Source organism: Coenobita brevimanus, chromosome 89 (genome assembly GCF_032717465.1).
Source record: "Coenobita brevimanus isolate Jiangsu-jjx chromosome 89, ASM3271746v2, whole genome shotgun sequence".
In the NCBI taxonomy this organism is placed as follows: Eukaryota; Metazoa; Arthropoda; class Malacostraca; order Decapoda; family Coenobitidae; genus Coenobita; species Coenobita brevimanus.
Genome location: NC_137042.1, coordinates 11,588,710 through 11,649,657, shown reverse-complemented (window position 1 = coordinate 11,649,657; position 60,948 = coordinate 11,588,710). Strand labels below are relative to the sequence as shown.

The following is a 60,948-nucleotide window of genomic DNA, read 5'->3' as shown; positions in this document are numbered from 1 at the left end:
TCGCTTCTAAGATCGGATACAACAGAGGATTGTCGTCAGTTTTTCTAAAATTGGCTTTCATTGATAGCACTGAAGCCACCTTATGTTTAAATATATATACAAGAAGAAAATCTGACGTGTAAGTTCCATTACAGACGCAGAAACAAATATTTTAATTTACAATGAGAATTTAGTGGATGTGAAAGAAGCATCTGATTCACTGGTTGTCAACACCCAGCGGCCAGCAGTTCTACCTCTTATCACGCTGAAAATGGACAGTAAAGGCAGAAAAATAGTGGTGTGCGACAACGGTACTGGGGTAAGTACTACATCATGGTAATGTTATGTGTTGTTCGTATTATTCTGGTGAATAAATACGAAAATACTTCAAGTGACAGGAACCGGATGGGGCGGGTGGAGTTATCAGTGTCATTCCAGCTTATAGGTATTTCATTGTCTCACAGGCACTCAGCATTATGTTGTATAAATATATTGCTTATGACCGTAACTGCTGCAGTGTTAGTAGGAGTATCTGTTGGCTAAAGTGAGCCATAGATATAATTTGGTAGGGTCGAATTACCAGAGCTGGGCACCACAATAAAATTCAACAACGCAGTCACAATACCGCAACCTCTTACCCTTACCTTCTGCAATCGCAATTCTGCTATAAACTTGGAATGTGCAGCTCCGCTACCTCAGTACTGCAACTGCAATCCAGTTTCATAGTTTTTAATACAAGGTGCACAAACTGGGGGTAAGGGTAATGTAGTGAATTATTGTATTTATAATCTATTTATGACATTAATTTCCCGCAGTGACACTCAGTTGCTGTGACCCTCACTACTCACGAATGACTTCATTCATAACTTCACTTGGACCACTTCTTAGAGTCCTCACTGACTCAGAAGTTCACACTCGTGACACTTGACACTTCTTCACACCCACACGTCACAACTGCGTGATTAGCTATGCATGCCACAAAATTTGTTGCCACGCTGGCTTATAATATGTCTTATTGTATCGTATCAAATCATTTCTCCTGGTATCACCCATCCCTACTGCTAACTGATGCAGCGACGCCTCGCCTGCTGCCACTGCTGGCTGGGAATCCTGTTCAAACTTGATATTCATGAGTCATGCTGCAGCCTGTACTAACCGACACCAACTGCCAGATGGGAGATTGCTGACAGGATTGCGATTGCCAAAGTACTTCTGCATTGCAATACAGCAAGTTTCGGACAAGTTTGCCGCTATCGCAATGCTGCAACTGAATCATGCGGTCCGCAATTGCGGAAATTGCGGTTTGCTGAAGTGATTGCGGAGGTGCTCAACTCTGCCAATTACAGATCACAAGGATACCGTAGTCTATACTGTGCTTTTGTATTCTATCCGTAGGCCTATTACAGTATTCTGTCAATGGTGGAATCACTGGTTTTCACAGTACAGTACAGTATTTGTTGAAAGTCCATAAAAGTTTGACAAGTGTAGATTTTAGTGAATTTCATTAATTTTTATTAGTCTCCTTGGGGTTGGTTAAAAGAATAGTCCTCATACCCATATTCAGTTATTATTACAGCTTCAGTTCTTGTTGGGTCTCATAAAATTTGGTGTGTATTATTGCATTCTCATATCAGTAGGACAGAATGCTATATTGCTCCTGTCGTTGCAAATGGACAGGAATGAAAATCTTAAAATTTGTGCCATGCTTGGGTTTTGAGCCCCAGACTCGATGTGCACTTAGATCACGAGAAAACATGTGGCCCTTGAGCCACCATTGCTTCAGGATTATATTTGGTACCAGTATGTATATTTTAACATTCTTGAACAGTTTTTGTTTATGACATGATCTGCAAGGTTTTGAGCTGATACATGTGTAGGGCATTTCATTATTATTATTTTATTTTATTTTTATTTTTTTGTAGTTCACACATTTCCACCCATCTAACAGTACTTTTGTTCAGAATTTGAATACAGTACTGACTGTGTGTATTATTTACAATTTGAGTTAAATTTTACCTGATATTTACCTATCTGTCTATCTATCTATTGCCAGATGCCCCAATCCCATACAGGGTGGCCACAAACAAATCACCTCCATGTCACCCTGTCCCCCGCCATTTCACTGCCCTGCTTCCAACTCACACCCCCCTCTCTCATATACCTCTCCACTCCATCCCCCCCATCTCATCCTTGGCCTTCCCCTCCCTCTCTCCCCCTCCACCTCACTCACATACACTCTCCTTGTCAATCTCTCTCTCTCCATCCTCTCCACATGGCCAAACCACCTCAGTGTGTATCTCCTAACTCTTCCTGTCACATCCACATCCACACCACAATGCTCCTTCACATCCTCATTTGTCAGTCTGTCTCCGTATGACTCCACAGGCTCCTCTCAAATAACTCATTTCAACTGCTCTCACTCTTAACTTGTGTCCCTCCAACAAGGTCCAAGCTTCACTTCCATATGTTAGAGTTGGTATCACAATACTGTCATGTAATAACTTTTTCACTTCCATGCTCACTTCCCTGTTTCTCATCACTGCTTTCAAAGAACCAGCAACCTTTCTTCCTTGTTGTACCCTTTCAAGCACTTGACCCTCCAAACTTCCATCCTTACTCATCACACTACCCAAGTACTTTCACTTCCCTGTTTCTCATCACTGCTTTCAAAGAACCAGCAACCTTTCTTCCTTGTTGTACCCTTTCAAACACTTCACCCTCCAAACTTCCATCCTTACTCATCACACTACCATAGTACTTTCACTTCCCTGTTTCTCATCACTGCTTTCAAAGAACCAGCAACCTTTCTTCCTTGTTGTACCCTTTCAAGCACTTCACCCTCCAAACTTCCATCCTTACTCATCACACTACCCAAGTACTTAAACGTACTCACATTTTCCATTTCCTCCTCATCCATCCTCATTGTACATTCACTGACTTCACTTCTCTCGAAGACCGTAACTTTGCTCTTCCCTACATTCACCTTTAGTTCTGTTTCTTACACACACTCCCAGACTCATCCACCAAGCCTTGCAGTTCCCATTTGTCTTCACGTAACAACACAGTATCATCTGCAAACAACAGTACAGGGAGTTTCCAAACACTGCCCTCTCTCATTAGGGCCACTCCAACATCCACTGCCCTACCTTGTATCTCTTTTATAACCTCATCCATGAACTGATTGAACAACCATGGAGACATGACACATCCCTGTTTCAACCTAGCCTTCAAATAGAAAAATTTACTCAGTTCATTATCCACACGCACTGCAGCCTTAGCACCATCATACGTACTCTTCACAGCATTCAGCAACTTCTCATCTACTCCTTTTATTCTTAATACTTTCCACAATCCTTGTTTATCCACCCTGTAATATGCTTTCTCCAAATCCATGAAGGCTGCATACAAATTTTTTCCCTTCTCTAGAGACTTTTTAACTAAAGATCTAAGAATGAATATCTGATCTACACAACCTCTTCCCTTCCTAAAACCTCCCTGTTCTTCTCCACCTAATTCCTCTGTTATTTCCCTGACTCTGTCAATAGGTATCCCACCATACACTTATCCTGTTACACTAAGAAGACAAATGCCCCTATGATTACCACACACTTCTTTTTCCCCTTTCCCTTTGTACAAGGGAATAATTATACCTGACTTCTAATTCTCTGGGACTCTACCTTCCTCCCAGGCCAATCTGCACATCTTCCACATCCATTCTACTACTATCTCTCCCCCATGCTTCAGCATTTCACCACACACTCCTTCAGTTCCTGGGGCTTTCCTCATTTTTACTTTCTTAGTTACTTCCAGAACTTCCATCCTACTGATTTCTTCCTGTCTTCTCACCTCCCTCCTTCTCCCAGCCATTCCCAAGCCACTTATACTCGCATTACTTTCATTCTCTGTGTTCATTATAAAAAATGTAGAATTAAAGCTTCACTACTGTACTAAGAAAATTTGTTTAGTTTAATATTCTGCAGGATGTAATTTTTTTTTTTTTTTTTTTCCAAATAATATTCAGTCACCATGGCTTGTGGTATACTTTTACCTCTAACTTAGCCTAAAATTTTTATCTCCAGCTTGAATGCTGAGTTTTAGCATTAGATTATTAACACTAGAATATGATGCTAACTATGAAGAAGTGCTGTGGAAAGAATGAAGGGCCAGATTGTTTTTGCTGCCACTAATCTACGTGAAATAAGCTGTAAAAAAGATGAGACTAGACCAAGTTAGAGTAAAAATAGTATATATATATATATATATATATATATATATATATATATATATATATATACCGGTATATATATATATATATATATATATATATATACAGTAGTCATTTGTGCATATTCTTTTGCCACCTAGCAAAGTTGATGTTACACAGATTCTTTCAGGTTAATGTGTCATGAAATATTTTGTATATTCAGGCAGCTTCAGTGGTGCTTGGTTCTTGACTTAACTTTATTTTTCCTATTTCTCAGTTTGTAAAAGTTGGATATGCTGGCTGCAATTTCCCCGCCCACATTTTCCCCTCCATGGTGGGGCGACCAATCATCAGAGCAACAAACAAGATTGGTGATATTGAGGTCAAGGTAGGGAGCCAGTGTTAGTTTTCAATTATGGCATTAGCTTTGATACATACTGAATATGTAATTTCAGTACAAATGAATAAAAAGGGGAAAAAAATGTGACATCAGACGTAGCCATGTTCATTAACTGCTACCTTAGTTAATAATACATGTTTGAAATATTTCTTCTTTGTAATTGTGTGATGTCTCTTTTGTATATGAAAATAGGAATGGTACTGATTTTTTTTTTTTTTTTTTTTTTCTTTAAGAATAACCTGATCAGACTTCAAGTATTGGCCTTTATTTTCTGTTTTGTCATAGCACTTTGATTTGCATTTTCACTTTATTTGAATGGCAAGAGTTACTGTGATTACAGTATTTTCCTACATGCTTTGTATGAAGTAGACCTAGCCATAATTATGCCAAGTCTTTTGCAGTATCAAAATTTTCACAAATTGTAAATTTTGGGTTATATAGTCATATCAGTTCTCTTTATCTTGTAGATTTTTTTTTTTTTTTCCCAACAATCTCATTGCATTGTTAATTGTGGTTAGAGGAATGGAAATTCAGTTGTATAAATAATATAGGAGTCTTTAAAACGTCATCAGCTGTTTTGTTTGTACTTTGAGACACACTGTATATGTGATGTACGGTAGCTGGTATTTTTACCATAAACTTGTTCTGGATAAGTGTAAGATTTTGTCAGATACAAAGCAAGTTGGATAAGAAGCACATTTTTCTTGCATAATTCTTTAGGTTGACCACTTACAACTAAAATATTTGTTTGTTTGTTTGCAGGAATTTATAGGTGTAAGCACATATGAGACCAATAGCTCAGGTTGTATAAAACAGTCGGTAGTGAACTTTTGATTATGTTTGCTCTAAAGTACCTCATAGCATCTCTGAATGGAACTGTGTGATAGAGGCCAGTAACCATCTTCCCATAGTTAATTCACCCTCACCTCCATAACTGTGCAGGGATTATTATTGACTCTTGGAACTCCCTGGAGGTAAAGGAGACCACCCTTCTTGTTCATTTGTTCAGTTCTGGATAAATGGTTGTCAGATTAATGGTCACCACAGCAGTCCTCACCAGTCCCGTCAACACTGTCAGATTATTAGTCACCATAAGCTATCGTGACTAATAAGATAAACTTCAGTGCCATTTGTCACACTTCTACTTACTAAACTTGACTTATAATAATATAATAACATACCAAATAGCATTCTTTTTTTAGAAGGAAGAGGACAACGAACGTAAGCATGAACAGCATCTTTATTACAAACGTTTTGACATTTAAATTGTCATCATCAGTGATCTAAAAGGAGAAATAAATTCAGGTCAAAACCCTAAAGATCAGTCACAATATTGTTTAAGGGAAAAACACACACACAGATGCATGGTCTATATAAGAAAAAAGGAGGGGGAAGGGGATGGAAAATGGTACTAAAACAGAGTTTCATAACATAAATAGGTACTGCAGACAGTATTATTTAGAGATGGGTTATAGAGCTTAACCCTATCAGGTTTCTGGGCAGGTCAGATTATGTCTGTGCCAGAGTCAGCCACTCACACTGACCCACATCTTCGCAGCCCGATATTTTACTTTGATCGCTCTGTGTAAATAGACTATTCATGATAGAATGTTGGGTTTGGTGTCATTTTAAAGCTGAATAGTTTTACTTTATCGTAGTATGTTCAAAAAAGGAGAAAAAGTAAAATAAAATGTCAAAATGACGAGTTGAAGTTAGGTGAAAAACAAAAATTTTATACCTTGCTGTAGAAAAATATTCAGCAAAAAATAATGAGTAAAGATATGTAAATTTAGCTTAAACCATGCAAAAATACAATAAATTACCTTTACAATGATGTCTATCTATCTATCTATTGCCAGACGCCTCAATCTCGTTTGGGGTGGCCACAAACAAATCGCCTCCAAGTCGCCCTGTCCCCCGCCATTTCACTCCCCTGCTCCCAGCTCATACACCCCCCTCTCTCATATACCTCTCCACCCCATCCCTCCATCTCATCCTCGGCCTCCCCCTCCCTCTTTCCCCCTCCACCTCACTCACATACACTCTCTTCGTCAGTCTTTCACCCTCCATCCTCTCCACATGGCCAAACCACCTCAGTGTGTTCCTCATAACGCTTCCTATCACATCCACATCAACACCACAACGCTCCTTTATATCCTCATTCGTCAGCCAGTCTCTCCATGTGACTCCACAGGCTCCTCTTAAATAACTCATTTCCACTGCTCTCACTCTTGGCTTGTGTCCTTCCAACAACGTCCAAGCTTCACTTCCGTACGTTAGAGTTGGTATCACAATACTGTCATGTAGTAACTTTTTCACTTCCATGCTCACTTCCCTGTTTCTTATCACTGCTTTCAAGGAACCAGCAACCTTTCTTCCCTGCTGTACCCTTTCAAGCACTTCACCCTCCAAACCTCCATCCTTACTCATCACACTACCCAAATACTTAAACGTACTCACATTTTCCAATTCCTCACCATCCAACCTCGCTGTACATTCACTGACTTCACCTCTCTCAAAGACGTACTCACATTACTCTTCCCTACATTCACCTTTAGATTCGGTTTCTTACACACTCTCCCAAACTCATCCACCAAGCCTTGCAGCTCTCCTTCGTCTTCACTTAACAACACAGTATCATCTGCAAACAACAGTACAGGGAGTTTCCAAACATTATCCTCTCTCACCATGGCCACTCCAACATCCACTACCCTACCTTGTACCTCTTTTATTACCCCATCCATGTACAGATTGAACAACCATGGAGACATGACACATCCCTGTTTCAACCCAACCTTCAAAGAGAAATATTCACTTAGTTCACCATCCACACGCACTGCAGCCTTCGCACCATTGTACATACTCTTCACAGCATTCAACAAATTTCCATCTACTCCATATATTCTTAACACTTTCCACAATACTTGTCTATCCACCCTGTCATATGCTTTCTCCAAATCCATGAATGCCGCATACAACTTCTTTCCCTTCTCTAGAAACTTTTCCACTAAAGATCTGAGAATGAATATCTGATCTACACAACCTCTTCCCTTCCTAAAGCCTCCCTGTTCTTCTCCAACTAATTTCTCTGTTCTTTCTCGAACTCTGTCAATAAGTATCCTACCATACACTTTTCCTATTATACTAAGAAGACAAATGCCCCTATGGTTACCACACATTTCTTTTTCCCCTTTTCCTTTGTACAAGGGAATAATTATACCTGACTTCCAATCCTCCGGGACTCTACCTTCCTCCCAGGCCAATCTGCACATCTTCCACATCCATTCTACTACTATCTCTCCCCCATGCTTCAGCATTTCACCACACACTCCATCAATTCCTGGGGCTTTCCCCGATTTAACTTTCTTCATTGCTTCCACAACTTCTATCCTACTGATTTCTTCCTGTCTTCTCACCTCCCTCCTTCTCCCAGCCATTCCCCAGCCACTTATACTCGCATTACTTCCATCCTCTACGTTCAACAATTCCTTAAAGTGTTCTCTCCATCTGCTCACTTTTTCTCCCTTCTCCACTAGTAATCTACCATTTTTATCTTTCACTCCCCTGCTAACTTCACTTCTACCCTGTCTTACTCTTTTCACCTCTCTCCAGAACATTTTCTTACAGTCCCTCCACTTTACACTCAAATTTCTTCCAAATTCCTCATCCACTCTCTTCTTACTCTCTCTTACTAATCTTTTCACCTTTCTCTTCCTTTCTACATATAACTCTCTCTTCCGCCTCTCAACCTCTTCCACGCCCCTATTTCTCATCCATTCATTGTATGCTTTCTTCTTTTGTGCCACAGCCTGTTTCACCTCTTCAGTCCACCACGCTGTTCCTTGCACCCCCCTCCGTCTTCTCTTCCTTCCACACATCACATCACATGCTGCACATATTTCTTCTGTAAATATTCTACACACACCTTCCACATCTCCCATCTGCTCCAATTCATATTTGCCCAATCGTTCCTCTACTTCTCTCTTATACTCTGCCTTTTTCTCATCCTTCTGTAACCTTTCCACTCTCCTTGCAACTACTCCTTCCTCTCGTCTTTCCCTTCTTCTATTCCTCCAACTTTCTTGTACTTTAATTCTGGCCATCACCAAGTAGTGGTCAGAAAGTCCACTCCCCCAACCTCTATACACTCTTGCATCCATTACACATCTTCGCATCCTTTCATCCACACACACATAATCAATCATTGCCTTCCTTTCATTCAGTTCACCACCCACCCTTCTCATCACTCGCCATGTATACCTGTGAATCATTTTATGCCTGAAGAGGGTATTGGCTATCACCAACCCCCTCCCAGCACAAATGTCCACTAACGCACTCCCATTCTCATCTATCTCAGCAGGCACACCCCACTCACCAACTATTCCATCCACCTTCACATTCCCAACTTTACCATTCATATCACCAATCAAAAACACTCTCTCATTCCTTCCAAACTTTTCCATGCACACTTCTACATTTGTCCAGAACTCTTCTCTCACTCTTCTAGCACGATCTTGCGTTGGCGCATACACACACACAATCGCCCACATTTGTATTCCAACTTTCAACTTTACCCACACAATCCTTGACCCAACTGATCCATACTGTCTTATGCTCCTCTTCCATCTTTTACTCACAACTATACATACTCCTTCCTTTGCCCTCTCATTCTCACCTACTCCTGCACATATACCCCATCCATACTCCCATTCTCTCACACTTTCTTCTCTCCATTTTGTTTCAGTTATTCCTCATACATCCACTTTCGCATCCTCAAGCACCTGGACAATCTCTCTCTCTTTCACCTCATCATTCGCTCCCCTTACATTCCAGGTTCCAATTACAATGTCCTTTGTCCGGTCCTTGGTCGTCATCGTTTGGTCAGTCCTTGTCCGAGGCTTATTGTTTGTTTTTTTAGTTAGTTGTTAGCCCTCCGCCAACCCTTTTAGTCGCCTTTTACGACAAGCAGGGATACTGGGGGAGTATTCTTGAAAACCCCCCCTACCCCCAAGGGGGGTAGATTAAATACAATAAATTACCTTTATAGATTAAATACAATAAATTACCTTTACATTGATATATAGCTTATGGTAATACTTGCATTTCATTGGACAGTAAAGCGAAAGGAAAGAGATGCACAATTTTATTCTAGTCTTGGCCGCATATTCGCTTTGCGATGTTTTTCTTTGATCGGTCAGTGTAAATACACTTTTTATGATAGGATGTTGGTTGTGGTGTTATTTTGAAGTTGAATAGTTGTACTTTATTGTAGTATGTTCATAAAAGGAAAACAAGGAAAATAAAAAGTCAGTGACGAGTTGAAGTTAGGCAAAAACTAAAAATTTTATAGCTTGCTGTAGAAAAATATTCACCGAGAATAAAGTTATAAAGAAACAAAACCATGAGTCAGACCAGCTGTGCAGTACCGCCACGCATAGAGCAACCATTCCGTGACATCATGCTCAAGCCCCTTTGTTATGATAAGTAAACACGATTTATGGTGAATACTGTATTTTACAAAAGTTTCGTAAAATGACGATGAAAAGAGTCATTGGAATCTCTGAGGTTGGATTTGAAATGACGATCGAAATAGTCATAAGAATCTCAAAGGGTTAATATACAGTAAAATATCAAATTTCAATGGACATATGTACCAAAAAAACACATCTAAATTCAAAACATCGAAATTTAAACTGAACTTCTTATGGGAAAAATCAGTTTGGGTCCAGGGCCTCCCAACTTCACTACGTAAAATCATGATTTTTTGCCCACACTTCCTTTAAACTTTATGAACTATAAATGTGGTTAAGTAACTGTAGTTCTGCACTGTAGTGCTATACTGTACTGTAGTGTAGAATACAGCAAAATTTGTTACAGTTTGTCAGTATCCTGTCACAGTTTTTATTACTGTAGTTACAGCACACTGTACAGTACAGTACTAACCTTAGGTTATGGAATATTATCACTTGGCTGGCTGGCATTGGTGGTGTGTGCCAGGGGTGGGCCACTTAGTTGAAGTAGCCTCCTCTGTGGAGGTATCCAACCCAAATTTCTCAAAATGAAAATCATCCTTGAGTATCTGGACATCTGCAAGGTCAACATCTTCCTCCTCACCCTCTTGGATGGTTATATCTTGCAACACCCTAGTAATTGGCCTAAAAAAGGTGATGATCTTTGACTGTTTCTGCTTATGAAGCCCGTGACAGCATCGAAATTTGCGATTTTGCATCGAAAAGTGAGGTAGGCAGACCACTCCAAAATGCATCTAAATTCGAATCATCGAACCCTAAACTGTCGAAATTTGAGATTTTACTGTATATTGATTCTAGCAATCGTAAGTTGATGTTTGATGAAGAAGCTAATATTTTAAAATTCTCATTTTTGAGTGTAATATCACAAGATTCACAATGGGCTCTTACTGCTGAGTGAGGAGGGAACCTGAGTCTTTGGCCTGTCCTGCTCGACTGACCCATATGTTCGTCTGTCCTAATCTTGAAAGTACAGATTGTGCTATGGGCAAGTGAAAAAATATACAACAGACGAACATAGATCGGTTGGAACAGGGTCTTTAATGTGAAAAAATGAGCCAGTTTTGAATGCATTACTTAGTCCACTCACTTGATGTAGCGCTGCCTACTTCTTCCTTAGTCTTTATCATTCTTTTTCTGTGCCTGCCCTTCTCTCTTCCTATTACTCCCATCTTTCCTGTCGCTTCTTGTTGGTTTTCTTTCCTTTACAGGTGGCTTTACATTGAGTGACAAGCCAGATGGTTTCCTGTAAGCCAAGAAACCATTTGCAATGCTGGGTGGTAACCATATAACCAAACCATATGTGCACCCTACATGTCAACAAGTGGGTTGGTGGAGGGTTAGTGCCCTTCCCTGTAAAACAAATAACTCAAAGTCAAATGGCCTCCCCTTACGGGATTATTGCGTCTGGCAATAAATATAAACTTAGTATAATCTTAAAGTCAATTAAGCAACGTTGGGTCTGGTTAGTACTTGGATGGGTGACCGCCTGGGAACACCAGATGCTGTTGGCATCCCTACGTTTCAAGTGGGGTTGGTGGAGGATTAGTGCCCCTCCCCATAAAACAATTAACTCTAAGCCCTTGGCCACCTCGTCTGGGATACATGGCGTCTGGCAATGAATGAATGAATGAATGAAAAATTTAAGGATAAAATTTAACAAGGCTGTGGATTAAACGGATTTTTCATTTGAACTGAAATATCGCCCGAGTACTGTAAACTAAAATTAAATGCCTCTCTACTAGCAGTAGAGATTGGTTGTTTAGGCATGTAATGGTTGTTAATATAATTCCTTACAAGACGATAGAACGAGTTATCACTATAGTCATTATTTACAAAATATTTTCCTAGGAAGCAAATCTCATCATGGAATAGAGAATATGCAGCTGAGAGAAAAAGTGCCCCATGTAACATTTTACAACAATAACTGAAAAAACTGCTACCCAAACCTGAGAAAGTAAGCTTATGGAACACAAAAAATAGTAATTTACCATTCTCTCTCCTAACCATGATATAAAAAAATAACACCGTGTCGGCAGTACCTCTTTATGTTATGTAACTCTCTTTTAGTACCCCTTCCCATCCTCCCCCTTTTTTGAAAATTAAGACTGTGTGTCTGTGTGTTTTTTTTACTTACACGATATTCTGATTGATTTTTAGTGTTTTGACTTGACCCCCCCCCCCCCCCCCCGCCTTTTCAATCGCTAATGATATTTTAAATGTTGAAATGTTTGTAATAAAGATGCTGTTCACATCTACGCTCGTTGTCCTTCTCCTTCTGAAGTTGAGGTTCGTTATGAACACCACACTTTCTTTTTTCATTTAGGGTTTGGTTACTAATGACAACCCTAAACACTGCTGCAGTATTGTTGTAATTGCTATTATTGCTCCATTACTGCAGCAACCTACAACTGTATTATTTACTGTACAGTAGTAATACTACCTGTACTAATCCAAATGTTGCTTATGCTATTTTACCCTGTTGTGATTACTTTAACCTAGAATAATCCCCCCATTTTTCCAAGGCTTTTAAACTCATATCTTAACAGTTTTTATAACTTAGAAGTAGGTTTATGGTAAATCCATCATATTTTATGGAGTTACTGTAGATGCTATTGTAGTTTTACTTAACAGTAATAGATTACATTAGTTGTAAGTGTATAGTCAAAAATATCATCTGAAATGTTTCTGTATTCTTCACTGTATATTGGTACCATACTTGTATTTTATTGTACAATGTTCTTTATTCAATACTTTTTAAAATATTTTATAACTTCCAGTTATCATGTTTATTCTCTGTGTTGTTTTCATTTTGGTTATGCTGAGACAAGTTCCTCTGTTTGTCCCTTGCTTGTGTTTCTGTCCAATAATATGCTGTTCTGTACACTGCTGCTTGCATTGGAAGGAGTGGGCTCACTTTCCTGTAAGTAGTTCTGAGTGGCCACTTATCACATTGAGTCACCTGTGTGTTTTAGTTACATGTGCATGGTCACTATATGTGTGTGATTGTGTTTACATGTGCTCATCTTAGGCATTACTGATTATACCTGTGATCATATTTAAGCATTACCAAATGTGGAGGGATTATCAAGAAACAGTGTTTTCAACAGTGCCACACTTCAGACTTACTTGTATAGGGTTGTGGATTACCGGTACCTGAACAGTATTTTTTTTTTTTCTTCTACAGTTGTAGCTTCTACGTTTTATATTCACTTTGTTCGTACCTTTTAACGTGATGAATTGTTGATAGACGTTGGCGCAGGATACAGAAGCATTAGTTAATTTTTTAGTTGAACAAATCAGTAGATTGACATAAACAATTAACTCTAAGCCCTTGTCCACCCCGTTTGGGATACATGGCGTCTGGCAATGAATGAATGAATGAATATTTCATCATCATCATCCGGACCTCCTTTCCCACCCTAGGGCAGGATGAGTATTAGCAATGTCCAGACTGCCCAGATTTGCTCAATCCAATGGGCTGTCCTTCATTCACTCATCATTCAAACCCTCGGAATCCTGGCTCTATCGGATATGCTAAAAACATTCACCATGTTTTGTAGCTTTACGTAAACGTATCCGATAGAGTCAATCCAAACGCTGCCACGTTAAAAGGGGTCCCAAATCCCTGATCATGCACTTCTCCTCACAACATTTATCCAGGCAGCTCAATCTCTTGTCAGTTCCCTAGCCTCACCAACTTCCAAACCTCTCTTCCTCACACACTCATCCACCATATCTTCTCCTTCTCCTTGGCCTACCTCGCCTCCTCCCTTCTCCCTCCTCCAGATTCACTCAGATACACCTTTTTCATCACTCAGTTGGTATCCATTCTCTCCACATGACCATACCATCTCAGTACACTCTCTTCAATTCTTGTGTCCACTGACTTCCTCACTCCACATCTTTCGTGAATCACATTATTTCGTATCCTATCCACCCTCTGTACTCCACATACATTCCTCAGCATTCCCATCTCTACTGCTCTTACTCTTGACTTTTCATTTTCATGCCACACCATAGTCTCACATCCATATGTTAAAGTTGGCACTAACACTCCTTCATGTTAGCCTTGTGCAGCTGCAACACTCAAGCCTCTGTTTCTTATCAAGGCCTTCATTGCACCAGCTACTTTTCTTGCTTGTGTCACTCTGCTTTCGACTTCTTTTGCCCATTTTCCTCTCTTTTCTATCACTGTACCCAGGTATTTGAACTCTCACACCAATTCCAGTCTCTCTCCATTCACTGTAACATCGCACTGGGATTCACGTCTCTCAGTAACCATCACTTTACTCTTTTCTACGTTTACTCTCAAGGCACAACACTGACAGACATCAGCAAAACTCTGCACTAGCCTACCAAGTTCTTATTTGTTATTTGCAAGCAGTACTGCATCATCAGCATACAACAAATTTGAGATATTCCATCCATCACCATTCATTACCAGTGCCATCCCTCTCTCCATTGTCTTTTTACTTCTTTCATCACCCCATCCATATATATACTGAACAACCATGGGGACATCACACAACCTTGTTGCATGCCCACATCGATCATGAACTTAGATGCCCGTTAACTCTTACACTTTATTTTATTATTATTTTTTTTTTAAATAACGGAACAGAGGAAGATTGACATAAACATTTAACTCTAAGCCCTTGTCCACCCCGTTTGGGATGTGATAGGAAGCGTTATGAGGAACACACTGAGGTGGTTTGGCCATGTGGAGAGGATGGAGGGTGAAAGACTGACAAAGAGAGTGTATGTGAGTGAGGTGGAGGGGGGAAGAGGGAAGGGGAGGCCGAGGATGAGATGGAGGGATGGGGTGGAGAGGTATATAAGAGAGGGGGGTGTGAGTTGGGAGCAGGGCAGTGAAATGGCGGGGGACAGGGCGACTTGGAGGCGATTTGTTTGTGGCCACCCCAAACGGGATTGAGGCGTCTGGCAATAGATAGATAGATAGATAGGAAGGAAAAACAAATGAATAAAAAAAAAAAAAATCATACACCAGATTACTGGTGTCCTCTGTTCATAAAATATCTGTAACAGTTAGACTTGAACAGTTGTAGGTTGAAGTTTGGAGGGAAACAACTCTGGGGAAGTGAGTTCCAAAGAGATGCAATACGGGGAATGAAAGAATTCTGATAGGCAGAAGTTCTGCAATATGGTTGAGTGACATTCCAGTCATGAGTGCTACCAGATGCCCGTGTAGCATGAGGGAAGGCATGGAGAGGTGTCTTCATGGAGGCAACTTCTTCTGAGCATTTGCCATAAAAATATCTGTAAAATAATGCAAGGGAGGCAACATTCCTTCCTACTTGTAAAGGAGGTAGTTTATTTGTAATGGCAGGGTTGTTAATAATTCTAACAGCTTTGTTCTGAATTTTGTCAAGTTGTTTTAATGCAACCTCTCCACATCCATTCCACAAGGGTGAGCAATATTCAAGCTGAGAGGGCACATGACTCTTTATAAATCACAGCTAACTGCTCGTCAGTGAAGAAGTTATGGACTCTGTACATTAATCCAAGTTTCTTTGAGGCAGTTTTAGCAAGTGATCTAACATGAGAGGTCCAGCTGAGGACATTGTTAAGTGAGATGCCAAGAATTTCAATACTTTTGGAGATGGGAATATTAATAGTACTGAAGGTAATATATGAATCTGGCAATATCTGTCTATTAGTATATTGTTTATATTTAGTTTTACTAGCATAAAATGAGACAAGGTTGTTTTGTCCCCATTCACTGATCGTAGATAGGTCTTGATTTATGGAGATGGCTGTACTGAGTTGAAAGGTAGAGATATTAGATTTTGTAAATGGGTGTCTGAGTGTGAATGAACTCTGTAGTGTTGAGTCATCTGCATATGAGTGGATGGGATTGTGGGTGACAGATAAGAGATCATTAACATGAACCAGCAACAGGGTTGGGGCCAGAACTGATCCCTGCAGCACGTCGGCATTAATTGAGTGGAAATTGGAATATACAGTGCTCGTCAGAAGTATGGAGCGCCCTGCGTCCCTCCTGAGAAACAAACCTTTCAACATTGAAAAAACATAAAAATAATTCATTTTATTTACCTTTAGTGCTTCGTAGGGTAGCCTTTACGTTTCTTCACGGACCTGAGACGTCTTGGAAGTGAAAGGGTGAGGCTCCTGAGGTGATGGAGGGGTACTTTGTCCTAGGAGTCATGAATGGCGGCTTCCAACTTAGGCAGAGAGCTCACGTCTTTCCCTTGGAGACTCTTCTTTACGAGGTACCAGAGGTTTTCAATCGGGTTGAGGTCTGGGCTATTTCCTGGCCAGTCTGTCATGAATGATACCTCGCAGTCACGAAGCCAATTCACGAAGCCAATTGGTGACCGATTTGGCCTTGTGAGCAGGTGCACCGTCCTGCTGAAACACTCGTGCACCTGTTAGCTCGAAGGAGTCTGGTAAATGATCACACAGAAGCTCCAGGTAAACATCCTGATTCACTCTGAGGTTCTTGGGAAGTACAACAAGCTTCCCCAAACCCTTCCCTGAGAAACAACCCCATACCATGAGTGAATCAGGATGTTTAACTGTGCTTTCTACATACCGTGGGTCAAGTGGGTCACTACCTTTGCGTCGATACACACGTGCTCCTCTGTTACAGGTAACACTAAACGTTGCCTCATCAGACCACAACACTGACAACCATTGCTCCTCACCCCAGGTTAGATATTTATTAGCAAAGGCAAGCCTACGAATTCTCTGGCTCTTGGTAAGAAGAGGCTTTTTCACAGGCCTATGACTTGTGTAACCAAGCTCATGCACCCTACGAGACACTGTTCTCACTTACACCTCACCAAACACTTCCGGGTTGCTCTCCTTAATTTTCCTTGCACTCACACGAGGATTAAACTCCACTGCACGTTTTAAAACATTAACAGACCTTGGGGAAGTTTTCCTAGGCCTACCAGACCTCAGTTTCTTTGTGGGAAGTTCACCACTGTTTTCCTCCCGAAACCGCGCACACCAACGACGCACTGTCGATCGTGCCACACCAACCAATTCACTAATTTCCTTTGTCTGGTGGCCTGCCTCCTTTAGAGCAATGATCTGGGATATGATTTCACTCAATAGTTCACGGGTAGGTGCCATAACAAAGTTTTGAAGGCCAAAACACTGCGGGACACTCGGTAAAAAAATGGCGCAATTTGAGAGGGACACTCGGTGGAGTTCCTCTCTCTCAGGCAGCCCGTGGGCGACTGAGGCGGGAACCAACCAGCGCGTCGGAAGGCCTCAGGCTACCTTGACGTCATGCTCGGAGCTCAAACTTGTGGCTCAATTCTTACCCCCCAAAATCGGTGATTCTTTTTGGGCCATAAGTATTGCGCGCCTGGCGGAAAACGCTGAATACTTCTGACGAGTACTGTACATCATCTACTTTTACTCTTATTTTCCTGTCACTGAGGTATGAGGAAATCAAAGGAACAAAAGACATTAGTCCATAGCAAGGGAGTTTGGACAGGAGGGAACGGTGCCATACTCCAACGAAAGCTTTAGAAATATCAAGGGCTACTGCATGAGTTTCTCCATGTAGGTCAATTGATTGATGGATGATATGAGTTGGGAGATTGAGTATGTCAATGGTGGATCGTTCGTGGCGAAAACCATATTGTCTGTCACTAAATAAGTTGTTGGATTCAAGATGTTTAACAGTGTGCATATTAATTAAAGTTTCAAATACCTTACCAAGGGAAGATGTGACTCTTATTGGTTTGTAATCAGAGGGGTCAGAGGAACTTCCTTTCTTCGGAATTGGGTGGATATTGGCTTCTTTCCGTGCATTTGGGAATGAAGAAGTACGTATGCATAGTCTGAATAATTTAGCTAGAACAGAGGCAGGTTCAGGGGAACACTTTTTCAAAACAATTGGCAGAATTCCATCTGGGCCTGGAGCATTGTTAGTGGGTAAATTGTCTAGGATGGATTTTACGTATCTTCTCTGTATTTTAAGTGGAACAATTTCGGGAGAGTCAAGTTCTGGTACTGGGACGTTTGAATGTTCCTTCACCGCTCTCTTAACCTCATCATGCTTCACTACCATCATACAAACTCTTGATGGCATCTAGCAGCTTACCATCTACACCATACATGCACAAAACTTTCCACAATTTCTTCTCTGTCCGCTTTGTCGTATGCTTTTTCCAGATCCTTGAATGCTATAAACACCTTATGGTCTTTCACACAAGCCTTCTCTGCTATCTGTCTCACTGCAGATATTTGATCCACACATCCTTTTCCACTCCTAAAGCCACCCTGTTCATCACTCACTAGGACTTCTGATATCTCTCTTACTTTCTCTATAATAATTCTTCCATATACCTTCCCTACCACACTTAATAAACTTATGCCACAATAATTCATGCACTCACTTCGCTTACCTTTATTTTTGTACATGGGTACAATCACACCATTTTTCCACTCTGCTGGCACAGTTTCACTCATCCATGCCTTCTTACATATCTCCAACAAGCACTCCATTCCACTCCCTCCACTACAATTATCTCTGCATACACTCATCAACCCCAGCTGCTTTCCCATTTTCCAGCTGCTCCACAGCACTCTTTACCTGTGCGAGTGTCACGTCTCCTGGCACTGCATTCCTTCTGTGCACACCTCTAAAACCAGCCTTGTTTACAGTTGCTATGCTTTCTCTATTTCCATTAATCAGGCTTTCAAAATTTTCTTCCTATCTGGTCTGTACTTCATCCCCATGGGTTAATAATCTACCACCTACATCCTTCACATGGTCACATTTCTTTTTGCTTTCACTTCTACATTTCTGCACCTCTTTCCAGAGTAACTTCCTATTTTGAGAGTAGTTTGCATTAATTTTTCTTCCTAGATCATCATTTACCTCCTTCTTTTTCCTCTTCACTGGTCTCTTTATGTGCTTCTTGCTCTCAGTATATTCAGTTCTTATTTCAACTGAACCCCTGTCCTGTAACCACTTTAGCCACTTCTTCCTTTTTTCCATCACCGCCCTCTTAACCTCATCATCCCACTATGCCGTACCTTTCTTTGTTGTTACTCTTGCCACGCCACACACCGCTTTAGCATTCCTAACTAAGCAGTCCCTGTATGCATTCCACAGGCTGTCCAGATCCATTTCATTCTAATTCACTGATTCTAACTCCTCTACTTTGGTCCTGTAATCATCTGCCATTTCTTTGATCCTCAGCTTATTGACTTTCAGTCTTTCTTCCTGACCGCTTCTTTCTCTCCTGATCCACCCTGCTCCTCTCGGCTTTATCTTGTATACCACAATCATATGATCTGACAGAACTCCATGTCGTCCTCTCATGGACCTCGTATCAGCAATCATTCCCATCATCGACCTCTCTCCGAGCACGTAATCAATCAGGCTTCTTTCAGCACAGTCCCTGTTCCCTCTATACCATGTATATTTATGTGCATCTTTGTGTTTGAAATACAAGCTACAAATGCATAACTTCCTCTCCTGACACATATCCTTTAGTCGCTTCCCATTATCATTTTCTCCTGGTACTCCATTACAACCCAATTTGTCATCCTCAGGACCAGTGCCTACTCTTCCATTCATATCCCCGATTATGATCACTTTATAGCTCCTGAGCATTTCTCTCACTACTTCATCCAGCTCATCCCAAAACCTGTCTTTCTTTCACTCTTGTCTTCACATAGTGCATATGCAACAATCACTGCCACTTTCACCTTCTCATACTTGAACTTGACATACATACACCTTGAGCTGACACATTTGTAGTCTCTCATTCCACTCTGCCACACCTCATTCATCAACAAAGCATCTCCTTCCTTGCATCTTCCTCTTCCATTCATTTCACACCCTCCTATTCCTCCACTTCGCACCCTTTCATCTTCGTTGCACACAGTGCCATCATGTCATATCTTGCACTCTTGAACACATTCACCACTTCCACCCTCTTTCTCTCCTCATTCACACCTCTCACATTCCACATGGCCATGCGAATCTGCTCATTTGGTTGGGGCCTTGGGCAGGTATTGGGCTCTCTGAGGCTCTCTGTAACAACTGCCATGATTAAGTGATTTTGGATAGGGGAATCTGGGGGGCACTTAACCTTGCCAGAAATCCTGGTTATATGGTTACCACCCAGCATAGTAAATGGTTTCCTGGGTACAGGACACCATTTGGCTTGTCACTCAGTGTACAGATCATATGGCATCTCTGCATTGAGTGAGTGGAAGATGAGTGCCCCCATCCACCACATTACTTTTATATAATTGATATCAAGTTGTAGCAGTGAAAGTGATGCTAGAGAGAGATGCCTTTATACGATGGTGCTGATATAATCAGATGACTCCACAGTTGAGCACTGTAATATAAATATCCCTCATCTCCCTCCCAATTCACCAAAAGGAGGAAACTGTACTGCATAAGAACAACTTCAGCCTGCAGGCCACTGGGTTCACGTTCAGAGGAGTTTGGGATCTATCAACAACAGAGGCATTGAGTATACACATGAATGCATATGCGGTAAATTATTTCAGTAACTTATGCCATTCATGTCACATTTTCAAGAACTGTTGTCAACTTTTTGTTCTTATAATGTATTAGTACTGTACTATTTTTCCCAGCAGCTGACTATTCAACAAAATCAAAATCAGAGTTAATACAGCTAAGTATAATATTACATCCTTTCTCTTACTCTGTGTGGTTTAAAGAAAGTGACATGCACCATGATGGCAGCAGTGTTAATGAAATTTGTTTTCTGTTGAGAGGTAACTAAATTAAATTTTCATTTCTTATATATTACAGCATAAGTAGAATAGCATTGTAGGTATATAACAGTAGCAGTAGGGAGATGATGATGGATTAGGAAAAATGTGAAAATTTTAGGAAAAGTAGAAACTTTGGTTGGGAGTCCCTGAGTGAAATAGTTCTAAGTGAAGAAACTTTCATTTACATGGTTGGCAACTTGATGACAAAGTAACTGTATAATTATGTGAGTCAGTTTGAAGATGGAAGGGTGTATGGAAGGCTAAGCATAAGGTATGGTTGATGAATGTGGTAAATGAATATGGGAGTCAAGATGTGGAGGTTGAGGGAAAAAAAAAAAAAAAAAAAAAAAAAAAAAAAAAAAAAAGTGAACTGAAATGGATGCATGAAATATGTATGGAGAGGCATATGACAAGGATTGCACCTCTTTTATTAACCCATTTGTGCTTAGGGCTCCTGTGTGAGGGATTGCACAGGAAGAGTTCTAATAGTACTGCCCTCTGTCTTTCAGCCCTTAATCACAAAACTCATAGATTCTTGCCCCAGGATTCCCTGTTTTATTAACCTTTGAGAATGTACCTCTGTCCTATATTTAGGACACCACACAATTGGGTTTTAAGAGCTGATAGATACCATTTGTGCCTAAGGCTCCTGTGTGAGGGATTTTGCTGGAAGGGTACCGGACATACTGCCCTTTGTGTATCAGCTCATAGTCATGAAGTTTGTAGGTCCCTGCCTTGGGGTCCCCGTCTTTATTAACCTTTGAAAATATCTACTTCCATTCTATATTTAGGATGCCAGGCTTAAGTGGATTAACATCCTCAGTGGAATGCCCTGTCTTACAGGTGTTTGTGATACCATTCTGTCTTATGTATCTGTCAGTCTGCCCATATTCTTCTTCCTCCTCTTCTTTTTCTTCTTCTTCTTCTTTTTTTTTTTTTCTCCCATAAGGAGCATTGGGGCCCTAGGCTAGGCTACTTAGTCTTGATATTGAAGGTGAGGGTGACCGTCCTTGGATTCCCTTGTGTGGTATTATGTGAGCAATAAACCCCAGTCGTCGCTTGGATGCAAATACTTGCAGGTCCATCAGGTTGAAGGGTCTTGACCCAACCACCATTATTTTTTTTGTTATATTGTTACCACCCAGCATGACAAATAGTTTCGTGGGTTATAGGAAACTACTGTATTTGGCTTGTCACTGTTTGCTGTGCCAAGTGAAGATAGCACTACATTGAGTGAGTGAATATTGGATGCCCCCACCTACCATTTTACAAAAATATAAATACCCACCCCAAAATATGTGCATATGGCTTGTGCCTTTGGGACAGTGCCAAGATATCATAGGCTTCAGTTTTAAATGATCCATTTCACTGGACAGTCTGCTGATACTCTCTGCTTTTGTGCTTTCTCTTTCATGCTTCTGGATTTATCAGTTTTTAGGGGAAGTTATTATTATTATTATTATTTTTTCCTTCATGCCCTTTCTTTCATTCTTCCTCTGTTGTACATAACTCCTAAAATCCAGGTGACATCCGTTTTAGTATACTTTTGTTGCTACCACAGTTATTAAATTTAGGGATGGCCTCATGTATTGATAGTGTTTATGGTACCCTCACGTCCAAGACGGTAATATTGTCGCCTGAGGATCCCGTCTAGGATGAAAAATGTCTTGGACCAACACAAGACCTTGTGGAAAAAATTAATACTGTCACAAAATCTTCAAAAAGTACCCTTAAAAACATCAACGTAGACCTACTTTGGCACCAAAACAAATTCCTCACCTTGAAAGTATGTGTTTCTGAGCTTATCTCCAGCTTAGAAGCTCAATTATCTCCAGCTTAGTATCCTGAGGTAGATGGTGGTGCTTTAAGGGGTTAGCATATGGTTTCCTAGGCATAGTTACGAAAGGAGAGGCAGTAACCTAGGAGCAAACGCTGAGTGCAACACACGGTAAGTGTGTCCACGATGCTCTGGTGAGAGACAAAAAGAAGCCTCGCTTGCTCATCACATGACCAGATGCCAATATTTTATTGGACAACATTTCAACCACGTCACTCTCCCAGGTGCGGGAACCGTGTTGGACTGGGTGAGATCGTCATAGCTGTATTTTCCTCGGATTTGGGCTGTTATGAACCATTGGTTCCTTACAGGACTTATGCAACTGTATTACAGCAATATTTTGGATTATTATTTATGGTCTCCGTCTTGGATGCAAAACGTCTTGGACAAAATCGTCTTGGACGCGAAGGTACTGTAGAAAGATTGCATCTAATTCTGCCAGTTTGAAAAGTGTGATTTAAACAAAATAGTCAGGGTCTGGTGGGTAAAAAATTAAAAAGATATACCCTTGCGTAGAGGGTTAATACTTTGCCTCCTCCTCCTCCATCTCTTTTTCTTCTTCTTCTTCTAGTTCCTCTTCTTCTGCCTTTTCTTCTTCCTCTTTTTCTTGTAGTCCTTTCTCTAGTTTTTCTACTTCTTATTCTGGTTTATTCTTTAGTTCTTCTTCTTCATCATCATCTTCTTCTTCATCTTCTAGTTCTTCTTCTTCAAGTTCTTCTTCTTCTTCTAGTTCTTCTTTTTCTATTTCATTTTTTTCATCTTCATCTTTTTTTTCTTCTTCTTCTTCTTCCTCTTCTTCTTCTTTTAGTTCCTCTTTTTCTTCTTTTAGTTCCTCTTTTTCTTCTTTTAGTTCCTCTTTTTCTTCTTTTAGTTCCTCCTCTTCTTCTTTTAGTTCCTCCTCTTCTTCTTTTAGTTCCTCTTCTTCTTCTTCTTCATCTAGTTTTTCTTCTTCTTTTAGTTCTTCTTCTTCTTCTTTGTCTTCATGTTCTTCTTTTTCATCTTCTGGTTCTTCCTCTTTTTTTTTAGTCTAGCTCTTCATCTTCTAGTTCTTCTTCTTCTTCCAATTCTTCTTTTTCTTCTTCTGGCTCTTCTTCAGGTTCTTCTTCTTTTTCTTCTTCTTCTAGTTCTTCTTCTACTTCATCTTCTTTCTCATCATCATCATCTCCTTCTAGTTTCTTTTCCTCTAATTCTTCTTCTTCTTCTTCCTCTTCATATTCTTCTTCCTCATCCTCCTCTTCTTGAAGTTCCTCTTCTTCTTCTTCTAGATCCTCTTCCTCTTCTTCTGCTTGTTCTTCTTCATCTAGTTCTTCTTGTTCTAGTTCTTTTAGTTCTATTTCTCTTTCATCATCTTCTAGTTCTTCCTCTTCTTTTTCTTGTAGTTCTTCTTCTAATTCTTCTTCATCTTCTAGTTCTTTCTCTTCTTTTTCTTCTAGTTCTTCTGCTTCTTCTTTTTCTAGTTCTTCTTCTAGTTCTTTTTCCTCTGATTCTTCTTCTTCCTCCTCCTCCTCCTCCTCCTCCTCCTCCTCCTCTAGTTCTTCATCTTCTTCATCGTCTTTTTCTTCTTCTTGATCCTCCTCCCCTTCTTCTTTTTCTTCTTCTTTTAGTTCTTCTTCTTTTTCTTCCTCATGTCTAGTTCCTTTTTTCTTCTAGTTGTTGTTGTTGTTGTTCTTCTAGTTCTTCATATTTGTCATCATCTTCTTCTTCTTCTTCTTCTAGTTCTTTGTCCTCCTTTTTCTTCTAGTTCTTCTTCTAATTCTTCATCTTCTAGTTCTTCCTCTTCTTTTTCTTCTGGTTCTTCTTCTTCTTCTTCATTGTGATCTTCTTCTAGTTCTTCATCTTCATCTCCTTCTTCTAGTTCTTCTTCTTCATCTTCTTCTAGTTCTTCTTCCTCTTCTTCTTCTTCTTCTTCCTCCTCTTCCTCTTCTTCTTCTTCTTCTTCCTCCTCTTCCTCTTCTTCTTCTTCTTCTTCTTCTTCCTTTTCTAGGCCTTCTTCTTTTTCTTCTTCTTCTTCTTCTTCTAGGCCTTTTTCTTCTTCTTCTTCTTCTTCTAGGCCTTTTTCTTCTTCTTCTTCTTCTTCTAGGCCTTTTTCTTCTTCTTCTTCTTCTTCTAGGCCTTTTTCTTCTTCTTCTTCTTCTTCTAGGCCTTTTTCTTCTTCTTCTTCTTCTTCTAGGCCTTTTTCTTCTTCTTCTTCTTCTTCTTCTTCTAGGCCTTTTTTTTTTTTCTTCTTCTTCTTCTTCTTCTTCTTCTTCTAGGCCTTTTTTTTTTTTCTTCTTCTTCTTCTTCTAGGCCTTTTTTTTTTCCTTCTTCTTCTAGGCCTTTTTTTTTTTTTTCTTCTTCTTCTTCTTATTCTAGGCCTTTTTCTTCTTCTTCTTATTCTAGGCCTTTTTCTTCTTCTTCTTCTTCTTCTTCTTATTCTAGGCCTTTTTCTTCTTCTTCTTCTTCTTCTAGGCCTTCTTCTTCTTCTTCTTCTTCTAGGCCTTTTTCTTCTTCTTCTTCTTCTTTTTCTTCTTCTTCTAGGCCTTTTTCTTCTTCTTCTTCTTCTTCTTCTAGGCCTTTTTCTTCTTCTTCTTCTTCTTCTTCTAGGCCTTCTTCTTCTTCTTCTTCTTCTTCTTCTTCTAGGCCTTTTTCTTCTTCTTCTTCTTCTTCTTCTAGGCCTTTTTCTTCTTCTTCTTCTTCTTCTAGGCCTTCTTCTTCTTCTTCTTCTAGGCCTTCTTCTTCTTCTTCTTCTTCTAGGCCTTCTTCTTCTTCTTCTTCTTCTAGGCCTTCTTCTTCTTCTTCTTCTAGGCCTTCTTCTTCTTCTTCTTCTAGGCCTTCTTCTTCTAGGCCTTCTTCTTCTTCTTCTTCTTCTTCTAGGCCTTCTTCTTCTTCTAGGCCTTCTTCTTCTTCTAGGCCTTCTTCTTCTTCTAGGCCTTCTTCTTCTTCTAGGCCTTCTTCTTCTTCTTCTTCATCATCTTTTTCTTCTTCTTCACGATCCTCCTCCTCCTCCTCTTCCAGTTCTTCTTCATTTAGTTCTTCTTTTTCTTCTTCATCTTCTAGTTCTTCTTTTTTTTCTTTTAGTTGTTGTTGTTGTTCTTCTTCTAGTTCTTCATATTTGTCATCTTCTTCGTCTTCTAGTTCTTCTTCTTCTTCTTTATCATCTCCTTCTAGTTCTTCTTCTTCATCTCCTTTTCTTCTAGTTCTTCTTCCTCTAATTCTTCCTCCTCTTCTTCTTCTTCTTCTTCTTCTTCTTCTTCCTCCTCCTCCTCCTCCTCCTCCTCCTCCTCCTCCTCCTCCTCCTCCTCCTCCTTCTAGGCCTTCTTCTTCTTCTTCTTCCTCTTCTTCTTCTAATTCCTCCTCCCTTCTTCTTCTTCTTCTTCCTTCTCCTCCTCCTCCTCCTCCTCTTCCTCTTCCTCTTCTTCTTCTTTCCAACTCTTTGTTTTTCCTCTACCACATAACTGTCTTGTGAAATCACATCTGACCCATGTTAATATTCTACTTGTAAGTCCAGTTTCTTTATATTAACACTGCTCTCCTTACCCTATTTTTAAGCAGGAAAAAAAGAGGTTTGCATGATGACAGTTAATGTTGATGAACACCTGCTCTAACATTACTAAGCTCCCTTACATAATTATCTGCTCGTCTATCCCATTCATTGCCATTCTTACTTACTGCACTCTAACACTGTTGTTCCCCTGTCCCCCTCTCCCCACCCTGATCCCCAGGACCTGATGGTTGGTGATGAGGCGAGTAAGTTGAGGTCGATGCTGGAGGTGACGTACCCAATGGAGAATGGCATCGTGAAGAACTGGGATGACATGTGCCATGTTTGGGACTACACCTTCGGTCCAGAGAAGATGAACCTTGACCCTCATGAATGCAAAATCATGTTGACAGAACCTCCCATGAATCCCACCAAGAACAGGGAGAGGATGCTGGAGGTAGCTAAATAATAACAGTTACAGTATAATAATAATAATAATAATCAGGTCTTCTGTTTCTCAGAAGTGCCAGTTCTAGAAGTAATTCACTGGTGCTCGAGAAATATTTGTATAAGCTATTGTTAAGGATAAATAATTATTTTTATATTCAGACTAAGCCCAAGAACATCTATAAAATATATAGATATGGTTTCAAGTTTAAAGGCTTACAGCCAGGAGTCACAAGGCATCAATGCAGGAAGAGGAAGATGTCAGCTCCTATACACAAACTCAGAAATGAGTGCCCTGTGCAATCTCAAATGGCTGCAGCAACAAACTCATTCTTGCTGTAATGTCATAAGCAGAGCCCACTGTATGTTGAAAGACATTATTGAGGGAGACACTCCCTTCTCCCCCACCAATGTCGGTAAATACTCATCAAGGCACACCTGGGAAACCCAGGATCTACCTGAGGTTGAGAAGTATCTCCACTTGTGCGGGGATTCAAACCCAGGTCCCATGGATTGGTGGACAATGATCTGTGCCACTGTGACTCCAGGTTTTGGTTCTGTATCCTCTTTTGACATAAACCAGTGTGAATTTCTCACCAAAGCCCTTTGTGAATTTGCTTTAGCATCTCCTCTGCTGTTTTTGTTGCTGTAGCCATAGCTGTGCTTAGACATATTCCTACGATCAAGACTGTATTATGATTGTCTTGCTATCGCCAGACAGTTTTATTTAGCTTGGGAGAGATTTTGTTATGGAGGGGTATAGCTTATTAATATTCATGACCACTTCACTGTGAGAAGTCTTTCTAAACTAAATGAAATCTGGCAGTAGCAGAAATGAAATAAAAATGGCATTGCCATCACTATTAATCCCATAATTTTGTGTAGTAACTGGGGGCAGGAGAAAGAGTTAAATATGAAGCCATCATCATAATGGAGAAATTAGCCCCTAAAAGACGCGTGTCCTCACGTGCTGTCCAAGGGTATTAGGGCCAAAAAGACAGGTGTCCGCATATGTGGTCATGCTCCCCCCACCCACACACCATCCCCAACTCCCCCACTACCCCCCATGCCTCACTGCCCCCCATCCCTCACTGCCCCCCCTCCACCCACCATCCCCTACCCCCACCACCCCCACAAAGCCCTCACCATATCGCACCCGCTGATTATACTCGTCCTGAGTGTGTCAAAACATTCCGATGCCTGTCTTAAGGGTTAATGGAGTGTGTTTTAAACCCTTCACAACAGTTGGTTTCTCCTAAGGTAATAAAACTGTATTGGAGTTGCAGTTTTGCAGTAGTAATAAATGTAAAATAAAAAAAGATTATCATCGTTTTTGCAGATATGTACACTTGGTAAAAAAAGTATTGGTGCATAGAGGGTTCGATGTCTTCTGAAAATATTCACTCACGTGCTGGCTGTGTGGGAGGGTTGGTAACTTGTTATGCCTGGCTGTAACAGGTTCAGAATGTTTATTTATATTTTAGCGAGGGGATACCTCAGATGACGTTATATGACACCTCCCAACACGTCGGACACAAATATTTCAGAGACCTTCGTACAATGATCCAAAATGTTTCGTCAGTGTTGTGCACCGATACTTTTTTTTACCGAGTGTACCTGTCAGTTACAATACATTCCCAGGAAAATGCGTAGACCATTGCTGTCACTATGTATATTTGTTCATTGGTTATAATTTCATTTAAAACATTATTTTAAAATTTGCTTTTTAAGAGATGTATAACTTCATTAATTTTGGCCTGATTCAATTTACAACAGGGTTTAGTACATTTCATTAACTACCTGCTCTTGTCAGTCTGTGGTACAAATACTGCACTATTCCCCCTTTTAGCTACACTCATTTATAGATCTCTTATGAAAATTGCCACTTAGATTGTTTATTTCTAACAAGTTAACCAGTTCAATTTCCACAGATGATGTTTGAGAAGTACGGGTTTGCAGGTGCATTTGTAGCAATCCAGGCAGTGTTGACACTATATGCTCAGGGTCTGCAGTCTGGGGTGGTTGTGGACTCTGGGGATGGAGTCACTCACATCTGCCCAGTCTATGAGGGATTCACTTTACCTCAGATCAGGTAGAATTATCATGTTATATGGATTGTTCTAGCATGTTTGTTTTGACTTAATAAAGATCCCTTACCATTGTCACCTGATGATTGCTGGCCAAGTGTAATCAGATCAGAGGGTGAATTGAAAGTAACCAAAGAGACTCATTCCTGCCTAAACTAAGGTTCATCGAATTTCTTGCAGCCACGACTTAATATTCAAGTTGTGGGAGTTACATAATTTTGTCAGCTAAAAATAAACTGATCAGTGTGGTGTTACTGCCCACCTTAGTGTCATCATTTACCATTACCATCCTTATTATATTTAGTCTTTTTTGGTCCATTTTTATACCAACATGTCCACAGTAAATTACAAAAATTGCTCTGCATTGTAACGTTCCACTGCAACCTCTAATGCTGATTTGCTGTTTTCCCATAATTTACAGTACGTTAATGAAAATAGTTGTGATATTCTTTAACACATACTTTACATATCAGAAGAATATATTTTATAGCTGTCATCAGTATTGTGGAAGATTGATTCAACACCGACATCACTGACTCCTAACTTTCAGGAGATTAGACATTGCTGGCCGAGACATTACCATCTACATGATCAAGCTACTGCTGTTGCGAGGTTATGCCTTCAACCATTCTGCTGACTTTGAGACAGTGCGCATGATGAAAGAGAAACTCTGCTACGTTGGCTACAACATTGAACAAGAACAAAAGCTATCCACAGAGACCACTGTCCTTGTAGAAAATTATCAGTTGCCTGATGGACGTATCATTAAGGTCAGTTTCCCGAAATGCTTTGGATAAGAGTTTGTAATTATGAAGTGGTAGAAAACGTTGTCATGGCAATGATAATCCACTTTGGAGTGTATAATGAGCTGCATGACTTGCCAAACAGCTTGAAGTGAAATTTAGTATGGTAGCCCAGCATTCCATTCCTATGATCTTTTGAAAAATTAGACACTTTGTGGTCTAGTGGTAGAATACATCATATGGAAGGAAGGAGGAAAGGGATAATGAAGAACTAGCACCAAGCCATAATATGGCTATATTTCACTGAGGCTGGAATTGAAGCAGTCTTGGCATGAAAGTGGTGTAAGGGAGAAATAGGTTAACGTCATTGGGAAGTCCCTAAGCCATTCATATCATGGAATCAAATGTCCAACGTGATATGAATAGAGGGAAAATAAATACCAGATGAAACACAAAAGTACAGTAAAAGTCCTGTAACTCGAATGGCAGGGGACTAAGGGTCTTTTGGACTGTTGGTTTTCTTGGACTATTGGGAGGGACCTCTGAAAACATTAGAGATATATACACTTACAGTTGCTAATATCTACCCTGGGGTGCCCCTTCCCTACCCAGGGAAGAGGGGAGGGGGGGATGAAACAAACTCCACCCGCCACTACCCCAGCTTCTGACCCTCCCCCCTACCCATGCCCAACCCCCCACCCCACCTGTCATGCTTAACTGGCAGTTACATCTCAAGCTGATTTCATGCTTAAGACTTTTGGCCCCACTACTAATGCAACCATAGAACACTAGAATGTGTTAAAAGTATATACAGTAATATAACTATCAACATGCTGCACAAAAGAATTAACGCATTATGACGACGGTAAAACAAAAACTTTAACAACGGCCACCTCAGGCCTCATGTGTTGGGTGCACTGCTTTGCAAACACACACACACACACACACACACACACACACACACGCACGCACGCATGCACGCACGCACGCGAGCATGCACACACACACATGCAAGCACCTAACACATGAGGCCTGGGATGGCCATTGTTAATGTTTTTGTTTTACTGTCAAAGTTAAAATGCATTAATTTCTTGCTGCAGCATGTTCATAGTTATATTATATAGTAATTTGATGACCAAGGATGGAACTTTTGGGGATAAAGTGCTTGAAAGGGTAGAGCAGGGAAGGAAGGTTGTTGGTTCACTGAAAGCAGCGATGAGAAATAGGGAGGTGAGTATGGAAGTTAAGGAGTCACGTGCATGATAGTATTGTGATCCCTACGCTGACGTGTGGAAGCGAGGCGTGGACCTTGCTAGAGGGGAACAAGTCAAGAGTGAGAGCAGTGGAAATGAGTTACTTGAGAGGAGCATGTGGAGTGACATGGAGAGACAGGTTAACGAATGAAGAAGTGAAGGAACGTTGTGGGGTGGATGTGGATGTGGTTGAGAAGATTAGGAGAAATACACTGAGGTGGTTTGGACATGTGGAGAGAATGGAGAATAAAAGACTGACTAAGAGGGTGTATGTAGGTGAGGTGGAGGGAGGGAGAGGGAGGGGTAGACCGAGGATGAGGTGGAGGGATGAAGTTGAGAGGTATATGAGGGAAGGGGGGGGTGAGTTGGGGGGAGGGTAGTCAAATGGCGGTTGACAGAGCGACTTGGAGGCGTTTTGTCTGCGGCCACCCTTTGCGGGATTAGGGCGTCGGGGTATAGATAGATAGATAAATATATATATATATATATATATATACACACACACACACTCCCACCTTCATACTCTCCTATATTTAGCTTGAAAACTTCAGGATAACATAACAATGATAGGTGAAAACGTCACTTTAAAGTGACGTTTTCGCCTATCATAGTTAATATTTTTTACTTTTCTACATCACTCAAGTACTTTACAGGCATCTTGGAATGTGTCAGGTGTAAAATTGATGCTAGGGAAGAAACTGAGAATTTATGCAGCAGGAGCATCAACAACATACACCCTCCCCTGACGAGAGCTTGGCGAGCACTGGCACAGTTCATGCATCAGTGAGTCTGGGAGTGTCCAGGGTGTTGCCAGATGTACAGTGACAGCAGAATTAACTCGGGAGATGGCTGGAGTTAAGCCTACCTTAAATGTGTTTTTCATAGGTCACAGAGAGGTGATGGGATCAAGGTTGTTTGCAGAGGGTGTAGAATATATATATATAGATATATATATATATATATACACTCAGTCCTCGTAAATTGCTTCAGTTTAGGTCTGGACCACTGCCGTGATTTACGAATTCCGTGATTTATTAACAATAACTCTTATGTGAAAAATTAATTTGGGTCTGGACTTTGGCCAACCTGCCCCACAGCACTTTACCTACACCTATCTAGGCACCATCAAACACAAACATACAAATTTAGGAATATTCAGTGCATGTATTAAATAGATATAAGCCATGTTAAGGGATCTCACCTTAATCCTATGACAAAATTGCTTAAGTGAATGGAGTGGGGTGGTGTTGGGAAGAACTTAGAACCTCTCAGCACTTTTTCTTCCCAAACTCTTTCGCCAGCTTTGAAAACTTCTCTCCTCTCTCAACACGATGAATGAGCTCCAAACGTTGACTGTTCAACAATTGCGGCAGCTTCTTGATGCCATACTGCTTAGAGCGCTTCATTGGGGGGTCGGGAGGGGCCATGGCAGGTAGGAGGCGGGGGGAAGTTGCACGAAAAGGGCAGGTAATTCTTGTACTCCACGGCGACGATCTGTAGTGTGCGAACTGGTGGGACAAAAACAACAACAACATGGCGGCATCAGTATGCACATATGCCACCAGGGATGTGCAGTGATTGGTTGTTGGGTCGCGATTTTCAGTTTGAATGCTGCGGTTTACGGTTTTCCCCTGAAAAGGCTTCACTTGGGTACCTAGGTCCGTGATTTTCGTGACTTAACAGTGATTTAAGGTTGCCGGCAGTCTGACGGCCACCTAGCTGTGATTTACGAATCCGTGATTTATGAACACACGATTTACGAGGATTGAGTGTGTATATATATATATATATATATATATCCATCCATCCATCACTCAATCCTATGCTGCCCCATGAGGAGCGTAGGAGCCCGGGGCTAGGCAAGTTGGTCCTGACATTTAAGATGAGAGTGACAAGCCTCACTTATTCCTGAGTGGCATTATGTGAGCAATAAACACCAACCACCCTTTCGATATAAACCTGCACAGGCTTAATCCGATTGAAGCACCTTAATTACCTACTAAACCACCAGGCGCCATAAGTTGGTTATATGGTTACCACTTAGCATGGTAAATGGTTTCCTGGTTTACAGGAAACCATCTTACTTGTCACTCATTGTAGAGTCACCCATCTTACTTGTCACTCATTGTAGAGTCACCCATAGGCAGAAGGGAGAGGAAAGAGTGAAGGAAAGAAAGACAGAAGAGTAAATGTAAAGTCACCTGAAGACAGAAAGAATGAAAGACAGAAGAGGAAGGAAGGAAGAAAGGAAAGGGCAGACATTCAAAGCAGCACTACATCAAGTGAGTGGATGGTGAGTGCCCCCACCTCTCTCTCTCTCTCTCTCTCTCTCTTTCTATTGCCAGACACCATAATCCTGTAAGGGGTGGCCATTTGACTTTGAATTATGTGTTTTACAGGGAGGGGCACTAACCCTCCACCAACCCACTTGTTGACACGTGGGGAGCACTTATGGTATGGTTATATGGTTACCACCCAGCGCTGTAAATGGTTTCTTGGCTTGCAGGAAACCATTTGGCTTGTCACTCAATGTAAAGCCACCTGTAATGGAAAGAAAAGCAACAAGAAGTGACAGGAAAGATGGGAGAAATAGGAAGACAAGAGGGCAGGCACAGAAAAGAATGATAAAGGCTAAGGAAGAAGTAGGCAGCACCACATCAAGTGAGTGGGTAATGGTCGCCACCACTATGTATATATATATATATATATATATATATATATATATATATATATATATATATATATATATATATATATATATATATATATATATATATATATATATATATATATATATATATATATATATATATATATATATATATATATATATATATATATATATATATATATATATATATATATATATATATATATATATATATATATATATATATGTATATATATATATATATATATATATATATATATATATATATATATATATATATATACATATACATATATATATATATATACATATATATATATATATATATATATATATGCAAACTAACCACAGGAGAAATGAAAGGAGCGACAGTGAGTACTTTCGTGTATTACATCTTCAGACAGAGTGAGACAGAAACGTAAAGGGTAGAGGTCTTTTATGCACACCTGCAGCAGGTAGTGGCACACAGAACAATGGATGACCTGAAATTTTACCTGCGGCTTAACTTAGGGTCGCCTGCAGCAGGGAGTGGAACATAACAAAGGATGACCTGAATCTAAAAATGCACGTGACAGTCTTCCCATTGATGAATTTCTCCTGCAGTTAAATTCATTAGTTCCATCGATTAAATTTACTCATGAGATGGAAATGGATAATGAATTGCCATTTTTGGATGTAAAAGTTATCAGGGACCAAAATGTTTTGAAGACTAAGGTATACAGAAAACCTACAAATATTATGTCATATGTTCATTACTATTCAAACCATCATATGAAAGTAAAAAGATCTGTGTTCATATCCATGTACCTAAGAGCATATAGAATTTCAGACCCAGAATTTTTAGATGATGAACTAAAAATGATTCAGAGTATTGGAAAGAAGCTAAAATATCCACAAAGCGTACTAACTCAGTGCCACAATACAGCCAAGAAACGATTCATTGAAGGGAAAACTAATAAGCCAGATCGCCAGAACATTCAAAGAACCCTTGTCCTTCCCTTCCATGAAAATTTTCTTGATGTTTTTCACATACTGAGGAAACTCAATGTACAAGTAGTATTCAAATATGAGAACACCATTAAAAAAAAAACTCATCAAGAACAGCCCTTTCAGTAATTCAGATGTTGTTTACAAAATCCCGTGTAAAAGCTACAACAAATTTTACATAGGACAATCTGGAAAAGATATGAAACTAGAATCTCACAACATAAATACAGTGTAAGGACAGCCCAACAGAGTAGTGGTTTATTTCAGCACAAAGCATCCAGTGATCACCATATTGACTGGACAGGCTCCAAGATTCTAGCAAGATCAAAAAGCATAGATGAAAGAAATGTAATGAAATCTTGTCTAATTTCTGGCACATATGAAAAGAATGTAAACATGAGCTATGGTCATTTTAAGTGTGATAAAATGTTAACTGAATTAATTTTAAAGCAGTATCCCCCAGACTAACACGTGATTGTTCCCTGTCATCTCCTGGTGGTGTAGTCACACCTGTGTGGGACACACCAAGCATTAATCCTCTAGGTCTTAAGCAGCAGTATTTATCCCTTCCTCCCTCCCCCCTCTCCCCTTCCCCCTCCCTCCCACTCCCCTTTCCTCCCCTCCTACTCCTTCCTCCTTTGTCACGTGCATTTTTAGATTCAGGTCATCCTTTGTTGTGTTCCACTCCCTGCTGCAGGTGACCCTAAGTTAAGCCGCAGGTAAAATTTCAGGTCATCCATTGTTCTGTGTTCCACTACCTGCTGCGGGTGTGCATAAAAGACTTCTACCCTTTACGTTTCTGTCTCACTCTGTCTGAAGATGTAATATACGAAAGTACTCACTGTCGCTCCTTTCATTTCTTCTGTGGTTAATTTGCATACATATCTTCACGGTGAAGTGAAGTCTCTGCATATATATATATATATATATATATATATATATATATATATATCCATCCATCCATCATCCAATCCTATATTGCCCATGAGGAGTGTAGGAGCCTGGGGCTAGGCAGTTGGTCCTGACATTTAAGATGAGAGTGACCAGCCTCACTCATTCCTGAGTGGCATTACATGAGCAATCAACCCCAACCACCCCTTGGATATAAGCCTTCACCAACTCAATCCGACTGGAGTGCAATAATTACCCACTAAACCACCAGGCGCCAAAATGTGGTTATATGGTTACCACCCAGCATAGTAAATGGTTTCCTGGTGTTCAGGAAACCATTTGGCTTGTCACTCAGTGTAGAGTCACCCACAGGCAGAAGGAAGAGGAAAGAATGAAGGAAAGAAAGACAGAAGAGGGAGTGTAAAGTCACCCATAGGCAGGAGGACAAGGAAAGAATGAAGGAAAGAAAGACAGAAGAGGATGGAAGGAAAGAAAGACAGAAGAGGATGGAAGGAAAGAAGGATGGAGGAGAAGAGAGGGCAGACACCCGACAGCAGCACTACATCGAGTGAGTGGATGGTGAGCGCCCCCACCTACCACTAATATATATAATATATATATATGTTTATATATATAGTGAAAGCTTGATTTAACGTAATAATTCAGCCAACCCCTATTCCGTTTGATCAAATATTCTGCTTTTTCAAGCTTCCGTTCCAAAATCATTGATGAAACGGAATTTTCCAGAAATTTGCGATTTTTCTTATATTTCTTCCCTAACTCGCGACCTGAAGCCTGTACACAGTTGCTACTAAATAGCTTCTTTTGTTACAGACAGACATGCTGCCTATGCTAGTCAGAATGTTACACACAGAGCAGTCAGACCCCACAAAAATAATAATACAGTAGTAATAATAAATAAAATAGTAAAAAACTCACCTCCAAATGGGGGGGATATGACTTGTGCATCACGATTTTTCCACAGCCACTGACAAGCCGGCTTGTTTCCGTTACGGAAACCTGACGCCTCGTTAAAGACCGGAAAACTTCCGGTATGTTGCGAGTACCTTACGGATAAAGTTGTTCCATTTTCTGAAGCTTCCATTTTATCCCGCGTTCGTTATATTGAGCTTTTACTATGTGTGTGTGTGTGTGTGTATATGTATATATATATATATATACACACACACATACACAGTATATCCATCTATCCATTATCCAATCCAATGTCACCCCATAGAGGAGCATAGGAACCCAGGGCTAGGCAAGTTGGTTCTGACATTTAAGATGAGAGTGGCCAGCCTCACTCAACCCTGAGTGGCATTACGTGAGCAATCTACCCCAATCAGCCCCATGGATATAAACCTGCATAGGCTCATTCCGATTGGAACACCTTAATTACCCACTAAACCACCAGGTGCCATAATCTGGTTATATGGTTACCACCCAGAGTAGTAAATGATTTCCTAGTGTACAGGAAACCATTTGGCATGTCACTCAGTGTAGAGTCACTCATAGGCAGAAGGAAGAGGAAAGAATAAAGGAAAGAAAGATGGAAGAGAGGAAAGGGCAGACACCCAAAGCAGCACTATATTGAGTGAGTGAATAGTTAGTGCCCCCACCTACCACTTCTTATATGCATATACTGAGTGTGTGTGTGAGTGTGTATATATATTTATATAAATATACAGCATATGAGCCTCTGTGGTACAGTGGTAAAGTGTGCATTTTTGTACACTGAAGAACGAGGGTTCGAGCCCCGCCAGGGTAATAAACTGGGAGTGTTCTTCCGGCTACGTGCTGCTTTGGCGGACATAAGTGGTGCTTTGGTTGAACTAGTGTTGTACACTATAAAGTTTGCTTGCACCCAGTCGGCTTGTGCAGGCCGATTACACTTGGTTCACAGACTACACACACATCCAAAACCACTCCAACACTACACTCACAAGCACTTCTCACCCTACGTACAATCTTTACTAGACAGCCTAAGCCACTCGGTAGAGATACATTGGCTGTATCGTCCCCACTTCAGCGGGGATAGGCCGGTCCTGCAGTGGACATTCAAATGGTTGATGATATATATATATATATATATATATATATATGTACATGTATATATACATCTATATCTATATCTATCTATACGTCTATATATACATCTGTATATCTGTCGATCTATCTATCTATCTATCAATATATATATATATATATATATATATATATATATATATATATATACTGTATATATATATATATATATATATACTGTACAGTATATATAGCCAGTTGAAGTACAGTATTCTGTTCTATCGATATCCAAAACCAGCTTATTACTTTCCAACTATTGTTGCAGAGTGATAAGAAAATAAAAAAGTAGCTGGGTAGTTTGATTTGAAATAGTGTGCAAGTCTCAACTTTGATCTTGACTGTGTATGTGTATCTGTCTATTGGTCTATCTATCTGTCTGTCTATCTATCCATCTATCTATATATATATTACAGTATATATATTCATCATTCATTCATTGCCAGACGCCATGTATCCCAAACGGGGTGACCAAGGGCTTAGAGTTAATTGTTTTACAGGGAGGGGCACTAATCCTCCACCAACCCCACTTGACACGTAGGGATGCCAACAGCATCTGGTTATATATATATATATATATATATACCCTGTATATGTGTGTGTGTGTGTACAGTATGTGTAACTCATAGCCCATATATGTACTGTACTTTGCATTTGTGTCAACAGGTAGGGGGTGAAAGATTTGAGGCACCGGAAGCATTGTTCCAACCACATCTAATCAATGTGGAGGGCCAAGGTATTGCTGAACTGCTGTTCGACACCATCCAGCGTTGTGACATAGACATTCGACCTGAACTGTACAAACACATAGTTCTTTCTGGTGGATCCACCATGTACCCAGGTCTTCCTTCACGACTTGAAAGGGAACTCAAACAGCTTCACCTAGAGAGGGTGTTGAAGGTGGGATATAGTACAAGTGCACTGGTCTGTAGTGATGAATCTTCATTATCACTTTATGATTATTTTATCATTATAATCATCATCATCATCATCATCATCATCACCCCAAGCTCTTTTTTCTCAGAAGAGATAGGGTGAAGTAGCATCTTAAAATGAGGAAGGCATAAATTTGAGGTCTATTAAACAGTATGTCCAATGAAATATGTTGTAGAATCATTTACGTGTCCAAGCCCTCATAATAGTGACCATATCTTACAAGCAAAAAAACATTTGCCTATGGTATATTTCAGCATTCTTTCTCTTAGATGTGAAGGTTGGATTGGTGAGTTGATTTGATAAAGAGTGTGTGAGTAAGTATAAGGTTACTAAATTAGTGTGTGTGTAGGTATATCTGATTTTGTTTTGTAAAGAAAAGTACCAGACACATACCTTGTGTCTCAGTGTTCCAGCATGGTTATATCAGTATGATGCTGACATGTTACAGTGTGTTTTAATAAAATATGCCAGTGTGTGTTTTCTTTACTGTATTAATGCAGATTGTACGGCTGATTTATTTTATCTAAATTGTTCGGCAGAGTTACAGAATTGTAGTATGTTATACAGTATTGTGAAATTTTTGCATTCTCATTAATTATCTGTCAGTCTATTATCCTATAACCAGACACCTTAATCCCATATGGGGTGGCCACAAACAAATTGCTTTCATATTGCCCTATCCCCTGCCATTTTGCCACCTCCCCCCCCACAGCTTTACACCCCCCCATCTTTCATATACCTCTCTACTCCAGCCTCTATAGTCAGAGAATAACCTGTGGAATTATTTCAGTGCCTGCGTAGAACATGTAGTTTCATGATGTAGTGGAATTTGCTGAACTTTGCCAAGTTCAGTGAAGATGATTTTGCAAGTCAGTTCATTTCTACAGGGTGATGTGGAAAGATTGTCAAAGCTGAAAATCAGGATTGAGGATCCCCCAAGACGGAAGGATATGGTGTTCATTGGTGGTGCTGTGCTAGCAGATGTGATGAAGGATCGAGATAACTTTTGGATCTCTCGCAGCGAGTACCAGGAGAAGGGCGTTCAGGCGGCGCTTGAGAAACTCATGCCAGGAGGAGCCTCATAAAGAATGGCCATTTAGGTAAGTGACACCCCCCCACGTAGATGCTTTGTTTAGTACATTGTGTATACAGGCTGTCCCCACTATAACAATGAGATGCATTTGGTGAAACCCATCATTGAGCCAGGGTATCTCAAACAGGGATGTTTTAACAGGAAAAATTGGGATATATTTGTGAGCCTTGGAATCCCCCTCTCCCACAACCAAGTCCAAAACCCACCCAAATGAGTGAAAAACAAGTTCCAAGCTCACCTATACCTCTGAATAGCTTTAAAACAAGCTTAACTAAGCCTAAATGCAGTTTATAACTAGCCTAAACCTAAAATCAGAAAATCATCAAAAATAAGTCAGGAAAAAAAATCAAACTTAGTAAACTGTACCAAAAAATGACAGTGTTCACCCTACCTATGGCTAAAACCAGTGCTGGGCAGGTGCGCAAACACTTGCGCAAAGGGCAATTGTGCTCCAGTGAATATCGTTTGCGCATTGTGCACCGCACGAGACCATGCGCAATATTGCGCTTTCACACATGAAAAGGCAGGTGCGCAAGCGCAAATTTAGTTGCGCTTGCACGACTATATTTGCGCTTGCGCACCTGTACTGTGGACTGCGCACTGTGCAATCCAAGGGACATTTGGTCTTGGGAACCTCCCATATGCCTGGACAAGGGATGGGGGAGGCTCGGTCGTGTCGTGAGGGCTGGGGGGAGGTAGGAGGGACAGAGGGTAGTAGCATTTCTTAAAATGCTTCAGCAGAGATAATGTATTTAAATATTTTTTGAATTATTATTATTAGTAAATAATAATAAATTAAAAATGCATTATTTATTAAGAGTAGCATATGCAATTCCATACAAAAATAATTAAAACTATCTATCTATTGCCAGACGCCTCAATCCCGTTTGGGGTGGCCACAAACAAATCGCCTCCACGTCGCCCTGTCCCACGCCATTTCACTGCCCTGCTCCCAACTCACACCCCCCTCTCTCATATACCTCTCCATCCCATCCCTCCATCTCATCCTCGGCCTCCCACTCCCTCTTCCCCCCCTCCACCTCACTCACATACACTCTCTTCGTCAGTCTTTCACCCTCCATCCTCTCCATATGGCCAAACCACCTCAGTGTGTTACTTATAACACTTCCTATCACATCCACATCCACACCACAACGCTCCTTTATATCCTCATTCGTCAGCCTGTCTCTCCATGTGACTCCACAGGCTCCTCTTAAATAACTCATTCCCACTGCTCTCACTCTTGACTTGTGTCCTTCCAACAACGTCCAAGCTTCACTTCCATATGTTAGAGTTGGTATCACAATACGGTTGTGTAGTAACTTTTTCACTTCCATGCTCACTTCCCTGTTTCTTATCACTGCTTTCAAAGAACCAGCAACCTTTCTTCCCTGCTGTACCCTTTCAAGCACTTCACCCTCCAAACCTTCATCCTTACCCAAGTACTTCAACATACTCACATTTTCCAATTCCTCACCATCCAACCTCGCTGTACATTCACTGACTTCACCTCTCATCACTTTACTCTTCCCTACATTCACCTTTAGATTCCGTTTCTTACACACTCTCCCAAACTCATCCACCAAGCCTTGCAGCTCCCCTTCATCTTCACTCAACAACACAGTATCATCTGCAAACAACAGTACAGGGAGTTTCCAAACACTATCCTCTCTCACCAGGGCCACTCCAACATCCACTACCCTACCTTGTACCTCTTTTATTATCCCATCCATGTACAGATTGAACAACCATGGAGACATGACTCATCCCTGTTTCAACCCAACCTTCAAAGAGAAAAATTTACTTAGTTCACCATTCACACGCACTGCAGCCTTAGCACCATCATACATACTCTTCACAGCATTCAACAACTTCCTGTCTACTCCATATATTCTTAATACTTTCCACAATCCTTGTTTATCCACCCTGTCATATGCTTTCTCCAAATCCATGAAAGCTACATACAACTACTTTCCCTTCTCTAGAAACTTTTCCACTAAAGATCTAAGAACTAATATCTGATCTACACAACCTCTTCCCTTCCTAAAGCCTCTCTATTCATCTCCAACTAATTCCTCTACAGCCTGATGATTTATTAGGCTGTGGATATTTGATTCAAATAATATGTTTTAATGAATTTTGTGAGGAATTACATATGCTGTTGTATATCCATACTGATTATTAAATAAAACATTTTGCAAAAATGCAGATAAAAGTAAAACTGGCAACATCATAGCCTTTGTTTCCCTGTCCTTCCGCTCCGCGAGTGAAAAAGTTACATCGTGACAGTATTGTGATACCAACGCTAATGTATGGAAGTGAAGCTTTGACCTTGTTGGAGGGACACCAGTCAAGAGTGAGAGCTGTGAAAATAAATGAGTTATTTGAGAGGAGCATGTGGAGTTACATGGAGAGACAGACTGACAAATGAGGGAGTGAAGGATCATTGTGGTGTGGATGTGGATATGATAGGAAGCGTTAGGAAAAACACATTGAGGTGGTTTGGTTATATGGAGAGGATGGAGAGTGAGAGACTAACAAGGAGAGTGTATGTGAATGAGGTGGAGATGGGGAGAGAGAGGGGGAGGCCAAGGATGAGAAGGAGGGATGGAGTGGAGAAGTATATGAGAGAGGGGTGTGTGAGCTGGGAGCAGTGCAGTGAAATGGCGAGGGACAGGGTGACATGGAGGCGATTTGCTTGTTTGCGGCCAGTGGCCACCCCTTACGGGATTAAGGCGTCTGGCAGCGGACAGATAGATAGAATGATAATAAATAAAAGTAAGGATGCAAATTTATTTAAATAACTCAATATTGTACAGTAATTCCCACAAATACATGCAAATGGTTTGCGCTAGCGCTTAGCGACATTGCACAAGCTAAATATTAGATTGCACACTTGCACAAATTACAATTAATAGAAAATAATACTGTAATAATAAATAAAAATAAGTAAGTATGCTATTTTATTTAAATATCAATATTTTACAGTAATTCCCACAAATATATGCAAATGGTTTGCACTTGCGCTTTGCGACATTGTGCAAGCTAAATATTTGTCAGATTGCGCACTTGCGCTTGCACAAGGTAGTGAACTGTGGATTGCGCATTTGCGCTTGCGCAAGATCTTTCTTCGTTTGCGCTGCCAACCACTGACTAAAACACATTAATCTAAGTTCAAAAACAAAATTTAAGTATAAAATATCATTACAATCGATAAAAACAAAAAAAAATCGCATAACCGAGGACTGACCATCGTTAGGCAGAGAAGGGTGTTAATTTTTTTTTACATCGCTAAGGCAGGGTATCGCATAAAGGGGGATCATTAGCACGGTATTCCTGTAATTGTTCCTTCTCTTTCAGTAACGCCTACTTTACAGGTAACTGTTACCTACCTTTACACTTCGGCACATACATACATACTTTCCAAAATTGCCATTCGGAGACATTTTACAGATCCTTGGTACCAGTGATGGTTGACAGAACTGATTAATGTATGTGAATTTTGCATGATAGGTGCTTCAGGAAAGGAGGTAGCGAGGGTTGGAGGCTGAGGATCTGTCATGCTGTCAGCACCAGAACTCCACAAGAAGAGACAAGACTAACATGATCTCACCACCACCCTCCCTCTTCATTCACACCATTTCTAACAGTGATACATATGCTACTTGATATATTAGCAGTCCTCATTATAAATAACGTTTTTTGTAATTATGTCCTCAGTTAAAGAAGAATTGCCCATCATAGTTCCATTGCTACCCATAAAAATAATATGCCAGTTTCTCTATAATTACAGTAGCAATGGTACTAGTATGCAGAAAATTGTGGTATTTTAGAACTCTGTCCTCTTTACTTACAATGAGGATTGCCAAAACTGTACTGTATAATTACCTTTTTTTTTTCTTCTTCTTCTGTTTTGTAGTAGTAACAGTATGTGATCTAATATTAATGCCCCATTGTATGGATCATTATTTAATTGTGAGAGAAGGTCAGGCACTAATTTGTACAGTCTTAATAAAGCTGGTGTTTTCATCATGACGGAAACTTCATGAAAATGAAAGAGACAAATGTTTGTACAGTTATCACCAAAGTTTAGTAACTTCATATACTTGTAACCCCCATCAACATTTACTTCCCTAATCAGGTAGCAATACAAGTTGACCTTTACAGTAGTCAGATCAGTAGATTAATAGTCCTTCATCTCATTTTGATAAATATTCAGGTTTGATATATTTTGAACGTCTTCCCTGGTCCTTGTCCTATGGCCTGGTGATTTATTTTGTGTACATCTTCTTATTTTTAATTTCATATTATGATTATTTATAAAAAAATGTTGATTTGAATGAATCTGGTTAGTATGTTAGTATATTATATACTGTACTTCATTGGCAGGGGTAGCTCAAAGCTTACCATGTGCATAAAACTTTTTCTACAGTTTCAGATTTTCTGAGTTACAGTATTTTAAAACCAGAAGTGAAAGAATTGACTATAAAGCAAAATGTATTCATAGGTGGTAAAAAAAAAAAGTATTGTTATGGATCAAAACTTCACAGATCAAAGTCTAATATATTAGTGGTATCTGCTTGAAGAACAGCAGTGCCTAACACACCAAGTTATGTAGCTGCTTCACTTAATACGAGAATGGCATTGTTGATAAATTTTTTTATGCATAGAAAAGGCAAAAAGTGGTTTTAGCTCAGACATGGTAGAAAGAAATAGGAAATAACTACATGCCAAGAAAACTGACACATTGGCTGCAAAGAAACTATCAGGAAAATCCCATTACAGTATAGTATTTTTACTGTAAGCTGAATCTGCATGTACTTATGGAGTATTGCCATGGGCTACAAGCGGTATTTGGCTCGCCATATGTTCAGTACAGTTATCTTGTATAGGATCCTTTTTTTTTTTTTTTTTTTTTTTTTAAACCACTTAATGACTTAGATATTGCCTTCCATTGAAGAGTACTATTACTGGTTTTTGCTTTTATGAAAAGCATATTGTATGTTTAGATAAACTGAACAGAGTACCATACCGGGTTTGTAATGAAAACCAGTGGGTGTTGCATTCCATTTTCAAGCATTTTTAGATAGAATATCCTGTTTTCACCTGTTGCCTGTAAGTATCTTGGTTATGAAGTTTTCACTCTGAAGTGAAAAGTGAAGTATGAAACAATCTTGTTGCTAGACATTAATTTCTTTGTTGAATGATTGTGAATAATAATAAAAAAAGAAAATGAATTATAATTCTTAAATTTTGATATAATAATATGCCTGTACAGTATTTAAATGTACCTGATAAATAGGATTATTTATGAGTGTGTTGTCCCAGATGATTGGCTGAAGAGTGTAATTGTAAATGTGTATAAAGGGAAGGGTGATGCCCTGGAAAGAGGAAATTATAGAGGTATAAAGCTTTTAGATCAGATAATGAAGGTAATGGAGAGAGTTTTAGAAGGTATGATTAGAGAAAGAGTGAATATTGATAAGATGCAGTTCGGGTTCATGCCAGGTAGGGGGACCACTGATGCCATATTCATTGTTCGACAGCTTCAGGAAAAATATGTTGGTAGGAGAAGGGATCTTTATTTTGTTTTTGTTGATTTGGAAAAGGCCTTTGACAGAGTCCCTAGAGAGGTGGTGAAGTGGGCAATGAGAAAGCTTGGCTTGGAGGAGTGACTGGTTAGGGTGGTTATGGCCATGTATGTGGGTGCTCACACCCAGGTGAGAGTGAATGGAGATTTGAGTGATGAGTTTTCCGTGAATGTTGGTGTGCATCAGGGGTCAGTCTTGAGTCCCATGTTGTTTATCATGGTACTTGAAGCCCTTTCACGTGACTTTAGAAACGGACTCCCGTGGGAGTTGTTGTATGCTGATGATTTGGTGTTGATTGCAGAAAATGAAAGGGAGGTGGAGGAAAGGTTTAGGAAGTGGAGAGATGGTATGGGGCAAAAGGGTTTAAGGGTAAATGCAGATAAAACAAAAGTGATGATATCTAGGGTTGGTGGCGGTACTGTCAAAGACGAGGGAGAGTGGCCATGTGCAGTTTGCCACAAGGGTGTGGGAAGTAATTCCATCTTGTGTGGTGTGTGTGATAAATGGGTGCATAAGAGATGTAGTGGTATCAGAGGTAGACTGCGAGATAATGCTGATTTTATGTGTACGGCGTGCCGGGGTGAGCAGGTGGAGATTGTCAGACGTGAAAGGATTGAACTTGCTGGTGAATCTCTTGAGTGTGTGGAAGAGTTTTGTTATTTGGGAGACATGTTGTGTGCTGGAGGTGGGGCTGGAGCTAGCTCTGTGGCTAGGGTGAGAAGTGGTTGGAAGAAGTTCAGGGAGCTCTTGCCTCTCCTGACATTGAGAGGGCTCTCCCTACATGCTAAGGGGTCTTTGTATGCAGCATGTGTTAGGAGTGTAATGCTGTATGGCAGTGAGACCTGGGCAGTGAAGGAGGAAGATATGCGCCGGCTCAGGCGTACAGAAATGACAATGATTAGGTGGATGTGCAGTGCGTCCCTGCGTCCAAGGCCTGGAGGGGCTGGGTTTACAATGGAAGAGTTGAGAGGTAGGATGGGACTGGAGTGTATTGGTGTTGTGATGAGGAGAGGTAGATTGAGGTGGTTTGGACATGTGGAGAGGATGGGGGATGATAATTGGGTGAGGAGGGTGAGAAGTGTTAATATTGGGGGTGGGATTATGAGGGGTAGACCGAGAAAGACATGGGACGAGGTCATTAAGTGTGACCTTAGGGTTAAGGGACTGAACAGGGAGGCTGCAATGGATCGTGCAGCGTGGAGAGCCGCCATTAGGTGACCAAGGCCGACACATGCAAGCATGTTGGAGCCTTTAAAAACGAAAACGAAAACGAAAACGAGGTGCTACCCAAAAGTTCCAGTAATTTGAACAGAGGGAGCCGACTGTTTCCAGTTAGCCCTTTGCCACTAGGAGGAGTCAGCAACACCCCTTGTGCGTCAGTGTGGCCCTGGCCGTGTCTGTGAGCGGGCGTGTTGTTGATCTATGCTTACTATTGTAACATGGTGTGTAGGTGGTTTGGCGGTTTTGCAATGGCAGACCTCACGGAACAAAGAACCTGCATCAAGTTCTGCTTCAAGATCAACAAGATGGCTGCAGAAACTCACTGGTTGCTTCAGCAAGCCTTTAGTGACAGTGCCATGTCCCAAAGCAGAACGTTTTTCTGGTACAAGCGGTTCAAGGAAGGATGAACATCCGTCGAAGATGATGAACGTTCTGGACGACCGTCAACGGCAACAGCACCAGAAAATGTAAGAAATGTTTGTCAGGTTATCCTTGCAGATCGTAGACGAATTATTCATGATAGCATGCAACAGATTTTGTTGGACGTGTTGGGCATGAAACATATTGCTGAAAAATATGTGCCAAGACTGCTGAGTGATGAACAGAAGACACATCACGTTACAGTTTGCAGGGAGCTCAAGAACCAGGTCAGAGATGATGCCACCTTCATCTCCAAGGTCATAACTGGTGATGAATCATGGGTTTATGGTTATGACCCGGAGACAAAGCAGCAGTCATCGCGATGGAAGTCTCTCAATTCACCAAGGCCGAAAAAAGCGTGTCAAGTTCGCAGCAATGTTAAGTTGATGTTGATTGTTTTCTTCGATATCCAAGGGATTGTTCACAAGGAATTTGTCCCACCCAGTCAGTCTGGCAGAGGAAAGTTTTACTGTGAAGTTTTGCAGCGTCTGAGGGAGAACATCCGCCACAAACGTCCAGAGCAGTGGAACAAGGACTGGGTCCTTCATCATGACAGCACCCCTGCCCACACATAAGTTGTTGTCTGGCAGTTCCTGGCTTCCACTAACACGGTAGTCATTCCCCACCGATCCTATTCGCCTGGCCATGACCCCTGCGACTTTTTCCTGTTTCCCAAGCTGAAATTATGACTAAAAGGGCGTCGATTTGACTCAATTGAGGAGATCCAGACAGAATCATAGGAAGTGCTAAAGACTATCATGCCTGAAGCCTTCCAGGGATGTATGGACTCGTGGAAAAAACACTGGGACCACTGTCTACATGCCCAAGGGGACTACTTCAAAGGCAACAGTGAGAACTAGGAGGTAAGGTAACTTATTTTCTTACAATTTTCAAATTACTGGAACTTTTGGGTAGCGTCTTATATTAGCCCAGCAATGATATAAAGCTATTTGTAGATGGTATTGCCTCTATGATGAGGACAGGGTGAAAAGCACTACTCACACCAAAAACCTTCAAAGAGCATCTGGAGCTTGGAACATTCTAAGCTTCATAGGATGACCAACTGTCTTTGTTGTCACAAGAGCAGAAGTGACTGACAGTCAGCAAAGCAGCACCCCCTGAGGTGAAGTGGCCTGGTCCTGTGAGATCAGCTATAATGGTTACACATCCTGCAGGTTTAGCTGTGACACTGGTGCTTATCTTGTGGCACCATTGTCATAGCTTAAGAATACAACTAAAAATCCATCCATCCATCACCCAATCCTATGTTACCCCATGAGGAAAGTAGGAGCCTGGGGTTAGGCAAGATAGTCCTGACATGCAGGATGAGAGTGACAAGCCTCACTCATCCTTGAAGGGCATTACGTGAGCAGTAAACCCCAGCCACCTCTAGGACATAATTACTGTATAACCTGCACCAGCTCGGTCCGATTGGAGCTCCTTAATTACCGGTACTCACTAAACCACCAAGAACAATAATTTGGTTATATGGTTACCACCCTGCGCAGTAAATGGTTTCCTGGTCTACAAGAAACCATTTGGCATGTCACTTAGAGTAGAGTCACCCATAGGCAGAAGGAAGAGGAAGGAATGAAGGAAAAAAAAGACAGCAGAGGGAGTGTAAAGTAACCTGTAGGCAGGGGGAGGAGGAAAGAATGAAGGAAAGTATGACAGAAGAGGAAGGAAGGGAGAAAGGAAAAGGCAGACACCCAAAGCAGCACTGTATCGAGTGAGTGGATGGTGAGCGCCCCCAACTACCGTAACTAAAAAATAAATTATTTCTGACATTCAGTTCACTTACACATAGTGGTAGGTGGTGGTGACCATCATCCACTCACTTGATGTAGTGCTGCCTACTTCATCCTAAGATGACTGCACTGAGTGACAAGCCTAATGGTTTCCTGAAACCCAGGATGCCATTTACAAAGTCGGTCAATAACAATATAACAAAATAACAGGGTGAGGTGCTTATGGTGGCACCCCTATTAACTGGATGGGGAGACATAATGTGGTGCCCATCCAGGACCAAAGCTCCACAATCTACCCTGCTTCTTGCTGTGGAGAGGCATCACCGGGGAACATCATTTCACTGCACAGGATGGCCCTGAAGGGACAGTTGCTTGCTTGCAGTTAATGGGTCTGCATGACAAGACAAACAGTGGTTGATCTGTTACTACAACTACTTCACTTACACAGATAAAAACACAAGAGCTACCTAGAAAAAATGGAAATGACAGGGACACATAGCTGTAAATAATTATTTGAGCTTGATCAGTAAAACGCAAACTCACGTTCCCTGTCTTAACAGTATCACAATCCAGACATTAAACAGTGTCAAAGGAATAGCCTACAATTCCTTCACTGTGGGTAGAGTAGGGTAGATACCCACAGATAATGTCATGCAGCAGAAGGTGACTGTTCGAGATCACACGTCCTCTGTTGCAGTTAGGGCTTGACTGTTTTAATTTCTGGCCGTGCTGGCCAAAAAACAGATGCCATGCAAACACAGAGTAGAAGGTTGTGAGCACACCGGAGAATCTTTAATGAATTTCTCATGTAATATTTGTCTTTCATAATACAGTATACTGTACACAACAACAGCATTTTAGTTCGCGACCATTTTCACTTAAGTTCACTAAAAACTTCTGTATATGAATAATTTCAGCTAAAGTTTTGTATTAATTTTGTACCACCTCACTCGTATTGTTTCATTTCATTTATGAAGACTCCAACATGGTTGCACGTGTCAACTTTGATCACCGAATGGTGGCTGTCCACACTGCCCGATCTCTGACAGCCTCTCTTTTCACTCCCTTATCCCTGAAGTCTCACTCTCTGACCTTGTCCCAGGTCTTTTACCATCTGCTTCTTGCAGCCCTACCCCTAACACTCACACTTCTCACTTTCCACACCCAATTTTCAGTGCTGGGCAACCGTACACCAAATGGGAGGTCTGCACCTGCACTTCCACACCCGCACTTTCGCCTCTTCCATTTCCACACACCTCTAAGTTTTTGCACTTCTGCACAACCACACCTATATCTGCACCCTATTTATCTATATATTAAGGCACTCCAATGGGATTGAGCTGGTGCAGGTTTATATCCAAGGGGTGGTTGGGGTTTACTTCTCATGTAATGCCACTCATGGATGAGTGAGGCTGGTCACTCTCATCTTAAATGTCACGACCAACTTGCCTAACCCTGGGCTCCTACGCTCCTCATGGGACAATGCAGGATTGGATGATGAATGATTAAATGAATGATTTTTTTTTTTTCTAGTGTGCAAATGCGATGGCCAGTCGTCATCCTACATTCTCTCTACATGCCCAAACCATCTAAGTTTACCCCTCCTTATCACAAAACAACATATTTCAGTCCCATCCTTCCTCTCAACTCTTAAATCATAAAATCACAATTATTATACAGGTATCACCATACTGTAGTTTTATGTATCTGTCAGAGTTTCTAACTGTGACAGTTACCTTATGCCATCTCACTTTCTCATGTATTCAGATTTTGTCTCTTCATCTTGCTCTGCACCTACCACCACCACCACCACCACCACCACCACCACCACTACCTCCTCCTCCTTCTCCCATTTACCTTTGTATTGGCATGGTTACACTTAGTGTTACAGCTCCCTGACCAAGAAAAGTTGGTTGTGTACATTTAAAGATACCTTAGTTTGGATCATGCTTAAGTTGCTAAGATGTGTGCAAGGAGTAATAACTACTTAGTTTCAGAATGTTTTATATAACTCAATCCTTGAGTACCGCGGGCAATAGGGACTGGACAAGGACCGTGGTACCCAAATCCGCGTCACTCAGACAATATGTTTACATGTATAATGGTACAATGTGTTCTGGCAACTTTCCAAAACTCTCACTTTTACCCCTTCTTACCACCTAACCCCACGTAAATTAGCCCCCACTTGCACCCACCATCAGGTAAAACATTGAAAGAGATATAACTGTTGTAATTAAAAAACATCAATGGTATTAAAAATAGCATTAACAAAAATAAAAGTTGGGATGGGTACCCTTTTGTTGATACGTAGCTCCCCGGTATTTTCCTCCCATCCCCCAACCCCAATGTTGTTGTCAAAGTTTCGCCTTCTCTCATATCATGTGGCTTTCAGGAGAGACCTTAGGCCATATGGTTAGACAAAAATTTATGGATCTGGCAGTTTTAGAGTACGAAATAGAACGAAAATTTGTGCTAACAAGAAAAAATTACTTTAATCCGTGTGTTCTCGTGAGTTAGCGTTCAGTTTCACATTTTTCGTTTGATATCGCGTTTCCCAACGCATTTCTGATAAACTAAACATATGGCTAAACTGCTCAATCAGTTCGAAATGTGTTGGGAAGAGCGATACTGAACGAAGAGTAATGTGTTGGGAAGAGCGATACCGAACGAAGAATGTGAAACGGAACGCTAACTCAGAACACATGGATGAAAGAGTACCTTTTTTCTGGTTTGCAAACATTTTCGCTCCATTTTTTTCCCTAAAACAGCCAGACCCGTAAATTTTAGTCTAACTATACGGCCTAACGTCTCTCCCGAAGGCCACATGATACGAGAAGGCGAAACTTTGACAACAACTTTGGGGTTGGGGGGCGGGAGTAAAATACCGTGGAGCTACGTATCAACAATAGGGTACTCAGTGGAGGTGGTGTTGACCCAGTCCAACTTCTGTTTTTGTTAATGCCATTTTTAATACCACTGATGTTTTTAATTACAACAGTTATATCTCTTTCAGTGTTTTACCGGATGGTGCGTATAGGTGGAGGTAAATACGTGGGTTAAGATGGTAAAAAGGGGGTAAAAGTGAGAGTTTGCTTTCTCTGACGCTCCACATAACGCCCTATAAGCTTCTCAGTCAGTTTCAGGACAACATATAAACCTTCACAGCTGCCAGGATTGCATCACTTCCTACGCATGATCTTTATCTTCTCCCTGTCCTTCCAAATCGTTATGATGGTGCTTTCTTTTATGCTATGGTTTTTCTTTTTTTCTTTTGCCATTTTGGTATTTGTACGCTTAAAGCAGTGGAAGAACCTTACCAATTCAGTTCATATTCCTCCAGTTTGTTTTCTGTATTTTTCTGACTATTTTCAGGGTGGTAAATTACCTTTTCCTGCTGAAAAATTTCCCACTTTTTATCATCACGTTCCTTAAGCCATAACATGATTGTCTTCATGTACTCAAAGGTGATTTTCGTCTCCCAACTTCCCAACTGGATGCTACGTTAGGTTAGGTTAAATTATAAGGTATAGTTAAGCTAGGTTAGGTCAAGTTTAAACACTTAGGTTAGGACAGGCCCTAATTTCGCCGTAACCCTGATGTGTCAAACAAGTTGACAGCGGAATACAACTTAAAACGATGGGGGAAACAGATTTAGTATGAAACGTTTATTTACCTCCCAGAAGTAATCCGACAAACATAAGACTATGAGGAAGAAGAACGAGGAATGTGAAACTGAATGCTCACATACACGAGCAGAAGTATTGTGTGTGTGTGTGTGTGTGTGTGTGTGTGTGATTAGCAAACATTTTCGTTCAGTTTCGTCTCCTAAAACTCGAAACCCATATGACTGTGAGGTAGAGTCTGTGAGACGCGAGAAAGGACTTGATAGCCGTATGCTCAGTCGGTCCTAAATGTGTTGGGAAGCACGAAACCGAATGAAAAATGTGGAACTGAACACTAACAAGAACACATAGACGAAAGTATTTTTTTCTAATTAGCAAACATTTTCGTTCCATTTCGTCCCCTAAAACTGCGAAACCCATTATGAGTGTGGGGTGGAACTAGGTGAAGCATGAGAAAGGATTGATAATAGTATGCTCAGGTAGCTGGAAGTGTTGGGAAGCATTAAATCGAACGAAGAATGTGGAATTGAACGCTACGATAACACATGGACGAAAGAGTAACTTTTCCTCTAATTAGCAAACATTTTCGTTCCATTTCGTTCCTTAAAACTGCAAAAGCCAAGATAATTGTGGGTAAGAACTAGATGAGGCATGAGAAAGGACTGATAATCATATGCCCAGTTGGTACAAAATGTGTTGGGAAGCATGAAATCAAACGAAGAATGTGAAACTGAACTGTAACTCACGAGAACGAAAGGATTTTTTTTTTTTTTCTGATTAGCATACATTGTCATTCCATTTTGTCCCCTGAAATTGCCGAAACCCATAAATTTCGTCAAACCGTTCTGCCTTGAGTTTGCCCAGAAAACGTTTCCATTCTGTATGCGTATTCATAAAAACCACCAGGAACCCTCAGCCACGAACAACGCTTGCCCATTCGTTTCAAAACTAACCATAGGTTTTTCACGAAAATATGCCCAATGTGCTTCCCAGGCAAAATTTCAGCAATCTAACCTACCCTAACCTATCCCATCTCACTAGGGCTGTTTGGCTGAGATGGCTGGCTGTGGTACTGAGATAAATACCCATACAGGATGGAAATATGTGCCCAGGAAATGTACCCAGAGGTTAGAGGGTGACGTCATAGCGCACGGCTTTAAAATTTCGTCCCCAGGCCAGCTGACTTCCCGCATGAGCTCGATTTTTTCCGCGTGTTGACATGACTTGTCTCATTATGCTGGCCGCGTTAGAACAAAAACGTGTTACTCAACCACGTGTTACTTAAGGATTGAGTTACATCCTTATCCCACACTGCCACAGGCTGCAACAGCAGTAGTCCAGTATTGGATGGATGTCCCCCAGTGAATCGTTTTTTGTAGAGTCAGCCTTTTAATTAGAGCTGGGCACTGCAATCCAAAATTCAACTCCACATTGCATTTCCAACCTCTGATCCTTACCTTCTGCTACCGCAATTCCGCAATAAACTTGGAATGTGCAGTTCTGCTACCTCAGTACTGCAACCGCAATCCAGTTTCACAGTTTTCAATACAAAGTACACAAACAGGAGATAAGTCTGTTGGTAGTGTAGTGAATTATTGTATTTATAATCTATTTATGACATTAATTTCCCACAGTGACAGTCACTGTGACCCTCACTGCCCACTAGTGACTCTGTTCATAACTGCATTCACACCACTTCTCAGAGTCCTTACTGACTCAAAAGGTCATGAAAATCTCACAATACTAATAATATAATAATAATAATAATTATATGATATATAATTATATAGTTATATAACTATAAGGTAGGTGGGGGCACTTACCATCCACTCACTTAATGTAGTGCTGCTCTTGGGTGTCGGCCCTTTCCTTTCCTCCATCCTTGTTTCTTTCCATTCTCTTCTGTCATTCTTTCCTTCATTCTTTCCTCGTCCTTCTGCCTACGGGTGACTACACTCCCTCTTCTGTTTTTCTTTCCTTTATTCTTTCCTCTTCTTTCTGCTTGGAAGTGACTCTACATTGAGTGAGAAGCTAAATAGTTTCCTGTACACCAGGAAACAATTTACTACGCTGGGTGATAACCATATAGCCAAATTTTGGCACCTGGTGGTTTAGTGGGTAATTATGGCGCTCCATTCGGTTGGGGTTTATTGCTTAAGTAATGCTGCTCAGGGACGAGTGAGGTTGGTCACTCTCATCTTAAATGTCAGGAAGGGGAAAGGATACTTAAGTTTGGGGAGGCAACGGACGTGATTGTGTGCAACACATATTTTAGGAAAAGAGAGAGTAGGTTAATTACGTATGAGTCTGGGGGAAATAGCAGTCAGATAGATTATTTTCTGGTTAGGAGGGCCGATAGGAGGTTAGTGAGGGACGTTAAAGTTATAGGAAGTGAGGAGTGTGTGCAGCAGCACAAACTATTGATTTGTGATATGGTGCTTAAAGAACAAGTGATGAAAAAGAGGACTTATGTACCTAGGAGGAAAATATGGAAGCTGAAAAACCAAGTAGTAAGGGATGCCTTCTATAGCGAGTTGAGGAGAGTGGTGGCTGAACAGGGAGCTGTAAACAGAGGCGTTAATGAACAGTACAGAGCCCTCAAGAACAATTTCTTGAGAGTTACTGATGTAACATGCGGCTGGACAAGAGGACCACCAAGACATAAAGTAACTTGGTGGTGGGATGAGGGTGTAGAAGCTGCAATTAAGGAGAAAAGAAGGCTTTTCCGGGAATGGAAGAAGGGTGGTAGCAAAGAGGAATATTTGGCTGCCAAGCGTAGGACTAGAAGAGAGGTGTACAGGGCAAAGTCTGAGTCACAGAAACAATTACTTGATAACCTAAATCATGGGGAAAGGAAAAATATATTTAGGGTGGCAGGTCAGGTGAAGAGGGATAATAGGGATATCATAGGTGAGCAGTGTGTGAAGAATGATGAAGGAAGGGTAGTGGTGAACAGTGAGGATATTAAAGATGCATGGAGAGAGCATTATAACCGGTTGTTGAATGAGGAGTTTGACTGGGACAGGGAAGGTTTGGAGCCAGCAGATCCAGTGTCTGGCCCTTGGCCTTTGATTGATACTGCTACTGTGAGTGAGGCAATAGGCAGGATGAGGGTGGGGAAGGCAGCAGGTGTGTCTGGGTTGACTGCCGAAATGTTGAAGGCCTCAGGCGATATAGGGGTGAGTTTAGTCACTGACCTGATAAATAGGATTATTTATGAGTGTGTTGTTTAAAGAACAAGTGAACCAACTAAAAAAGTGAATAAAGCGCCTCGGACCCGGACGGACCATACGTTGACGACTAAGGAACGGACAAAGGACATTCTTAGGGTGGGAACATGAAATGTGAGAGGAGTGAATGATGAAGTGAAAGAGAGAGAGATTGTTCAGTTGCTTGAGGATGCAAAAGTGGATATATGTGGATTGACTGAAACTAAATGGGAAGGTGAAAGGGTGAGAGAATGGGAATATGGTGTAGGTATATGTGCGGGAGTCAGTGAGAACGAGAGGGCAAGAGAAGGAGTATGTCTGATGATAAGCAAGAAGTGGAAGGAGAATATAAGAGAGTATGGAACAGTGGGTGCAAGGATTGTATGGGTGAGGATGAAAGTAGGTATACAAGCATGGGCGATTGTATGTGTGTATGCTCCAACAGAGGATCGAGTGACAAGAGTGAAAGATGAGTTTTGGGTGAGAGTAGAAGCATGTGTGGACAAGTTTTAGAGGAGCGAGAGAGTGCTGTTGATTGGAGACATGAATGGCAAAGTTGGGAATGTACGAGTGGATGGAGTGGTTGGTCAGTGGGGTGTGCCAGCTGAAGTAGATGGGAATGGTAGTGCTTTGGTGGACATCTGTGCTTGTAAGGGGTTGGCAATAGCCAACACCTACTTTCGTCATAAGATGATCCACTGGTATACATGGAGAGTAATGAGGAGGATGGATGGTGAACTTGTTGAACGAGAGGCAATGATAGACTACGTGTGTGTGGATGAGCGAATGAGAAGACAAGTGTTGGATGCAAGAGTGTGGAGAGGGTGGGGGAATGGAGTCTCGGACCATCACTTAGTGATGGCCAAGGTAAAGATGCAAAGAAAGTGGTTGAGGAGGCGAAGGGGAAGACAGGAGGAAGCAGCTCCTGTGAGAAGAGTGGAGAAATTGCAAGATAGTGAGAAAATGACAGAGTATAAGAGCATAGTGGAAGAAAGATTGGGAAGGTATGAGCTAGAGCAGATGGAAGGGGTGGAAGACGTATGTAAGATATTCACGGAAGAGATAGGTGCAGCGTGTGAGGCGGTTTGTGGAGTGAGGAGGAGATGCAAGGGACAGCATGGTGGAATGATGAGGTGAAATGAGCTGTGGAACAAAAGAAGAAGGCATATGGTGAATGGTTGGCGAGTAGAGGTAGGGGAGAAGATGAGAGAGAGAAGAGAGAGGTATATGTGAGCAGGAGAAGGGAGGTTAAGAGACTGGTGAAGGAGAGTAAGAAGAAAGTGGATGAAGAGTTTGGGAGGAATCTGAGTGTGAAATGGAGGGAGAGTAAGAAATTGTTTTGGAAGGAGGTAAAGAAAGTAAGGCAGTGTGAAAGGGGAAGTAATAGGGGAGTGAAAGATAGGAATAATAGATTGTTGGTGGAGAAGAGGGAGAAATTGTGGAGATGGAAGGAGCACTTTGAGGATTTGTTGAATGTAGAGAGTGAGAGCAGTGTGAGTATAAGTGGTTGGGGAATGGCTGGGAGAAGAAGAGATGAGAGGAGGGAGGGAGAGATCAGTAGGGCGGAAGTAGTGGAAGCGATGAAGAAGATTAAGCTGGGAAAGGCCCCAGGAATTGATGGAGTGTGTGGTGAAATGCTTAGGTATGGGGGTGAGATTGTTGTGGAGTGGATATGGAAGTTGTGTAGATTGGCTTGGGAAGAGGGAAGGGTTCCACAGGACTGGAAATCAGGTATAACTGTTCCTCTGTACAAAGGAAAAGGGGAGAGAGAAGTATGTGGTAACCATAGGGGTATTTGCCTTCTTAGTGTGACTGGTAAAATATATGGTAGAATACTCATTGATAGGGTTAGGCATATGACAGAGGAGCTAGTTGGAGAAGAACAAGGGGGATTTAGGAAGGGCAAAGGGTGTGTAGATCAGATATTTATTCTAAGATGTTTAGTGGAGAAGTATCTAGAGAAGGGAAGGAAAGTGTATGCTGCCTTCATGGACTTGGAGAAAGCGTATGACAATAGATAGGCAAGGTATGTGGAAGGTATTAAGAATATATGGAGTGGAGGGGAAATTGTTGAGTGCTGTGAAGAGTATGTACAAGGGAGCTAGGGCTACGGTGCGAGTGGATGGTGAGCTGAGTGAGTTCTTTGATCTCAATGTGGGACTGAAACAGGGGTGTGTAATGTCTCCATGGCTGTTTAATAGATATATATGGATGGGGTTGTAAAGGAGGTGCAAGGTAGGGCAGTGGATGTGGGGCTGGCCCTAATGAATGAAGGTGAGGTTTGGAAGCTTCCTGTGTCGCTGTTTGCTGATGATACAGTATTGTTGAGTGAAGAGGAATGGGAGTTGCAAAGTTTGGTGAATGAATTTGGGACAGTGTGTAGGAGGAGGAAGCTGAAAGTTAATGTAAACAAAAGTAAAGTTATGGTGTTTGAGAGGAATGAAGTCACAGAGTGTGCAGTGAGGTTGGATGGTGAGGATATGGAGAATGTGAGTGCATTCAAGTACTTGGGTAGTGTGATGAGTAAGGATGGAACTTTGGGGGATGAAGTACGTGAAAGGGTACAGCAGGGAAGGAAGGTTGTTGGTACACTGAAAGCAGTGATGAGAAATAGGGAGGTGAGTATGGAAGTTAAGAAGTCACTGCATGATGGTATTGTGATCCCTACCCTGACGTATGGAAGCGAGGCGTGGACCTTGCAAGAGGGGAACAAGTCAAGCGTGAGAGCAGTGGAAATGAGTTACTTGAGAGGAGCATGTGGAGTGACGTGGAAGGACAGGTTGACGAATGAAGAAGTGAAGGAATGTTGTGGGGTAGATGTGGATGTGGTTGAGAAGATTAGGAGAAATACACTGAGGTGGTTTGGACATGTGGAGAGAATGGAGAATGAAAGACTGACTAAGAGGGTGTATGTAGGTGAGGTGGAGGGAGGGAGAGGGAGGGGTAGGCCGAGGATGAGGTGGAGGGATGGAGTTGAGAGGTATATGAGGGAGGGGGGGGTGAGTTGGGAGGAGGGTAGTCAAATGGTGGATGACAGAGTGACTTGGAGGAGTTTTGTCTGTGGCCACCCTTTGCGGGATTAGGGCGTCGGGCTATAGATAGATAGATAGATAGATAGTGTTGTCCCAGATGATAGGCTGAAGAGTGTAATTGTAAATGTGTATAAAGGGAAGGGTGATGCCCTGGAAAGAGGAAATTATAGAGGTATAAAGCTTTTAGATCAGATAATGAAGGTAATGGAGAGAGTTTTAGAAGGTATGATTAGAGAAAGAGTGAATATTGATAAGATGCAGTTTGGATTTATGCCAGGTAGGGGGACCACTGATGCCATATTCATTGTTCGACAGCTTCAGGAAATATATATTGGTAGGAGAAGGGATCTTTATTTTGTTTTTGTTGATTTGGAAAAGGCCTTTGACAGAGTCCCTAGAGAGGTGGTGAAGTGGGCAATGAGAAAGCTTGGCTTGGAGGAGTAGCTGGTTAGGGTGGTTATGGCCATGTATGTGGGTGCTCACACCCAGGTGAGAGTGAATGGAGATTTGAGTGATGAGTTTTCCGTGAATGTTGGTGTGCATCAGTGGTCAGTCTTGAGTCCCATGTTGTTTATCATGGTACTTGAAGCCCTTTCACGTGACTTTAGAAACGGACTCCCGTGGGAGTTGTTGTATGCTGATGATTTGGTGTTGATTGCAGAGAATGAAAGGGAGGCGGAGGAAAGGTTTAGGAAGTGGAGAGATGGTATGGGGCAAAAGGGTTTAAGGGTAAATGCAGATAAAACAAAAGTGATGATATCTAGGGTTGGTGGCAGTACTGTCAAAGACGAGGGAGAGTGGCCATGTGCAGTTTGCCACAAGGGCGTGGGAAGTAGTTCCATCTTGTGCGGTGTGTGTGGTAAATAGGTGCATAAGAGATGTAGTGGTATCAGAGGTAGACTGCGAGATAATGCTGATTTTATGTGTACGGCGTGCCCGGGTGAGCAGGTGGAGATTGTCAGACGTGAAAGGATTGAACTTGCTGGTGAATCTCTTGAGTGTGTGGAAGAGTTTTGTTATTTGGGAGACATGTTGTGTGCTGGAGGTGGGGCTGGAGCTAGCTCTGTGGCTAGGGTGAGAAGTGGTTGGAAGAAGTTCAGGGAGCTCTTGCCTCTCCTGACATCGAGAGGGCTCTCCCTACGTCCTAAGGGGTCTTTGTATGCAGCATGTGTTAGGAGTGTAATGCTGTATGGCAGTGAGACCTGGGCAGTGAAGGAGGAAGATATTCGCCGGCTCAGACGTACAGAAATGACAATGATTAGGTGGATGTGCAGTGCGTCCCTGCGTCCAAGGCCTGGAGGGGCTGGGTTTACAATGGAAGAGTTGAGAGGTAGGATGGGACTGGAGTGTATTGGTGTTGTGATGAGGAGAGGTAGATTGAGGTGGTTTGGACATGTGGAGAGGATGGGGGATGATAATTGGGTGAGGAAAGTGAGAGTGTTAATACTGGGGGTGGGGTTATGAGGGGTAGACTGAGAAAGACATGGGACGATGTCATTAAGTGTGACCTTAGGGTTAAGGGACTGAACAGGGAGGCTGCAGTGGATCATGCAGCGTGGAGAGCCGCCATTGGGTGACCAAGGCCGACACATGCAAGCACGTTGGAGCCTTTAAAAATGAAACAACTTGCCTAGCCCTGGGTTTCTACGCTCCTCATGGGGCAACGTAGGATTGGATGATGGATGGATGAATAATAATCATCATCATCATCATCATCATATGATAATACATCCTTTATTACAAAAATAATACTACAAGGGAAAGAAATAGTCTTTGTGCCACTCAGGAAAATCAATCTGACCAGCAGCAGAATGCAGTCCATAGAACTTAAATAGATACACCCACCGCAAATTGATTTAGGACCTACATACAGAATTGCTATGGGACAGTTGTCTGTCTTTGCTTTGTGTTTCCACCTCTGCCAAGTAAATTTCTGGGGCAAGAAGTAACTTGCAACTCCTCTGGTGTTGGTGGGAGGTGGTGAAACACTCAGCATGTCAGTGCTTGCCCAGAAGCCAGAGTGGGAGTATATGTTCCTGTCGCTCCGAGCTTGCACCTCCCTCTTTTTTCGTATGCATTACTGTTTGCCCTGTCTTTTTCCTAGAGTCGAGTTGTCATGCCTGGAAAGTACTGCTCAAGGGATGAGAGGGTCCGTATCATTGCATGGAGGCAGGATAATATCCCTATCAACACGATTTGTGTTTGTACTAGATGTGCAAAGTCAACCATCATGAAGATTCTTGCTGCAGTGCGCCACCTACCACCTGATGTCGTACCAGAGCACAAGCATGGTGGTGGAAAGAAGAGGACGAATTAGTAGAGATATGCTTCTGAAGAGGGAAGTAATTAAGAATCTTCGACTGACAGCAGCAGAATTGAAGAGAATGCATCCCCAGCTTTTACAAGATGTTTCTCCAACACCGCTTGCAGAAGGAACTGGGTTTGCCAAGCCGCACTGCAGCCAAGAAACTGCTTCTTACTGACCGGATGAAGAAGCAGCACATTTAGTTTGCCAAGAAGTATGCACACTGGACATCAGGTGAGTGGAGAAGAGTTATGTTTTCCGATGAAAGCACATTACAAGTGTTCCAGGTGCGTTCTGCCAAGGTTCATCGCCCTGCCTCCCGTAGTTAGTATGATCCTGCTTACACGGTGCTGACTGTTAAGCACCCACAATCAGGAATGGTATGGGGGTGTTTCTCAGGTGAAATGGGAAGGGGAGGCCTTTGCTTTCTT

At 41.3% G+C, this 60,948-nt stretch overlaps 2 protein-coding genes across 3 annotated transcripts; one reads left to right on the top strand and one right to left on the bottom strand.

Moving 5' to 3' along the window:
• The first annotated feature begins 213 nt into the window (after positions 1 to 213).
• Positions 214 to 44,557, top strand: Arp2 (Actin-related protein 2). Of its 2 annotated transcripts, XM_080281390.1 has the most exons (9): positions 214 to 298; positions 4,461 to 4,571; positions 13,017 to 13,034; positions 26,417 to 26,632; positions 28,554 to 28,714; positions 29,260 to 29,479; positions 38,006 to 38,239; positions 39,163 to 39,375; positions 42,882 to 44,557. In XM_080281390.1, exons 1-8 carry the CDS (start codon positions 251 to 253, stop codon positions 39,358 to 39,360), a joined length of 1,206 nt encoding a protein of 401 aa, XP_080137516.1. In that variant the 5' UTR covers positions 214 to 250; the 3' UTR covers positions 39,361 to 39,375; positions 42,882 to 44,557. The 2 variants fall into 2 exon arrangements, with proteins under 2 accessions (XP_080137516.1, XP_080137517.1); XM_080281391.1 differs by lacking the exon at positions 13,017 to 13,034.
• On the bottom strand, positions 22,461 to 24,963 carry LOC145411330 (uncharacterized; the record flags this gene model as incomplete). Its single annotated transcript, XM_080281359.1, has 3 exons — positions 22,461 to 22,562; positions 23,852 to 24,076; positions 24,868 to 24,963. Coding segments are annotated over 3 exons (423 nt in total), but the record flags the coding sequence as incomplete, so codon positions are not given.
• Positions 44,558 to 60,948: the final 16,391 nt, after the last annotated feature.

What these genes read in the sequence shown, in the direction of transcription:
- Arp2 (XM_080281390.1), top strand. Translation starts at nt 251, where the DNA reads ATGGACAGTAAAGGCAGAAAAATAGTGGTGTGCGACAACGGTACTGGG. An exon ending in TGTGCGACAACGGTACTGGG is followed by an intron (nt 299 to 4,460) that starts GTAAGTACTACA and finishes CCTATTTCTCAG; the next exon opens with TTTGTAAAAGTTGGATATGC. An exon ending in CTGATGGACGTATCATTAAG is followed by an intron (nt 29,480 to 38,005) that starts GTCAGTTTCCCG and finishes TTGTGTCAACAG; the next exon opens with GTAGGGGGTGAAAGATTTGA.